General features: G+C 47.8%; 1 protein-coding gene across 1 annotated transcript; it reads left to right on the forward strand.

Moving 5' to 3' along the window:
- The first annotated feature begins 10,795 nt into the window (after positions 1-10,795).
- On the forward strand, positions 10,796-58,094 carry FGFR4 (fibroblast growth factor receptor 4). The gene is given in 20 exon segments (XM_083488332.1): positions 10,796-10,904; positions 10,907-11,066; positions 11,329-11,453; positions 37,957-38,097; positions 44,591-44,857; positions 46,284-46,373; positions 46,812-46,978; positions 48,422-48,545; positions 49,349-49,539; positions 50,506-50,644; positions 51,801-51,994; positions 52,437-52,582; positions 54,075-54,196; positions 54,319-54,429; positions 54,658-54,848; positions 55,308-55,430; positions 55,920-55,990; positions 56,748-56,885; positions 56,989-57,094; positions 57,235-58,094. Coding segments are annotated over 20 exon segments (2,847 nt in total). The 5' UTR covers positions 10,796-10,810; the 3' UTR covers positions 57,382-58,094.
- The last annotated feature ends 13,995 nt before the right edge of the window (positions 58,095-72,089 follow it).

Consider the following 72,089-nt stretch of genomic DNA (forward strand, 5'->3'; position numbering starts at 1 on the left):
GAAAAAAAGAAAGAAAAATAGATTGAAGACAATCCAAAAACATTGAAAGCAAATATTACATACTTACCATATAATACTCCCCCCCCCAGCTTCCCTTCACCACAATTTGACTTCTTTGAATCTCTATTTCCACCTTTATCTTTGCATTCTCCAAATGTATCATTCTTTGTATTTCTGTTATCTCTTTTCTTTTACAATTCATAGATATACTTTACATTTTTATTCTAGGCATATTAGCATATCTTTCTTAGAACAATATTTTAACATATAATCTTCGAAACATTTCCATTCCTTTTTAAATTTTTGATTTGACTGATATCTTATGATTGTGGTTAGCTTTGCCAGTTCTAAATATTCATTTAATTTGCAAATCCAGTCCTCTTTTGAGGGCAAGATTTGAGATTTCCATTTAGAAGCAATCACTACCCTGGCTGCCGTAGTTGCATATAGAAAAATTCTCTTTTTTCACTTGTGGTATATCTTTCCCTATCAAGCCTAGGAGATATGCCCAAAAGAGGCAACCATTTTTTGTGGTGCGGCCTTTTTGACTTTCCTAAAAACCCCTTCAGAACGGGGATTTCTGGGGAAACAAAAATGGCAGCTGTTCCACTTCTCTACCTCACTCTGCAAGGTAGGTGAAACAGCTGAGAAATGTCCCCTGTTGGTTCAGTACACCCCCACTGTAGACTGGAATGGACATCAGTCTGAAGCAAACAACCTTCCCCAAGTGTCCGGTCATGTCCCTGCCTTCTGGCTATCTCAGTTTATAACTGTGCTGCACATTGCTTCTCCCTCTGATGCTCTTCCCCTTGCCCTTCCTTCTGATAACAGTTACTGCTATTTGACAAAGAGGTCATGTTTACAATGTGCCAGACACTATATGAAACTGGGCCTTTCCAGATTCTGTGGCTTATGCTTCTGAGGATTGTGTAACTGTCACTCAATCAGCCAGATGATCAGCTCAGCAAGCATTTCTGATATGGTGGGATTGCTGATTGCTCAAACCCTACTACCCTAGAATAAAGCTGAACTATGGTGGCTGCCTCAGCAGGTGAACTGCAGTTATCTACTAGCTGCTGAGTTTTTGGGGGGAGGCAGTTACCCAGTACGCTAGTCAGCACAGCAATAGGCATTCCGACTAAAATTTAAACAGCTTTTTCTATTCTTCAGGCATTCAGGTGCAATGCGTCGTACAGCAATATCAATAAATTACTTGCTCTCTTACTGACAGCCTTCAGTGTTACAAGGACCCAGGGTTATTGCTAGATAACTCTCATAGAACTCTCAGGTGGAAACAAAACTGTTGGTCTATCTAGCTCACCAGGTTTTCAAACAGGAGTCTTTTTCAGCCTTACTTGGAGAAACCGTAGACTGAAGGTGGGGCCTTTTGCTTTCACTCTACCACTGAACTACAGTCCTTCCACTAAGTATTATTCCCCTCTGGGAAGTCGTCGGTCTGGACCCTGTGCTCCCTTTCTGTGCACATTTGCAGAGCTAAGCAGGGTTTGGTGTGGTTTCAAATTGGATGGGGGACTGGAGATTCCACACAACTCATTGCAGGGAGTTGGACTCAGTAACCCACAGGTCCCTTCCAACCAAGGGAGCCAACTTGCCCCCCCACATTGCGGGGGAACATCACATGACACTTCAATGTGCATGTCACGTGACATGTCCTGCCTCCAGCTAGTGTGCGAGTGCTCATGCGCCAGGTTGGGACGCATGGGTGTCCCGCCACCACAATGCCAGCACTCGCGCCCCAGGTGGGGAATGGGGAGCGTGGAGCTGTGCCCCTCCTCCCTGCACAACATAAACTGGGAGGAGGTGGAGTAGGGAAACAGGATTGTGGGGAAGCCTAGCGCCTTCCTTGATAAATTTGGAGGGGCTGAAGACTCCTCAGCCCCCACCACTTGGCACGCATACTTCCAACTCTATGACTCCGTTGAAGAAGATTGGGAAGAAGGTCACACAGAACCTTGGTGCTATTTCAGCCAGCCTTGAAAGAAGAGCGGGAAATCAGGAACAGCAGCAGCAATCAAGGAACGCTCAAGACAGTGGGCCTGGGCAACTTAAGAAAATAATGAAGAAAAACTTAGAGGGCTATGGGAGAAAGGTCATCTGTGAATACCTAAATCTGGTATCATTCCACTGGGAATAGCATGAAAGAAGTGTGGAGTGTGTATATTAGTTTATGTAAAGGAACCCAAACTCTCTTCCATCTCTCACCTGCTGGGACACAGTAGTGCTTAGAAAAATAGTCGCCATTGTTCGCTACACTGCTGAATACACTGTTGTGTGTTATTTGTGAAAAGGGATTTATCAAAGGGGTGTGTTTGCACATCTCCATGCATATACATACCTGGGGGTGGACATACGGACAATCGCTTGTGTGGTTTTTTTGCACACATGAGCGACAGAACTTCAAATCCTGAGCATAGTTTCTCCTCACCGCTTTCTAAAAGAAAAATGATGTGCAGACTCTGATCAGTTGACACTGCATTCCTTTTTATTTCCTGCATTTACTACACTGGGACAGGGAGCATCTCAGAGTTCAAACTCTCCTCTCTTTTAAGATTGGCTATAAGCTGCCTGATTTCAATCAGCATTCTTGTTGCAGGAAGTGTTTGAGCAGGGATGGGGAATGTGTGGCCCTCCAGATGTTGGATTCCAGCACCTACCAGCCCCAGCTCTCATGGCTAGCCATCAGGGAGGGATATTGGGAGCACCACAGGCTCCCTGTGTTAAGAGGTTGCATTTAAATAGAAGGAAAATAACATCTGCAGGACTGTTTATAATGTTCGTGCAGGGCTATTTATAGAATGAATTTGAGCAAAATAAAATTACCATGAAAACAGTAAGACAGCAGCCTGAGCAGCCTGGGGAAATAAAAAAATTGCCTGACTCAAAAAGGATATCAAGGTGGCCAGCAGGCAAGTCCTCATGGGGCACTCCAGCTGGAAATGCCCCCTCCTTAATCACCACCTGCACTACTCCTTAGATGGAGGGTATAACTGAAGGAGAACATCAGCTTTGGTTATAATATTGAAATGGTTGCCAGTTGTGACCGACTCTGGGGTTGCGTGCTCATCTCACTTAAGAGGCCGTGAGCCAGTGCTGTCCGAAGACACTTCCAGGTCACGTGGCCAGCGTGACGAAGCTGCTCTGGCGAGCCAGCACCAGCGCAGCACACGGAAACGCCGTTTGCCTTCCCGCTATAAAGCGGTCCCTATTTATCTACTTGCACTTAAGAGTGCTTTCGAACTGCTAGGTGGGCAGGAGCTGGGACCGAACGACAGGAGCTCACCCCGCCGCAGGAATTCGAACCGCCAACCATACGACTGGCAAGTCCTACGCACTGAGGTTTTACCCACAGCGCCACCCGCGTCTATTTCCTAGGAGACTTGTGAAAATGTACAAATAAAAAACAATTTATGCTGGAAGTGTAAAGAAAAGGAAGGCACTTTCTCTCATATGTGGTGGTCCTGTAAAAGAACAAAAACCTTATGGGAAATGATTTATAATGAATTGAAGAAAATGTTTACAACAACCAGAAGCTTTTCTTTTAGGAATTGTCAACATAGAGATTCCGAAGGACCTTAAAAATTTGTTATTGTATGCCACAACAACAGCCATAATCGTGTTTGCCCAGAGGTGGAAAGAAGATGTTATACCAACCAAGGAAGATCAGCTGATTAAATTAAAAGATTATGCCAAAATGGCAAAACTGACAGGTGTAATAAGAAATCAAGAGGGGGAGGAATATGAAAGAATGGGGGGAAATTGTAGAACATCTGAAATGTTCTGGCATACAAATAAGTTCATCAGTAGGATTAATTTAAAACAAGCAGTTAAAAATATTACTAAGACAAAAGGAAGAATAACTTGGAATAAAGTGGAATATGCAGTGTTAAAAATCTAAAGTAGAAAAGTAACCACAAAAGGAGGTCAGAGGGAAGTCAGATATGTAATTGTATTCGAAATATGTGTTTGTAGTGTGTATTTGTAATCTTGTGAAAACTGGAAAATAAAATTTATGTTTTTAAAAAAAGAGAGAGAACATTAGCTGGGAGTCAGGGTTCCAATTCTTTTTGGTACCAGATGCTTGACAGCCTCAAAGTACCTGCTCAGATATGAACTACCAGCCAACGAATATCCTTTTAACACTGAGATGAGAGATACGTGCCCAGTGAGTTGCCCAAGTTGAAAGGCTTGCAGCCTTCTGTGCTAACTGGTTTCCAGCAAGCAGCCAGGCTTGCACACTGTGATAGCAGATTCCGTGCTCCAATTCGTGGGTATCCCACAAATGCAGGATTAACACTTCTGGGGGAGCTAAGCTCCTTTCAGCAATGCAGGAATACCTAAGTCAGGCCTGGGACCCATGGGAGACTATTTGCTTCGTGTATATATGGTTGCAGGGCGGGGGGGGGGGGAGATAGGTTCTCCCACTCTCACCCCCTCTCACCCCAGTGCTAAATTGAGTTGCAAGGCATGTTGGTCCCATCTCCGGTGAGAGCGACGGGTGAACAATGGGGGCTTTTCAGCTTGACATCTCAATGAGCAGGAGATGGAGAGAGAGCCCCTCCCGCCCCCTCAACTCTCCCCGCGCCCAGCTTTGTTTGGGGAGCAGACAGCAACCTCCATCCCCGGAGCTTTTCAGTACCTTGGGGCAGCCATTCGTCATGGATTAGAGCCCCCTCCCCACTCCCTCAGCTGGTCGTCTGGGCAGGGAATTCACACACTTGTCAGGCCTGGATAGGGAGAGGCGCCTTTGTGCTTAATGGGGCCTGGACCTGGAGATGGGTGAGATGGGTCAGGAGGTTGGGGTGGGTGGGGAAAGAATAGAGGGGAAAGTGTGGGGGGAGATGGGTCGGGGCTGATCCTGATATTGTACGGGAAGCGTCTTGGAAGAAGTGGCTTCTGGAAAATTACTCTCTTTGACTATTGACAGCTAAATCCATCAAAGAGAGGAGGGCCGTTTCTGATGACACTGACCCTAGGATTATCTCTGGGACCAGTGGTGAAATACGGCTTCCTTTGTGGAGGACAATGCAACTCTCTCTCTCTCTCTCCCCCTCTCCCTCTGAATATGATATCAAAACTGACTATAGCTGTAATCATAGGTACGTCCCTGAACACAGCTGGATTTACTGCCAAGTAAACATGACTAGCCTTGCTCTGTGAGAGGGGCAAAAACCCCACACTACTTTGGCCTGGGTTTGTGGGGTGCAGCAGGAAGGCAGGTTGCACTAGGCGGGAGTCCACAGCCAGATAGATTTCAGCGCACAAGTGGACTCTGATGGGTAGGAACCTGGACCAGGCGGAACAAGTGCTGGGTTCAATTCTTCCCTCATTTCACAATTCATTAGGCAAGTCTGAGCAAGTCATTGTCTCTCTGCCTTTGTTTCTGCCATCTCATCTGCACAATGGGAATATTGATGACCTTTGTCAGAGGCGGAGTCATGAGAGTGAACCTTGTAGAGTATTTTGCATTAAATGCTCCATAAAAATGAAAGGTTTTACAGTACTCAATCAAAAGATGGGAGGGGCAAGCTGCTCGTTAGCTTAGTTTGCGAAGCAATAGGATCTTCGCCTTTACAAATGACAAACCCAGCTCGCAAAGTCAACAATTTGAGCCAACCAATAAATTCCCTGCAGATAAAATCTGGTCCAGGTCCCCATCCTGGCTTCCTTCCCCTTCCTCAGGCCTGCAGGAATAGATTATTGCCAATTTCCTGAGGAAGAAGAAAGGAAAGAAAACATGCTGCACCCAGGACCTAGGCGGCCTTGTGAAGCTTCCCCAGCAGGGAGAGTGGGCTCTCTGGCTCATTGTCTGACAACCGCTGCTGCTCCTGTGAGATGGCAGCAAGCCCTCCCACCACACTATCCCCTCTTGGCAGACAAAGCTGGGGCCCAAAGAGAGGCGGGGGCTGCAGACGGGACAGTGTGCCAGAAACACTCCTGTCCCTTGTGGCTTCATCGTCGCCAGCATTAAATTGCATGCAGATGTGTGTGCAGGGGAGGGCGCCTGGTTGTGATTAGAGCCTTTAATTACAGGCACCCGTGCAGCCCGAGCTGGGCCCTGCCTGGATCATAAGGAGCTGGGTCCATGAAGGATCCACCAGGGGGACCAGGCCATCCCAGGAGCAAATGTGTCTCCTCAGCCATAACAGATGGGACAGGGGTCCCACAGATGGGCAGCCAAAGGCACACAGCCCCCAGCAGACAAAGGGGCATCTCTCTAGCGGGTGCAGACCCAAGAAAAGAGCGTAGTCCTGATTCTATTAAGTTGTCCTTTGCGTCATTCCTGATTGCTCGAGTGGGTAGGGACAGCTAATCTCTGTAGGGGATCTGGGATATGCCAGATCTATTTCCCTCATTTTCCTTTTTCACGACGCATGACCAGACTCCGAATTTTATTGGCCTCAGTCCCTGTAGCAGAACAGTTCAAACAGTGGGTGCAAACTCTGGATCCAGATTTATAGCTAAATTTTTGTTCATCTTGTCTTCCTCCTCAGCTTGGAAATGTCAACACGAAAACTGGACGGAATAGATCCGGTTCACGTGTGCAGACCAGCTTGATGGGGAAATGATTTGAACAGATTTGAATGAGTGGGATGACTGCATCATAGTTTGCAACTCAGCCCACACTGACTGCACCCACATTCAACTGCTTTTGGGTGAAAAAGACTCAGGATGAAGCGAACAATCACGTGGTTGTAGATTTCAACAGGTGAATCTCTCCCCATCATTGCATCTCCAAACCAGGAAGAGATTGAGCTGTTGAATATCTGTCACACAGTTTTTGAAGGAGCAGCTTGCTCTCTTGATTATTTACTTACATGTCTATCCCATGGATTTCAAAGCACTGTGCATGATTCTTCCCCCACTGCCCACCACTCTTACCCTTACAACAACCCTGTGAGGTAGTTTAGGCTGAGTGAGTGGTCCAGGGTCACCCAATTAGCTTTATGGCTGAGTACATTCCTGGGCTGACACTCTAACCACTCCACCATATTGGACTTTCACCTTGTCTATGAATTCTCGAGACTACTAACAATGAATCAAACTAACATGTTCTATATATTTCTTTCCCTCTCACAAAAACGTTTTCAAGACACTTACATATAAAAAATACCAATCAGCAAAAAACAAAAATAATTTTAAGAAACCACAATTCTGCAGCAGGAGGAGCAAAATCAAGCATAACCACCTAGGCAGGGAACCCAAGATCTTGGCCCTGATAGCTGGGGTAAAAATAATCAGAATAAAATTAATCCAACCATCAACTTCCATACATGTCAAAAGAATGTTCAAATAGTAATGTATCTTCCAAACTGGCCGATAAGAAAGGAACCAAATGGATACTTGGAGGTGAAGAGTTCACGAAGACGGGTGCAGTCACCAAGAAGGTCCTTCTTTTGAATGTCCAGCCATGGTATCTCAGTCAGTGGTGGGACCTAGAGCAGGGCCCACCTAGGAAGCTGCTTTGTTCCAGGTCAGACTATGGTCCATCTTGCTCAGTACTGTTGACACTGACTGGCAGGCGCTCTCCAGGGTTTCAGACAAGGGAACATTCCCAATCCAACCTAGAGATTGAACCTGGGACTTTCAGCCTACTAACCAGATGTCCTACCCCTTTCAAATTGTGCAGGTGGAGTCACTGGGAGCACTGTCAGTATTAAAAATATCCAGGGGTTTCCGTCATGGCGCAAGAAGCCTGCCACAGGGGCGGGGGGAGTTGGCAGCCCTGTTGACCACCATGCATGGAAATACAGCCGCTTCTAGGAACGGCTTGACTTTTTACAGCAACCCGAAGGAACAAAGCGACAGAAAGTATGGAAATGTTCAAGGACAGGATGTGGAGGAACATTCTGGGTTCCCAGAAGAACAGCATATATGGTTGCCAACTGTTTTTTGTTTATTTCCTAGTAGGACTCTTCTGTAAACAGAAATTCAGTTTGGAGATGCAAAGCATCACCTGCTGGGTTTCAGCTTGTCATGCAGCTGCTATAAAAGCCCTATCGGGGCGTTATCATTCTGAACAAGACAGGAGCAAGGAGTGCGGCCACGCCAAGCGGTCCTGTCCCCCAAACCTGTGTGTACTGTGCTAATGTCTCCCCACTGTGGAAGGATGTGCGGATCCAGAATTGGCCTCCACAATCTTTTACGGACACACTGCTAAGACCATATTCATGGAAGACAATCTTACTTGGCTATGAGTGGTCACCAAAGAAGAATGTCTACTAAAGCAGGGACCCTTCGCATGTGTACACTCAAAGTCCTCCCTGGAATATGAAGCCTTCTTGCATACAATTATATGCACAAGAGCCTCCTCCATTTACGTCAGACATGCAGACTTTGGGAAGGCATGCACAGCAGGGGCTACTCAGCATGGCCCCATTTGGCTCAGGATAGCAATACCGCATGGACCACCTCTCCATATGAATCTACCCGGACCCTGAGATTGTCATATGAGACCCTTTTTCATGTGTCCCCTTCACAAGAGGTCCAGAGGGCGGCAACACAAGAACAGGCCTTTTCTGTAGTGGCTCCCAATTTCTAGAATGCTCTCCCTAGAGAGGTTCGCCTGGTGCCTTCATTATTTATCTCTAGGTGCTGGGTGAAAACATTCCTCTTCAACCAGGCATCTTATACCCCTTTTAAATGTGTTTGTTGGAAGGGAGGGGGAGGGGTTACTGGTTTGTTTGTGTGCTTTGTCCTTGTTTTTGTAAAGGATTTTTTTGCTTTTATATTGTATTTTTATGTTGTGAACTGCCCTGAGATCTGCGAATAAAGGGTGGTATACAAATGTAATAAATTAATAAATACATTCCTCCTCTCCATCCCCATCATTCCAAATACAGCTAGAGCAGGGATAGCTGTTTCCTCCTCCCTCCCTGCACCCTTTCCTCTTCTGTTGTGGACTGCACCTCCATCAGCCCCAGACAGCATGGTCAATAGCCAAGGATGGTGGGAGTTGTACTCCAAAACATCTGGAGGGCACACCAAGGTGGTCCCCCCTGGGCCTAGAGGCAGGAGCTCTGCCAGGAAAAAGTGCTGGCCACTCCAACAGGGGGTTTGAGCCCTACTTTGAGAGCTAGCTGTCTCTTCTCTGGGACGCAGAGGGCTGTGGCTGCCCTATGTCATGCTGTATGAAAAGGCATGAGGTGATGAGGAGGCTGACTTGGGTACCAAAAAAGAGAGCCTGCGCCTAAAAACAATGGGTTTCAGAAGAGGCCAAGAGAAACTTCCAGAAGGAAAGAGCCCTCTAGTGCCGCTGTTCCACCTACAGGTGCAACCCCGGTGGGATTCAGGGACACAGGCAGCCGGAGTGAGTCTACTACAAGGGCTCTGTGTTCCCTGAAGCCCGGCCACTGGCCAAGAGAAATATTGTTGGCACCAGGCAGGCTCGCTACTTTGGCAGCCAGACACGGGGGCTTTCATAGCTGGGGGCAGGCACTACTGTACAGGGGCAGGGCTGAGTGGTTAGCCCCCTCCCCACACACAGTACTCTGTTCCAGGCTGCCTTCCCCTTGCATACTGATCTGAATAAAACACACACACACACACACACACACACACACACACACACACACACCTCTGCTGTTCCATCAAATACAAGCTAACTTAGGCCACCACCACACATCTATACACCCCCACAGAGGGTGCTGTGCTTACCTACCCTGTATGTGTACACTTGAACAGAGATGTACACACACACGTAACTGCACACAAAACACTATTCCTTTTCATGATGATACACAGGAGCATTTATATACAGATATATGCATACATACAGAAACACCAGCATAAAACCACATCTAACTTATGATACTCATATATGTACATGGTCATGTTCTTATAATTATGTTTTAGTTAAAGTGGAATAATGATCATATCCTTATTCTGTACTGATTTTTTAAAAAGAAAAAATCCAGTTAAATTCATTACTTTAACAATTCCAGGGTTTTGCTTTGTTTTTTGTTTAAAGAGAATTCTAATGTGGTTAAGCCAGGTCTGTAACTGCCACCATACACTGGCGCTTTTAACACACCACTGCCAAGCTCTCTTTGGCATGCACAGCTAAACCCTGCGCTCTTTTATGCCAGCACCCAACCAGAACACCATGGGCAGGCAGCCAATACAGGCGTAACTTGGTAAGACTGAGAAAGTCATCCTTGAGAGTGTTTCATCTCAGATGTGGGACCGGCTGGCTGTGTTTAAGCAGTGGTGGTAGGGAAGCACTCATCACATGTTCAAAGGCACCCCTTTCGGAATAGCTTCACAGGAAAGGTACCAGAAAGTAGTTGCAGGTGAAGCCTGCAGGAATCCTTAGCTGCAGTTACACCCTTGGAGTTGGAATGTCTTTGCCAAAGAAAAAGCACAGCTTAACCTGAGGAGGATCAGATCCAGGACCCTGTATTACTTTGGGGTGACAATTCACCCTGCAAGCATGCAGTGTCAGATACCTCTCACTCAGCCTTCCCTGACCCACCCCCATCCGAAAACTGAAGCAGGGGGGGAAATGGTCATGTGTAGTTGTCCCAAGCTGGAGTTGCACCATATGTTGAACTTCTGCCTGCAGCTGTTTTCTGGGGATTGGAGCGGGAGGGAAGAGCTGAGCGAGTGGAAATCCTAATGCGCTCCCACTCCCGCCCTCAAGAAGATCAATCACTGCAGAGGCTGCAACCCTAAGCACACTTCCTAGAAAGAAAAGCCTCACTGAGCACAGGATCCCGCTGTGCGATGCACACGGAGCCCTAATAGAGTGGTGGTGGGCAAGGGCCCCGATTTGGCGCAAAGAAAACGCAGAATGGAGCTTCTCTCTGCCTTACCCACCTACCCGCAACACCCCCAACTTTGTCCTTCAGAACCGTCGGTCTGGGTTTCATCAAGAGCCCCCACGCCAATCTCTCCGCTTTGGCGCCCCGCTTTTCCCGCACTGGGCCTTCCTCCTCCTCCCCATATGTGTGGCAGGCGAAGCCAGTCCCCTCCGAGCGACCCCCATCCCGCACGACAAGGCGCCTGGCTGCGACTCCTCCGGTGCCGGAGACGCCGTGTCTCTCGCGGTTAGTGACACAAGCGTTTCAGCATCCTCAGCTAGGCCTCGCCCAGACGCTGCCAGCCCGCCTCCCGCCTGCGCGGCCCAAGCGCGTCCCTAGCGCGGGGAATCCCGCGCGGCTGCCGGCCGAGGCCTTCGAGGAGGGGACGGAGGGGAAGCAAGGGACCGGGCGCCTGGAGGGGGAAGGAGGAGGCGTGGGCGGGATGTGCGAGCGAGCAGGCAGGCAGGCGCGCCGGCATGGTTCGTTGACTGAGGTATTTATTTTGCAGATTTATTTCCTCCCCGTCGGCCTCCAGTCAATACAAGCATTTCCAGAGCGGCGGCCCACAGGCAGCAATCGCAAATGAAATCAATAAAGCCGAGAAAGAAACGATGTCGGAAGTGAAAACAGCAGGTACAACAGCAGCGTTTGGGGGGGAAAGAGAGAAATAAACATACCGTCTTCAAGAGGCTTAAAAGGAGTAGTAATTAAGAGAATCACACATAGGAGCCAAGTCCTAGCAGTCGAGGTCCCTTCGTGTCCCCCAATAAAATATTTGGGGGGTTGCCCCCCAGTTTATAGGCATTGCCATTCAAATGGTGTGCATGCAGTGTGGCATGTGAACACTTATGTGGAGTGGGGCTTGCTTCCCCGCCCCCAATATTTTATTCAGGTTGGCACCCCTGGTGTCACACTAGGATCTGGGAGACAAGGTTCAAATCCCCATCTAGTCATGAAGTTCACTGGGTGACCTTAGGCCAGTCGCAGGATCTCAACCCAACAGGGTTGTTGCAGATATAAATTAAGAGGATGGAGAACTATCTACCTTGAGCTCTAGCTAGGGAGGAAAGAAGGCATTTGCAACACATTACAGTAGTCTGATCTGGAGGTTTGCAGCACATGGCTTAACTTGCCTAAGTTTTCTCTATCTGGGATGGACTTTACCAGCTCTAGATGGTGGAAGGCATTCCATCCCATGAAAGGCACATGAGCTTCCAGTGACACAGCTGGATTTGTCAAACACTGATCAAACACTCATGTGTCAAACACTGTCCAGAATGCATATTCTCTGAGACAATGGCCCATAATGCTCTCTCTGCCAGTTTATTAGGCCACATCCAGTCCCATTACTGATGCCTGATGCTGATTTAGCGCTTCCACTGCCTCACTTAAATCAGATGTAAAGGAGAAATAGGTATCAGCTACGTACTCCATGGTACCTGATTCCAAATTTCCAGATGACCTCATTCAGCATTGTCATGTAGATGTTGTAAAACATGGGAGACAAGATGGAACCCTGTGGGATGCTACAGAGCCAAACAGCAACCACCTAGCATCACGTTCTAGAATTTGGCTTGCAGGTAGGACTGTGTGTCCAGTCCAAACAACCAATGCAGAAAAATAGCATGCCTGGTGGTTTCACGAGCTAAGTGTGCATGCACACGAAAGCTCATACCAAGAACTAACTTAGTTGGTCTTTAAGGTGCTACTGGAAGGAATTTTTTATATTGTCAAAGAGTACACGGTCACACTGGCCCTGTACTTTTCCCAGTAAAGCAACAGGGTGACTAAAGCAGTTTGTGGGCACATTTCTGATTGGGTGTACCTTTAACTAGTAGAGAAAAGGAAGAACCTATCAGTCCTTGAGCCTGTGAAGTAGTTATGAGGAGTGTCTTTGAGCCTGTGCAGAGTACTTTGCCCTCCATACATCCAAGGTCAAAGGAGCGGTGTCAAGGTAGGTTTAAGCCCCAGCAATTTTCATTTTGGAAATAAAATATTGATCATATACTGGATTTCAGGACACTTAAGGCCTATGGAACCCACAAGAGTTCTCACCTTGGCCTGCAAAGCCAAGCACAACCCTCTCACATAAAAATTCATTTGTAACTTTTTCTTTTCCTTGAAATCCTGCTAAACAAAGGATTCTGTGTTATTTTAAAGTTTACTTGTATTGTCAACATTATTTACGGCAACTCTGTACTTGTCTACTCAGAAGAAAGTTCCATTGAGTTACCAGGACAAGTGGGAATAGAACTGCAGCCTTAGTCCCAATAAAGTTATGATCCCCCTGGCTCTGCATTTTCAGATCTGAAAACATTTATTTGTTTATGTTTGTTTGTTTTTTCTGGCAGCGAGAGAGTTCTCACTGAAAAGAATATGTGTGTGAGCAGAGGTACTTATGAGATGTTTGGGGACAGAGGTGCATAGAATTTGTGCTGGACCATAACGTTATTTAGGTGGGCGGGGGAGAGAGGGAATGATAGATCAGGATATGAGATTTGTGTTTGTATTTCAAGGAGGAAATGTGAGGCTATAGTGCAGGATTGGCTGCATCTTGGGAAGTAGCAGGTCTGACAACCTAGAAAGTGTTTGGATAGTCAGAGGAGAGTGCTTGGTATTTGAGGGCTGATGTTTGGGTGGGATATGGAGCTTGTGTAGCGGCAGTGAGTATTTTGTTTGCGAGGTGGGGTTAGCTGTTTGCATCTGGGGAGAGCGGAGAGTAGATGGAGGGTCTCAGTGCACAATTCCCTGTTGTGCTGAGCTGTGGGACACGGCAGGGGGGTGCACGGGAAGGGGGTTGTGGTCAGAGGGATGTGGTGATGCTGGTATGTGCTGAAACCAGGGAGGCAGCAAGCTTGCCGCGCTGCCATGAAGGGCTTTTTGTTTGACTGCAGTTATGTACTATAAATCAGGAGCAATGCCCCAGCCCTGGCCCCTCTTGCAGGGGAGGAGAGAGGAAGAGACCACATCCAAGCCCTGAGCCTGCAGCATCTAGAGCTAGGCCCTTTGCTTTGCTAGACCCTCGCTGGGTGGCCTGGAGGCAGAGGTTCTCGGCAACGTGCTGTCGACAGATGGGATGCCTAAGCTGAGGGAGAACCCATTGCAGAGCCGAGGAAATGGCATTAAGAGGGACTCTGTTGGCACTATACCAAAAGGGAGTATGCTGGTGGGGTTGCCAAAAACTAGCAGACAAAGCTGAAGATGATAATCTGCTAATGTCTGCAGATCAAGCAGCCGCTAATGTCACAAGATCAGGGACCAGTCAAAAAAATTGGCAACCCTATATGCCAGGGGTTGGCAAGTCAAGTGGCAGTTCAGGAACTGCAGGAAAGGGGATCTGCACACTCTTTCCCATGGCATTCATACAGTAGCTCACAGCAGTATCAGTCACATTATGAGCTTGTTCCACCCACCCATATTATTAGGCACAGCAAGTCTTCGTTCACACATACTAAAGCCAATGGTGTCTCACACCCTTTTGAAGAGTCTTCCCCCACCTGGAAAGTTTGCTTTACTTCTTTATGGATCCATTACTACTAACAATATATAGAAGACTGGTTTCCATCCCCAAAAGATTTCTTGCAGTTAAGGTTGCCAACTGATCAGATGCATAATTTGCCTAGACAGCTCCTGTACTCTAGCAGCAGTTTGATCTGCAGAAATGTGAAGAGCTAAGCATGACCTCCTGCTAATGTTTGCAGGGCAAGCTGCTGTTAATGGTACAGGAGCAGAGGCCAATAAAAAAGCTGGCAACCCTGCAAAGTCATGATGTTCTTTTTAAGTCTGCTTTTTACAGTGACTGTATCCTCCACGATGGGCTATGCAGCCCAGGAAGGGGAATAACAAGCCCTAACAGTCACATGGACAAACAGTGTGGGGCATATGGACTTCCATTCCTATTTTACACAACCCCCGCCAGCATGGATGTTTATTAAATTGGAGGCTTTTTTTTCATTTAAAAAAGTCTAAAATCACCCACTGCTTCTGACTATGGCCCATTAGCTGGCTGTAAAGCCAGGGTGAGAGGCCAGCAGCAATGCTTAGAACAGGCTTTCCATCACAGAGTGAAAAATTAGTAAGGGTGGAAGCAGCTGGGCTGGGAGCCCACATGTCCCACTGGGGTGAGGTCCTAAGGGTAGTGAGCAGTAGCCAGAGCTGGCTGGTCCAAGGAAAGACTCCAGAGCCACAAGCAGCCTTCGTCTCCCACTCCCAAAGAGCAGACCCTTTGCTCCTCCCCAGCCAGAGTGGCAGTACCCATCCAAGGGCAGGCATAGGCCATGCAGGAACAGGCAAGAGAAAACTCAGCCACTCTGCGGGCAACAGCAGCAGCAATCCAGGAAAAAGAAGAGATGGGGGAAAGCACCACCCCCCCACTCCCCTCCTCGCGTGCCCCCCTTTCTCTCCCACCCCTGAGCTCAGCCACAGGCGCCTGGCTTCAGCTCCAAACAAATGATTAGAAAGCTGGTTATAATTGGATAGGGGGAAGGAGGAGGGGCTCGCCTGCTGAGAGCCACTTGGATCCAGGATGGGAGAGAGACAAGGGCTGCTGGCAGCTTCCCGAAGGAGAAGGAAGACTCTCTGATCCTCCTCTAGGCAGAGACGGAGCCAGCCACAGGGTGACTGAGCCGGCAATTGCAATGGAAAAGATGCTGGCTTGTGTTTTGGCTTTCCCCAGCAAATAGCTGTGCTCCCTTAATTTCCTCTCCTGAGTTGGCGGTTGCACTGGGAGCCTTCGTGTAAAGGCCCCAATTATCTGTTTGAACATAACGGCTTGGCTGTGGATGCCCCTCTGCGAACTGTGCAGTTTGCAAATCACAGGATGCAATGCTGTCTCCAGGGGCACAGATAACATTCATACCCAGCAGCTGCTGTAATCCAGAAGTGCATGGCTACATCCGCAGGCAGGCTAAACCACCCTCTGGTGCCAGGGAGTGCTCTCTGTAATGAATAGAGGGTCATTGCTTACCTAAAAGAAAGGCTTGTCATCTTCAGCTCATGCCAGTTGGGCTGTAATCACACCTGGTGCAAAGCAGCTTTGCCCAGGGATTCAATAAGCTGAAATGCCTAGCCAAATTGCCATTGCTCGGGTAGCTGGCAAAGTGCTCGATCTGCCGCTGGTTTAAATTTCCTTCCACTGGTGTTAACCAGGATTGCATTTTGTAGGAGTCAGGTGGAAGTCTCCAGCATATTCAAGGTATGAGTAACACTGCTCTTGGAACCAGAGAGCCAACTTTGCCACCTAGTACTCTGAGGTCATTTTCACAAGTGGCATGCACCACTTGATCCAGTGAACATGTACTCCAAAGCAGGCCTTTCTCCCACTTCAGTGTTCACAAAGGATTGTAGTCTTCAAGCATTTTTTCCTGCTTCTGTAACTTGAATGCACCAGCTCTTCTGACTATAATGTACATGTAAAAATCAGCTTTCCATCACACAATGACAGCATTGGTAAAAGGTGACTTTCGACTAAAAGGTGACCTTAGGATCAATTGTGAAAAGTTGGGAGCTATCCCAGTAAGTCATTTGATCCAGAGCCACACGTTCAAGAGACCAGGACACGGGCTGCATCTATTTTATTTTAATTCTGAAAACTGATGCCTCAGGATGGTGTAGTTGAAAGCCTCCATGTGATGTCTTTAATGATGTCAAGCCCAATTACAGTGGTCATCTCGCTTGGCTCTGTTTCTGAAGTAAAATGCCAATGTCAGTGCGAGTCCAGCATTTTCTCGAGACCTGAGAAAAGACATCCCACAACCACCATTTAGGTAGCTTTTTCTGCAGTTAAACCTGCCTTAGTTTTCTGCAGCTTAACCTGCCTTATTTAGTGAGGTCTCCCCTCGCTAAATCTACATTCCTGCTGTTTAAACCTATTATTTTCTTTCCTGGCCTGATAAACAGTGTCCCCTCCTTCCCCATGACATCCTTTTAAATGCAGAGCCTCAGTCCAGCTGTGATCATCAAACCAACCCTTCCAGAGCAGGCCTACTGTTTTCTAAAAGCCTGCTCCAGAGCAAAGAGACTGAGAGCTGCCAGTGCACCCATTAGATTCAATGAACGGGGTTGTGCTTAGATGTGCAGGTCTTGATTAATGTTTAACAAAGCTCCTTGGATTATCTCTTGCCGAGGGGTGTAGCCTAGTGTAGTTTCAGTTCCAAAGGCATTGTGGTTTGACCTGGTCAGGACTGACTTTGTCTCTCCCCCCCCCCTCTTATTCTGTGGCGTTTCATTCTCTGTTCACATGGCTTGATGTATGGGCTGCCTTTTGCCATAAGATTTTTGTGGAAAGGAGGGTCTTCTCTCAGGGATCCCTGATGGACAAAGGTGCCTTGGGAAGCTCTTGAGCACATGAAGGCTGCTGCTGTTGTGTTGCAAAGGGATCCGGGTTGCTCTGAATGGATTCTGGCTGGCAGGGATAAGGGCAGAGTACAGGCCAGGCTCTTTCTAAACCCTTTCCCCTTATGCCGCAGCTTGAGAGCACAATCCCCAGAAGACGATGCAGAGCCAGACCCTCCCTGAGCAGCCTGTCCTCCTCTTGGCCCTACTCGCCTCTGAAGATCGCCAACAACTTAGGGCTTTGAAGTGCCTCCCACTATCCCCCCCTCCACCCCCATCCCATCCACTTGTCACAGCAGCTGCCTGCCCTTTGCTCTGCTGAGGTCAGAGTGCTGGCTTAGGGCGATGATGGCCACATCTGCTGCTCTCTGCGTGGCCCGAAAGAAAGTGAAGCAATGATTTTATTTTTCATTTTAAAAAGGAGCGGGGGAGAAGCAACCGAGGATGGTGTTTGTTGTCCTGCAGCTGCACTGGACCCAGTTCTCTTTGTAGCCCAGCAGCATCTGTGGGACAGAAAAGAGTTCCAGCCCCAGAAAATGTACATGGCATGAACAATCCCAACCTTTTGGGGAAACTGGTTGAAAACCTTTCACATTCAGAACTGGGAATTAATGACTAGGGTGATGCTGCTTTTGGCTTTGAGCTTCTGCTCCTTTGATTTGTGTTCAGCTTGTCTAACCAGGAAAGACAGAAACATTAAATTACTCTAGACGTGTGCTAATATCACAAGAGTTTGCAACGCCAGTATTGCACCATGATGACATCATGGTGCATGAAAATAACATCGTCTTTCAATCTGCTGCTTGGCAACAGGAACAAAGTGCTCGTTAAACACTTATGTTCAACAAGGATCAGCAGATGGGAAACTTTGGACGAACAGAGGGGAACCTGCTTCTTACCACTTTCTGACTGTTTCCCAACCTTTGCCAACAGGAAAACAGTAGCAGAGTCTCTCTGGGACTGAGTGCTACTGTCCCATCAAGCGAGTGCTGGAAAAAAGTCGGAGCAGAAGCCTCGCTCTGTTAAGCTGAATTTTAAAAAGAAAAGAAAACATGTTTATTGTAGTAAGTGCTGAACTAAAGAGCAACACCTCCCTCACATTAAATCAGGAAGATTTAATAATACTGTAACTGATACCCACATTTGGAACAGTGGAAGAAAGGAGTGTTAAGAGAAACCACATTTTTATCCTCAAAAAAAAAGGGGGTCTGGGTTTTAAAACACACCCATGATGTGGGGATCTGGCTCACTAACTCTTCTTAGTGCATACTATCCTGCTTTATACTTTTGGGGGAGCCATGATGGACCAATTTGCTCCATTGCATAGAATGGGCTGATGAAGGGACTCACAACAGACTATAATGCAAAGGGGAGAGCAAGAGGGGCAAATTATATACAGTATTGACTTAAAAGCAGCTTCAGAAACTTGCCATTTTGAGAGCGGGGATGAAAGGGAAGGTTGCTTAACAGCTGCACGTAATTTTGCTCCCATAAGAAGTAGCGGTGGCCACCAACTTGACTTAAAAAGAGGAGTAGACAAATTCATGGAGAATAAAAGCAATGCCTTTGTTCCACCTCCACTGTTGGTGGCAGGCTGCCTCTGAATACCAGCTGCTGGGATCACAAGTGGGGCGAGTGCCGTGGTGCTCAGGTCCTGCTTGCAGACTTAACACATGGGCATCTGGTTGGCTGCTGTGAGAACAGGATGCTGGGTGAAGCAGGCATTTGACTTGATCCAGCAGGGCTTTTTCTCTTACATTCTGAAGGGTGTTAGTTGTCTGGGGAATGGCTGCATCTCAGTGGAGATTAAACCTGGGACCTTCTGCATACACAGCAGGTCCCAGGTTTAATCCCTGACATCTCCAGGTAGGGCAGGGAATGCGCCGGGTCTGAAACCCTAGAGAGCCACTGCCAGTCAGTGTGAACATTGCTGAGCTAGATGGACCACTGACTTTGTGAGAGGCGGCTTTCTATATTCCTAAAACTGTTTCCAGTAACTCATGGTGGGTGGGGTGGGGGAAAGAGATCCAGAGACAGCATTCGGTGCAGAATCATGTTAAGCAGAGGTTGAATGGCCACCTGACACAGATGCTTTAGTTGAGATTCCTGCATTGCAGGGGTTGGACTATACGACCCCCAGAGTCCCTTCCAGCTCTTTAGTTCTATGATTCTATAAGCAGCTTTCCCCTGTACTCCTCCATCTCTTGAGGCTGCTTTCAAAAAAATATCCCTCCAACTTAGTTACATCTAACATGTATGTGGCTCATCCCAGATACCTAGGAAGGCTTCTGTTCCCATTTGGGAGTGGCATGCTAGCTTCCTAAACTGGCTCAACTTTGCTGGGAATGACTGATTCAGTGGCGGAGCTGATGCCTTGTGTACAAAAGGCCCCAGGTCCAACCTTGGTAAAGTTGTGAAGGATTCCTGCCTGAAACCTCAGAGAGATAAGACAGTACGGAGTTGGTGGACCAATGGTCTGACTCACTATGAGCCTTTTATCTTATCTATCTTCCCCGCCCCCACATAGATATTTGGGAGGTCCATTTATTTATTTATTTATTTGCTGTAGAACCAGCTGAACCCCGGGATTATCCACTAGGCCCTGCATTCCCTCACACACTCTGTCCCCTCATGTTCATCCCAATGGGGTATAGATAAATACAGATCAGGGAGAGAGATGTTAAAGTAGTGTGCTTTCCCTACCCATCCCCCCCCAATGTCCCCCTCCCTGCTTGTTTACACTGAGCTGTCCGAATCAAACAAATTCCATCCAGCTTAAGACACTGCCCTCCCACTGCCCCTCAGCAAACACCCAGCCTTACTTGCCCATCGCCTGTTAAACACTCAGGAGGGAGGCCTCCTGCAAGCTTTGTGTGGCCTTTGTGAACGCCTAGAAGGGCCCAGTTTTCCAGGACTTCACCGAACTGACCAGGTTTTAGAAAATAGGTCCTGTGAAGGACCTATTGGATTGTTAAGATGAATTTGGACCATGAAAAATGCTTGCCAAGGTCAAGCTTTGAAAAGTGGACAGCACTTGACAGTGAAGAACTTAGAGATGGGTCCCTATGTCTGTGTGGTGCTCACTTCTCCAACTCTTCTTGTAGTATCCCAACAAAAGTGATGACCTCCTCTTGGGTGCATTAAGCTATAGGATTTGCCGCCACAGGACATAGTGATGACCACCAACGTGGATGGCTTTAAAAGAGAATTAGACAAATCCATGGAGCATAGGTTTGTCAATGGCTACTAGCCAGGATAGCTATGTTCTGTCTCCACTGTCAAAGACTGCATGTCTCTGAATCCCAGTTGCTGGCTCTTGTGCTCATGTCCCACTTGCAGCTTTCTCTTAGGCAGCCCTGTCTTACGATGTCTCACTAGCAAGCAGTTGGTCTGATATTCAGTTCTTCTTCTGTTGTTAGAGCATACGAGCCAACCCCCAGTCATGAACTTCTTGTTTATTTTATTTATTGAAACGTGTGTATATACCTCTCCTCCTATATATGTTTGCTCCTGCAGCCATCCCACATAACATCCTCGTAATATTGCATTCCCCCCCCCCCCCCGGTAATATTGCATTTGAAACTTGAAATGGAGCATGGAAACACATCCACTCTCCACAGCCTTCTTTGCCGTCTCAAAGAGTTGCCATAGAGTTGGAAGGGACCACAAGGACCATCTTGTCTAAGCCCCTGCAATGCATGAATCTTTTTGCCCAACGTGGGGTTGGAACTCACAACCCTGAGGTTGAGAGGTTCTTGCTCTAACAACTGAACTGTTGTAGAATAGGGGAAATGCCATATGGACATTTGTACCAATTAAGTAGTTTGAAAGTATGCCCATTTGAAATTACTCTGTATATCAAGGATGAAACAGAAGCCAGTTCGGAGACATAAAGCAGTGGGGGGGCCCTGCATCTTTCATATATATATTTGCTTATTAAGCTTGATGGCAGACCACTTCCTGAAATGGTTTACAAAATAAAATTCCAGCATTAACATGTTAAAAGCATATCAAATCAAACAAGTATTGAAATATACATAAAATCAACAGCAATCAGGGAGATGCACAATGAATCGCCTTCTATTCTCATCTGATCCAAGTAGACCAAATTAATGACATTAAATTTCTCATGTATGATAACTTCAGCACGTCTACTCTGAGTAGGGCCGGTGTTGGATACAAGCCTATATGTAAAATGGGCCAATAACCTAGTCTGGGAAAGCCTGAGTAAACAAGTGTGTTCTCTGTGGGTGCCTCCTGTAAAGTGGGAGTGAGGGGAGTGTTCCAGAGAGTGGGCACCACTACAGGAAAGCCTGTTTCTGTGTCGTCGCCAAGCAACATATTGTAAAATGCGGTACCGCTAACAGGGCCTCCTCTGAATATTGGCTCAGGAGCTGACAGGCAGCCACCACAGTATAACATGCAAGTACATCCAGGTACAACACACAGGACCGTTGCTGCTGCATTCTGCACTAGCTGCAGTTTCAGAACCAGTCTTAAGGGCAATCCCATGTACAGCATGTGACAGTAACCCACATGGGAAGTTCTAGTTCACGAACCACAGCAGCTAGGCTATTCCTGTCCAGGTAAGAGCAGAGTTTTGACACCAACTGAAGCTAGTAATAGACCCTTGCAGCTACCGAGATTACTTGTTCCTCTAGTGACAGTGATAGTTCCAGAAGCACCCTCAGACACCCGCTTTCAGAGGGAGCGTAACCGCATCCTGAACAGTCTTCCCAAATTCCAGATCTATGAACCACCCAGCCACAAGCATTTAGCCTTACCAGGATTCAGCTTCCCTTCACCACATCCATCTCACCGCTGTACCCAGAAAACAGCTCATGTCATGCACAACCTCTACTGACTCTGAGAAAGAGAGCTGAGTGTCATAGGTGACATTACACCCCAGATCTCCTAATGGCTGCTCCCAACAGCTTCTTATATATGTTAAATAGCATTGGAGTCAAAATAGCGGCCTGAGGCACCCCACAGCATAACTGACAGTGCTAGTCTGGGAACGCAGCCCCACAAGTATGAATGGAGCCGCTGTGAAACCTACAACATACAGAAATGGAGACGAGCAGTAACTTGTATGCTACCTTGAGCTCCTTGGAGGAAAAGTGGGATATAAATGCAATTACAACTGGTGTGGTGATGATTCAAGGTGAACATTACACAGAGAGAGACTAGCTCAAGTTGAAATATCCAGACGTGCAAAAAAGATGTGCCTATTTCCCCTTTGTACAAACATCACAGGCACTAGCCAGGACTAAAACATCTTGAACGCTAGCTTGATCCCATTAGATCCTTGCTATAATTCCTTGTACTCTCCACTCTGAGGCTGATTTTTTTTATTATTATTATTGCTTCTGGCCCCACGGATATAATCCTCCTATAAGATTGTTCCGTTCTGCTCAGCACTGGTTAGACCACAGCTGCAGTACTCTGTTCAGATTTTGAACGTTTTGATTACTTGAGACTTCACCACAAAGAATGAGTATAATGATAAAGAATTTAGGAAGGAAAGAATGAGGGAGCTGGATGTCTCTAGGGTGCATTCACGCAGCACTTTTCTCCTGTGGCAACCATCCTCTGCTAGGAGGCTGAAATACCCAGATGCATAGCTAGGGGTTGGGGGGGGTGGGCACACTAGGGGGTGGCACTTCTCATGGGTCATGCAGTGCACCCAAGCCACACATCTCTCCTGGGAGTGACGCGGTGGCTCCAGTGCCTGCAGGCTCCGCACTGCCCGAGATAGTGTGAGGCTTGCATCAGCCCACCATCTCCACCTCAGCCGTCCTACAGCTAAGGGGGAAGCGGTGGACACACTCCTTGGAGGCTACGTGGCATGCATCACGACCAAGTGGCTAGCTACGCTGCTAGAAAGGCCCCTCTTTGATTCCCAAGAAGTCCATGAACCAATGACTTCAGATATTCAAAATGCACAGGATTCTCAGGGAGAAAAACAAGGCTGCTGCTTTCCTTTAATTTGGCAACCCACACCATGCATGCCGTCATAAGATGAGCGTGGACATCAGGTCACTAAAGGAGACAGAGATTGTGCCAAGGCATCTTTCGTGAAATCTGAAAGCCTCACCTCTGACTCCTGACAATTTTAGCTAAAACATGTCCCCACCCCCATCCAGCCTTCTCAAAACAGTGGCTAAGGGAATACAGTAGCGAAAAAAATGGCAGGGCTGTGGCCCACTCTCTGTTTAAACAGCCACACCTCCTGGAAAGGATCCTTTCTGAGATGCCCTTCCCTCAGTCCCCATGACCTAAGAAATTGGATCTTTGATCAGTACACCAACCAACCAAGATAGAGCACATTATGGCTGCCCATTATTCTAGTTGGTACCCCCAAATCAAGATCCACCACTTAAGGCACCATTGCCTTGAGACACAGACTTTCCCACAGCTGCGTAGGGTGTTTGTTGAACTAAGGTTCCAACAGATGCCCTCAGCATATTTAGAGGGGAGATACCTGGGAATTCCCCATATGGGTGCATTTATGGATGCAAAAAGGTTGAGGATGTCCTATGTTACCTGCTCCTTTGCCCCTTATATTCAATGCCCAGAGGGGAAAAAATTATCACTTGTTCTTGACTGCCTCTCAGGCCGATTCCCCCCAGGAGGTGACAGTCAAGCACCTAGCTGATATAGCTGATAAAGATCTACAGATTACACACCTGGAAGCCAAATTTGCTCTGGCAGCTAAGAAGCTCCTTTCTGAACATGTTAATGCTCTCTAATTTTAAAATTTCATACTGTAAACTTTTTATGCTGTAATTTTTTTATAGAGTATGTCATGCAATTTCAGAGGAAAACCTTGTCTTGCCCTCTGCAGTACATTGTAAAGGCCTTTGGCTATGCACAATAAATTGACTGATTGATTGAGATGCCCTAACATATCCAAACTGGAGGAACTAACTCCCCTATGAGGACATGTGGGACTTTTTAGTTTACAGGGGATAGTGGAAAAGGTGTATAAGACTATGCATGGTGTGCAGAAAGTGGCTGGAATCAGGTGTAACATGCACGTCCAGATCCTCCACCGGATCTTCCACTTGGGAGCTGTTCCTGTGCAGCTCTTCCATGTTCCTCTTATTCTGTCCAGCTGGTCTTTCATATCCTGACTGTACTTCCTGGACTGACACAAATTCGACACAGACTGTTGTGTTGTTACCTGGTACGGATGGAAACTGGTCAGCTGTCGAAATTCTGACTCTATGGAGGCAGAAATACTTAGGCATCTTACGGGGCTCTTGGTTCAGGGCAGGCATTCCTGTGCCACTTACCACCACCACCACCACCACCAAGGGGACAGAGCTAGAAAAGTCTGAGTGAAGCTTGCTTGCAGACCACGGTGCTGCTGATGTCAAAGACCTGAACTTAAGCTGCTGATAAGGTATAGTGGAAAAGAGGAGACTGAGAAGTGTGGAGATCTCCAGTCTTGAGCATCTGAAAAGGGACCGGTAGAAAGCAATCACTTTGATGGTGTCTTCCAAGAATGCTAGCTTGAACAAAACCAGAGAGGTTCCCCCCCCCCCCAGGAAATATTCATGGGATTGGATTATGTGAATCCCAGCAACCCCCAAACAGAAATTTCTTGCCACCTTGCATGTGTGCTAGAATAAGTAGCAAGCTCTTTCCCCTGCTTTACATGACAGCAGTTGTGATGCTGCAGGATGGAAGGGAAACCTGGTCTGGGTGGTGGGAGTAGAGGCGCGAGCCTGATGGTACTGGGTGGTGTCCAGGGGGTTGCTGCGTCCAATTAGCCCAAGCAGAGAGCTCCGAGCTGTAACTGCAATGACAGGAAATCAGCCTCAATGTGTTTACTGTGGGGGGATTAGAGCTGTTTAACCCCAGGCTCCCACATTTGCCTAGTTTTTTATGGCAGTCTTTAAAGACCCTCTAATGAGGGTCACAGCCACTTTATGGTGTTGCTGGCAGTGATAACACCCAGCTACTTACAACAGCAATTTGCAAACAAGCTGCCTCCACCACAGGGCACGCCATAAAGGATAGGAAGGATAGGTAGACCCGATGCGCAAGACCTTGAATCAGAGCAAAGGCAAAGAGACAGATATAATGTGAGCAGTGTGCTCTTTCCCTCCCAGATCACCCTTCTTGCTATTCTGCTAGCAGCAGCTTCTTTCCCAGGCTGGAGAAAACTGTATTGGCTGTGGAGCGAAATGCTCACGTGTTAGAGCAGAGCTAAAGGTGACCTGCGGTTCAGCTAACACACAATGTAATTTCAAAGCTAGGCCTTAGCCCTGAAATATGTGGAGAGAGGACCCCTAGGCATGTGCAGAGTTCATCCCATCAGCATGGACTGTCCATAGCCCATCCACCCTCCATCCAGGGATAGCTGTCCTGGGAGGAGCTGGAAAAAATGGATTTATTCCATGAATTCCTTAGTGCTGCTGAATCAGATGGGTTCTACACTGAGAATAAGGCAAATAGGGTTCTCTGCCCTGCCCAATAGAGGACAAAACAGAACACCAAGAGCAGAGCAGAAAAAGTGAAAAGGCAGAGGCGGATTTAGGGGTGTGTGACTGGTTTGCTTGCACTGGGCGCAGAGCCTTGGGAGCACCACAACTATGATGAAGAATGGAAGGCACGAGACAGGATGGGTGCTGAATTTTGGTGTCACACAGGCCACTGTTGAAATTTGAGACCCCAAAGTCCACCACTGGAAAAGGGAAGCAAGGAAAGATAAAGGAGGAGACATCCCCTGGTCTACACACTGCATGGTCATGTAGCAGTAGACTGTACCACTTTGGAATGCAAGTGGGAGAAACACACTCTGAATGCTCCTATATAACAAAACTGGGGCAGGGAGATTTCCTTGCAAGTAATAAATAGCTCACTGGCAGAGCCCATGCTTTGCATGTAAAAGGCCCCAGGTTCAGCACTTGGCATCAGGTGGTGGGAGGAAAGACTTCTTCAGCCTAAGACCTTGCCTGTCAGAGTGGAGGAGATGATACTGGCCTAGCTGGACAGGCAGGCTGATCTGGTGGAGAGCAACCTCCTGTGTTCACAGCCTTTCTCCTAGATGTTCAGGGGACAAAGAGCAGGTTGTGTTCTGCTTTACCTGATGGCGCTTGGAGTGGTTGGTTGGTTGGATGGTTGGTTGGTTGACTGCATCTATGTCCCAGCTTTTACTCCAGTGAGCTGAAGGCAGCATACACGGTTCTAGTTTTCTTTTAAAACCATCTAAGTTGGTAGCCATCACTGCCTCCTTGTGGGAGTGAGTTCCATAGTTTAACTATGACCCTAATCCATGGACTGATATGCTTTTGGCACTCAGCATGCATTACACACATCAATCTTGCAGAACTATATGATCATGAGCAGGCCAAGGGTTGGAAATATATATAGCCTTGAGTCTGAGATTAGGATTGCGATAGGTACCAAAAGGGCAGCACTTGCAGGATACTGTTGGGTATTGTTCAGGGACAGGAGCTATGGTTGAAGCCATGCATTTGAGTATTTGCTTGATAAATTTGTATCCTACCTTTCCACCCAGTGGAAGCTAGTGACCATGATGCCAGTACAATAAAATATAACAAAATGCATGAAATGACAATAATATGTGATGTAAGATAACATACAAACATAGTTCATAATGGTTTTGTAACTGATACAATAATTGCAAGCGGGCAGTGTGCTGCAGGGATAAAAGCATGCTGGAATGCTGAAGCTATGGCCCCAAAAGGCATGCATGCGCGCATATATATATGCAGGGAGATATATATATGAATATATATATGGAGATATATATCTCTGTTCCTGCATCTGGCACTGACTGTTTGTGTGCTCCTGCCCTTTCTGTGCTTAGCCTCAGAGTAGTTCACTGGAGGCCCATGCAGCGTATCAAGCCCAGATGGCGCCCTGTGTGCTGTCATAATGTCTGATAATAATAACAAAGCAGGGGCTGTTTACTGCAGTGCTTTTGGCGTGTCAGGCCACAGCACTTTAAAGATCACAGGGAGGAAAAACAACCCACCATGCACCATCTACCCAGCGGAGAGATTGCACAGATCACTCTCCTATCTAACACCCAGGGTCTGGGACATTTCCGTAAATAGTGCTTCTATTCTGGAGAGCGCGGCAGAGCATGTGCGCACCCGATGTCTGCGTGCGAGTAAGAGTTCCTGAATTTCAAAGTAATTATAGCACTTAGCACTGTATAAACTTTTTGTTTTGGAACATGCACTTGCTGAGAGATTGTGCCGCGCCAGTGTCAAACAGTTTATATAGCTTGAGCTTTTCCACCCGGGTTGCTTAAGCCGAGGAGTAACACTGCAGGCTGGTGTTCTCTCCACCTTTTCCACTGTCATTTGCTTCTGGATCCCATCCCCAACCTCCTGTGTCCACTGACCCATGTGTGTCCCCTCCCTGAGCCGCACTTTATGCTCAGCCCTTGCCCTTGCCCTTCCCCCTTTCTGTCCTTTGCTGGCGTGATCCTTGAGGTAGGGATTGTGTTTGGCTTTCTTTGTAGCATGCAGTGCCCTGCCACTTGAGTGCCAATCTCAGCGGAGGCCCCTCGGAGCTGCCATAATGTTTGTTAATAATAATAAAGGGCCGCTTGTGTTGAATTGCTTTCTGTGTGTCAGACCCCTACTGGCAGCGCAGCACTTCCTGTGGGATCAGAGCAAAACCAAGCATGGGCTCAGATTGCCCCAGGGCAATGTATGTGGCTTTTATGAAGAACGTGATTTGCATAACCCGTGGGGTAATTTGCATTGTAAATCCAGGTTGCTCTCAGAGCTAGTGGACAATGCATGCGAGCAACAGGGCTACGCTGGAATGCAGAAGGCAGCCTCAGAACAAGGCCTGCAAGCTTTGCTGTCCGGACGCGATGGAACTTCCAGCGGCAAACACAAGCCCTGGAGATGAATATGAGCACATTATACGCTTCTCTGCCTCTGTTATTTCTCTGCCTAATTACACAATCCCCTCTGCCTCCTATCCATGTCCATCAGGCAGCTGCTGCGGTTCAGGACTCGCATCAATAAAGCGCTTAACTTCCAGAAGACCCAGAAATGTTTTGCTCTTTAAAAAGCAGCAGCAGCAGCAAGGGCTTAGACCTGTTAGAAGCAGTTGATGGGGACAGCACAAGATGCAATGCAGTTTTGCCACTAACTCCATAGCCCATGTTTAGCAGCATATTTTTACTAGCAAAAGGATTATGAGGAACAGATAACTCTCCAGACAGAGGGTTAAAAAAAAAAAGTTTTAGTGCTGGAGGTTGCAAGTCAATTTGGTCTCACCTGGAAGTGTTTTCCCTCTTAATCCCAGATGACTGCTCTTATTTACTCAATGGTGAAAGAAGCACACTACAACAGTGGGCGCTCATAGGCATTATTACGATTTTTACGCATGTTCCAGAGTTAAGCCCTGGCCGCAGATTCCAGGGCTAAGCCCTCTGGCCCCTTCAGGGAGGCCAATATCACACATTTAGGCTGGAGGGTCTAGAAGAAGGGAGGGGGTTATTTTCCTTCTCTCCTCTCCCCCAACAGGCTTCCTCTCAGATAAAATCACTTCATATGTTCCATAATTCCACCATGGAAGGCAATTCTCCTTAGAAAGGAGGTTAAAACCCACATGTGGATTGCACAACATGTCAGGGCTGAACCTGCAGGGTCTTCAGTGCATGTGACTTGATGACATTCAGCTCTTATCTCTCATTTTCATTTGATCTGAGGGAGTCAGTCAAAAGCCAAATGGCTGCTTGGTAGCTAGGAAGGACTGGATGGGACTGAGCAAGCTGAAACTTAATCCAGACAAAGCTGAAATACTGTTGGCGGAAGAACCATCTGCCATAGGTTTGCGTTTACACTCTCGAAAGGGGTTCTGCTGCCTCTGAAAGATCAGGTTCATAGCTTGGGGGATACTCCTTGGCCTGGCGCTCTTGTTAGGCATGCCAGTAGTGCTAGTAGTAAGGGGTGCCTTTCCAAGCTGTGGCCAGTTTGCTGTGACCTTTCCTGACAATGTCAGACCTTGCTAGAGTCATTCATGCCCTAGTGACCTGCAATACACTTTCCATAGGGCTGCCCTTTGGGAACTGCAACTAGTGAAAAATGCTGCGGGTGGGATGTTGACAGGTGTTAGGCATTGAGTCTATTGCACCAGTTTTCTGTGACCTGCATTGGCTGCTGAGTTGTTTCTGCACTTATTTCAAGGTGCTGCTGTTCGTCTTCAAAGGCCTCTGTCACTTGGGACCTGTTTCACTGAAGGACAGCCTTCTTCCTCCTGCTCCAAGCACTCCGCAGCTCAGAGTATCCCAAACTTGGGTCTCCGGCTGTTTTTGGACTACAACTTCCATCATCCATAGCTAGCAGGACCAGTGGTCAGGGATAATGGGAACTCTAGTCCAAAAACAGCTGGAGACCCAAGTTTGGGATACCCTGCCCCAGCTCTGCACCCCTCACAACTATGAGGCCTACTTGGCTAGGGCCTTTTCTGTCCTTTCCCCATCCTGTAGAAAGCCTTTGCCAAGTGAGCTCCACCTTTAGATGGCTGGTGAAGACGTGTTTGTTTAAAAAAGCCTTTGGTTGAATATTTCCTCCTTAGGGTACAGTATTTGGAACTTTCCATTCAAGATGGCTGTTTTGTAATTATTATTGGGTTTTGGGTTTTCTGCTCATGTTTTATTGTGAATTGCTTTATATTTTGTGACTGTTGTTTCTGATTGTTAGCCACCTTGAATTCCCTTGGAAAAGTACGCAAGATGTCATTGTTTATGGTGATGAAGCTGTACATGTGACAGAAAGGCACAAATGACCTCACGTTCCTAGGGTGTGTATAACCCTACAGCGAAACAACAACAGCCATAACCTACACATGCAGTTGAGACTCGGTATTCACGTTTTAGTATTAACGTTTTTGAATCATGGTGCTGGAGGAGACTCTTGAGAGTCCCATGGACTGCAAGAAGATCAAACCTATCCATTCTTAAGGAAATCAGCCCTGAGTGCTCACTGGAAGGACAGATCCTGAAGCTGAAGCTCCAATACTTTGGCCACCTCATGAGAAGAGAAGACCCCCTAGAAAAGACCCTGATGTTGGGAAAGATGGAGGGCACAAGGAGAAGTGGACGACAGAGGACGAGATGGTTGGACAGTGTTCTCGAAGCTACCAGCATGAGTTTGATTAAACTGCTGGAGGCAGTGGAAGACAGAAGTGCCTGGCGTGCTCTGGTCCATGGGGTCACGAAGAGTCCGACACAACTAAACGACTAAACAACAACAACAACATTAACGTTTTATGCTAATTCACAGAGAGACACACCTAAAATTTGTAACCCATAATGTGATGGAGGCGCTTGCACTTTCCCTCTTTCATAGAACCATGGAACTATAGAGTTGGAAGGGACCCTGAGATTCATCTAGTCCAACCCCCTGCAGAGCAGGAATATGCAGCTGTCCCATATGGGGATGGAACCTGCAACCTTGGTGGTTATCGGCACCACACTCTAACCAACTGAGCTATCTCTGTCTGACCCTTCCCTGGTCTCAGGAGGGTGTAAAGGGGTGGAGGGCATCTTCCCCATATTATACCCCAGGTAAAACTATTGAGCCAGTTGCTCTTACCCTTTAAGAAAGGAAGAAAACCCAAGGAAGGCTGTGCGGCAAGCAAGCTCATCAACTAAGCCCAAAGGCCACAGTTACCTGGGGACTGGGGAGCCATAGCTAATCCCCCCATTCTGGGAGCCTATTGATATGGAAAGCTTTGCCTGAAAGGAGGATGCTCCACAGATGAAGATCTGCCCAGGAAGAATAGCTGGGGAGGGAGGGGGGAGTAGTTGCTTTGGAATGTGAGTTTGTTTGGATGCAACTTCACTTTAAGGGAGAGATTTAATCAGCAGTTTCAATAGCCCCTGTTCAGCATGGAAAACTGAGTTGGGAGGCTGCCACTGCTGTTGATTAATTAGCTATCTTGTGATAGCTTTTCCATGACAAAACAGGGCAGGGGAGGGGCAGCTTGCCCCTGGCTCATTATATTAACCAGCCTTACTGTTCCCTCTGTCCCCACCAGTGCTTCCATTTGCGTTTTGCCACCAAGAGACAATGGCTAATGGGCAAAGGCAGCAGCAGAGAGCATATTGGCAAGTTGTTCCAAAGGGTTTTCCTACAGCCAACCTGGAAGCTTCGGAGCTGCTGTTGGATAGATTATATATATCCCAAAACTGGGTGAATCCATCCAAGTTGTGCTTGCCAAGCAATGCAGTGTGAGTGTTGTAGGAAAAATGGGGGTTGGCTTTTACAGCCCAACTCCCCTTCAAGGGACTCTGTGTCCCCCAGGTCCATGATTGGTCAGAGAAGAATGGATGGAGGCAGGATCCAGTGAAAGCAAAGCAGATTTTTATTTTTCTGTTGCAATAGAGTTTCCCCCCCTTCCTTGCAAGGAGGTGAGAAAACAAGAACAAAGTGTGCAGGAACCTTTAAAGATTTTAGACATTGCCCAACCCTTTTGCCAAAGCCATTTCCGACTATGGGAGGAGAGGGGGTTGCGGTCTAGCCCCTCCTCCCCAAGCGCGGGGGCTAACCTTTGCCCCCGCGAGAGTTGGGGGAATCCCTGGGCGTGCTCGCGACCCCGCCCGCCTATCGGCGGGCCGGGGGGCGTGACTTAAGGTATTTTAAGCCGGGCACGCCCAGGGGTCGCCCTCTTCACTCCCGGCCAGCTGAGAGGTTTTCCCATCCCACCCACCCTTAGATGTTTAGGTAGCCGTAGGTAGTCATGACCTTGCTATGGACTTCGGTTGGTCGCCGCAAGGGGCCTGGTAGGAATTTTTCCAAGTTGGCGATCTTCCGCCATTTGGTTTTTTCGCCTACCTCGTAGCAAACCGTCACAACTTTCTCTGTATTGGCGGTTAGGCATTGGCTGGGGTTCAATTGTTATGCAAATGGATGGGGGGGAAGGAACGCCATCACCTTCCCCCAGAGAATGGGGTAGTCCGGTACAGGACTCCGAGGGGCGTTGTCTTGTCCGAAACCTACCTAGGTAAGGGCCCCCGGCACGCCCCAAGCGGTGACACCCGTGGGACCCTAGTTGGCGTACTCCAACGGGGGCCTCCCACGGTTAGTGTTAACCCTTCCCGGACATCATGCCGGGTAGCGGATAGGAGCCAATGCCTAGGGCCAATACCTTCAATTCTCTAATCAATAAAGTTGTGGCCATTTCATGCCCATTAAACTTAAACATCGTGTCCTGTGTCTTTCTTTCTGGGGGAGGGGTTTTGACACGCAAGAACCACCCTAAAAGCATCATACATGCATCACAGAAAGAAGCGGTCAACCACAAAAAAATGAGAGTTAGGCTTCTCTCCTGCCTGCCAAGATATGTGATAATGATTGCATTACCTGGGCAGTCTGGCCATTGTTTTGAGATGATAAATACTTTAATTCTTGAATCCAAGTCACAGGCCCACCCTATTCATACACAAAATATGCTCTTAAGACAGGATTTGAATGAAAGAACTATTGGGAAAGGTTTCTCCAAGGTATTTCCTTCTGTGGAAGAAATATTTAGAGTCACTAGGAGAGCCAATATGTCTTTTTTGGGGATTGTTCTGTGTGCTAAAATAAAGTGTAATTTCTCTCAGGGTGTATTCCCTAAATTTTGACAGGTGAAGGATTGGTTTTCTGTGGAGTGTGTGTCTGCTATATGTCTGCACCCTAAATTTTTATAACACAAGGAAGACATGGGGTGAGAAATATGGATGGTTCATTGCTTAGCTGTTTGGGAAGAGCAATGAGGCAAATTCCTTCATGTGGATAACCGTCCCCACATTGTGATAACAAGCACAGACAATGTGGCTCCTCTGGAGGCTTCCTGGTGTGATAGAGCATCAGAGAAAGCCTCTGCTGGTGTTTTTCTTTTTCTTTTGAAAAGATTGTGTGTGGTGGGGGAGGGCAGAGTCTGATAATTCACTGTCATCCCATTGTTTCCCTTTCCAAACATGCATCTGAATCCCAGATTATTAGCACCTGGCCATAGACCCCAAGTGTAGGATGGTTCTTACAGCTCAGCATCTGAGACCATCTTTCTGGCCCACCGCGGAAAGTGGTTAGTTTGGTGAGTACCATAGAATCCCAGAGTTGGAAGGGACCATAAGGGTCATCTAATGTAGGTATCTCTCTGGTCCACTGCTGAAAGTGGTTAGGTTGGTGAGTCTAGAGAATCATAGAATTGTAGAGTTGGAAGGGAACATGAGGGTCCTGAAATGCAGGAATCTCTTGTCCAACTTGGGGCTTGAACCCATGCCCCGAGTCTCATGCTTTACTGACTGAGCTATTCCAGAAGTGCCACGGACAGGGACTTCTTTCTGGTAGCCCCAGTTTCTCTGCAACTCTCTTTCTAGGAAAATTTATATGCACACATCTCCATTGTCCTTTAGGACCACACATAATACTTTTTATATGTAAAAAAATCCAGTCTACACATGGATGATTTAATGGTGGTTGTGTTTAAAGAACTATTTTCCATTGCTGTTTTAACATTGTAACCCCCCCCCCTGTTATTTTGTATAACAGGAATAGTAATGTTTTTTAAACTGATTTGTTTGAATCTGCCTTGGAAGGGTATATTCTCCAAAAGGTGGGGTGGGAAACCATTAAAAAGAAGGCTTTTGGTGGCAGCTAACCATGCAGGCACTGTTCAGCCTCCACTGTCGAATGCGGTATGTTTCTGAATGCCAGGTGCTGGAAATCACAAGTGAGAAGAGGGCAGTTGTGCTCAGGGGCTGCTTTGGAGTTTCCCATAGGCATCTGGTTGGCCACTGCAAAAAGAGGATGCTAAACTGGATGGGTCATTGGCCTGATTCAGTAGGCTCTTATGTTCTTTTTAAAGTAGGGGTCAGCAACGTGCAGCCCATGGGCCGAATGCGGCCGATGAAGAACCGTTTTACCGGCCCACGAGCCGCCCCCAAACTGAGCTGCCCGCTCAGCAAGTCCCCCGTGCACTGCACTAAACCAGCGCGGCGCGGGGACTCACCGAGTGGCACCGGAAATGGCATCTGCGCACACGCAGATACCAGAAATTGCGTCTGCGCATGTCCAGATGCCGAAAATCGCTTCTGTGCAGGTGCAATTTTCTGCGTCTGGGCATGTGCAGAAGTGATTTCCGGCGTCGCGCTGCACCAGTCCAGCCCACGGACGATCTCCATGGGAGTGATCCATCCCATGGCCGGTAAACCTTGCCAACCTCTGTTTTAAAGCATCATCCTCTCAGTACATGCCCATCAGAATCAAAACAAATTTTGCCCAATCCAGATTTTTGAATGAGGGGATAATGTGTGCTGCCAGAAACAAAGAGATTGGCGATGTTGTTGTATGGAAATGTGATGTACTTATCAATAAATGAATTTTAAATAACAGTGTGATGCAGCAGCAAAAAAAGCTAATGCTATTCTAGACTGTGTCAACCAATGTATAGTGTCCAGATCAAGGGAAGTATTATTCAGCCGACTCCCTCGGGAGGTGGTGCACTCTCCTTCCTTGGAGGTTTCTAAGCAGAGGTTGGATGGTCATCTGTCATGGATGCTTTAGCTGAGATTCCTGTATTGCAGGGGGTTGGACTAGATGGTTCTTAAGGTCCCAACTCTACAAATCTATGTATTCAATTTGTGATCCTTTAGATCAGGGGTGGGGTACCTGTGGCCCTCTGGATGATGTTGGACTCCAAATCCCATTAGCCCCAGCTAGCATGGCCAAATGGCAAGTGTTGCTGAGAGTCTTGATGTCGGTTAGAGGTATATCTCACAATACCACTTTAAGAAAGAAGGCCCAAAGCTTGAAAGTAAAAACCACACTTTCTACTCCAGCTCAGCTAGACACAGTCACTTATATTGTAGCTGTAATAATGGGGAAGCATTCTTTACATGCTCTGGCACACAATGCTCTTGTGTGTGTTGAGCTCTGCACTAAAACAACTTCTATGCATCTTTTCTCCACCAGAACTTACTCTCCCAGCCCTTCCTTGCCAAAGCCTAGAATTCCTGGTTGGGTTACAGAGGGTCTTGCAGAAAGAATCAGTTAGCTGTGTCCATGTGCAGCTGTCTGCGTACATATTAACCATTTGCTTCCCGGTAACTGCAGCTGCTTCCAAGTTCCCATAATGATTTTTGGCTTAACATGCGACAAGTCATCTCTGACACATCCTCCCACTAAGCTAAGTGATGTAGTTAATTGGGTCCAAACTTTATGCAGCGTTCAGAGACATGCTGGCCTCCTGGCATCAAGCTGAGGAGCTTCTTTTCTGTGTTGCCTCTATCTCTCCATATGGGATAACACTCATGTCTCTCACAAGCAGCAGATAACAGGTGTAACTCTGATCCTGGTTACCATCAGACCTAGAAACTTTATGGAGTTGGTAGGTGGAATCTGGATATTACCAGCACTCTTAAAGAAAGACAAAAGAATTGAATTTATCTCCCTTGCTTAATACAAATCATGCAGCCGTGAGTTCCACAGGTAGAACTCCATTCTGCCTACAAATGCAAGCTCTTGCTTTTTTGGCGGCCAGTTAAGAAACGCATTATTGAATGTACACCAGGGCACAATCCTTTTTACTTTTTTTGCCTCTCCCCGCCCCAGCCCCGTCGGGTTCCATGGGGTTTTAATTATTTTCACACACATCCCCGCACAGCGTTTCTGTCTTCCGAGAGGGCCCCCCCCCCGGCCTCTCCACGACGCGCTCCTTGTGAGCAGGAGTTTAATGAGTGGTGTCTCCAGTTACCGCTGCCAGCAGAGAGGAAGCAAAGCCCCGGCAGAGAATGAACTCCGCTTAATCCCCTTTGCCGGAGCTTTGGGGGAGAGAATTTAGCTAATGTGAGTGTGAAAAGGCCCTGGCGCGGGCGGGGGAGGGCGCAGGGGGAGGGGAGGGGACAAGGGGCGGGGCGGGGCCCCTGCGACCCTCCCCCTCGGCCCTGGCTCTTTTCGCGGCCCATTGTTGGCTCCGAGCGGGCCGGCGGCGCGCGGCGCGGGGGTGTAACCCGAGAGCTTTCGCTACAAAGTCCCCGCGCCTGTTGCTGGAGCCGACAGAAGGCGCGAGGGCTGCAGGCGGAGAGAGCCGAGCGCGGCCGGACTGATCGCTCCCACCAAGCCGGCGAAGAACCTTTGTGGAGCCCGCCGCGCTCGGCCGTCGGATTTATTCTTCGGCCACTTTCCGCGCGACTGGCCGGCACCGGGGAGCGAGCGAGGGAGGGAGTGGAGGAGCCTCGCTTGCCCAGCCGGCTTGCCCAGCGAGGGATGGAGCCCGGGCGGAGCGCGCCGCAGCACGGAGCCGCGGGACAGCGCTGAAGCGGCGGCGGCAAGAGGTGAGGTGGGCTCCGTCTACGTTGACCGCTGCGGGGCTAGGAATGGCCCCCGGGGAGAGAGATCCGGGTCTCTTGTTCGCCGCGACCCCGGAGGCTCCCCGGGTGTGGCGGGGCGAAGGGCTCCTCTCCCCGCGCCCGGGGAGGCGGTGGACTTTGACCGGGAGGGTCTGTAAATCTGTTACCAAACTGTCCGGGCGCGCAGAGGTTCTTTTGTCGCTCGGATTAAAGATTAAGCTGCCCCCGGGAGCCTGTTCTCGGGCGCTGCTCTCTCCACTCGCACCACGTACGCTCCTTTCCCAGGGAACAGGCGCCCAGATATGCAGGTTGCGCGCAAGACACGAGTCCATAGGCGCGGCGCACTCACACCGTTCACACCGACACGCGCACCCTGGACGCGCCTGCCCATCCGCGCCAATCCACGGCCGCAAGCGCAGTTGGAAATCTTGCGTTAATTGAACGGGGCTTGTGCTCCTAACCGTGCCCTCGAACCTCGTGGCTTTCGGCGGCACTTTTAAATCGGCTTCTTAACTTTCCTTTGGACTGTATGCTGCGTGCAGCTGGGCAGTGGAAGTGCCTTTACGCACGCACTCTCCGGCCGTGAGTTTAGTACCAATAAGCACCACGTGTTCAAACTTAAAATCGCTTTCGTCCTGCACGAGAATTACTTTCGCTGCCCCACTTTGTATTTCTTCTTCTCCTCCCCACCCCATGGTTTGTTCTGCTCCTTGGGTCATTATCAAAGTGCATGAGAAGGTTGTACCATTGAGATTTGGGGGGAAGAAAGGAATAAGAGCAGGAGTTGGCCAGCAAGTTGGGGTGGCAGGGTCATGCCAAAGGCCAAGAATCCTGATTTATTTATTTACATTTTTTATCCATGGGGGCTGTCTTTTCCAGGCAGGAACTATCTTAAGATAATCTGGTGGACTTTGGCCATGAAGAGCTGGCTAGGTGACACCCAGCCTCTGTGGTGCATCTCCCTGGGAGGCCACCTAATGCTCAAGATGAGGGTTGTAGAATTATAGTGCAATGCTGCAGGCAGTGTTCTAGCCAGGATATGAATTTGTTTCACATCAGCATCTCTTACTAAGTCAGACCCATTGGTTCCTCTAGCTCAGTATTGTCTACACTGACTGGCAGCATCTCTTCAGGGTTTCAGACAGAAATCTCTCCTAGCCCTACTTGGTGCTGCTGGGCTTTACCACTGAGGTACAATGGTTCACTCACGAGCAGGACTGGGCATCTTCTGGGATTGTTGCAATCGGATTCTTCTGTGCTGATTGGCAAATCAACTCCCTCCTTCCAAAGAAAAGGTCCAGCAGCCTGGAATGGCTACAGATGCTGCTGTCTTAATAACTGTACCTCTCCCCCAATGTATTATTGGGAGTTCTAGATGGTTGTGGACATAGGATACACCATCGTTCTGAATTGCAATGGAAAACTCGATGGCGTGACAACCCCTTTCCCTTCTCAATCTAGGCTTGGAGGATCCAAGTAGGAGCCGTGGGACAAGAAGAGACAACAGGATGACAGCCCTGCTGTGTGGCCTTCTCAGGTTCCTGGCAGTGGCAACAACATGTGCTTGGGCAGCTGCTTCTGCTGAAGGAATGATGGAACCAGGTGAGCAGAAAGATATTGGTGTGTTTGGGTGCAAGAATCAGGGTGGCCATCTATTCAGGGGCTATGACTGTTCGGTGTTTATAGGACACTTTTCATTTTCTGAGGCTTGTATGGTCTTCTCCTGTGTTTGCCGTGACATGGGAATACAGAGAGAGAGAGAGAGAGAGAGAGAGAGAGAGAGATCCGTGGCAGAGATGGAAACCAGCCCTCCCACATCCAATACGCCATCTACACTGGCCTAAGCCATATTATACGTGTAGTGCCTCAATGTGTTGCAAGCCTGCTCTCCTCTAACCTGCTAGCCTTAACTTCTCTGTGTGATCAGCACATCCACCCTATTCTGGTGTGGTGTGTGTAGGCGGCGGCATCAGCTTGGAATCAATTGGAATGGCTCACTGTGCTTTTGAGTTCCCAGCTTCTTCCTTCCCTCCACCCCTTCCTTGCGCTTACACAGAGCGCAGGCAGCGGTGATGGCTGCAGAGTCGAAAGTACAGTTTGAAAGGCTGTCCTTGTGCTGGTGGAGGGGGCACAAAGAGCGCTCACATAGGTGTTTGCTTTGTGCTCCAGCGTATAAGAGATCCCAGCCTCAAACAGAGACTACTTGTACATTAAGGCACAATCTAAATACCAATTTCCTCCAGATTAGCCCGAATTCCCTGGGAACACTTTGTGCCAGGGAAGGGGAAGATTTTGCCATAGTAACCAGCCTGTGAGAGCAAGGTCTTGATAGGGCCTAATTTCCCCTTGGCTGCCCTGGGTGTCTCTGTCATGTGCTTTCCTGCTTTACAAAAGTTCTCCCTTGGGTCTAGTTTCATTTTCCCCCTCCTGATTGTCTAGTCTTTCATTCTGTTTATCAGTTTTAAGTAGGTAACTACAAGACGGAACTAAGCGCAGCCGAACAGCTGTGTATGGATTTGTGTATGATGGGAGTATAGTACAAATACGTTGTTAGACATATATAGCAGGGTTGATGTTGCTTGTACAAGTTGACTGATCTGGTGTTTTGTCAAATAACTGCAGTTGTTCTGCTTGTGGAGCCCTTGCAAGGGAGCCAGACACACAATGCAGGCATTCCGCTTGTCAGATAAACCCTGTAATAAAGGCAACATTTGGAATTTGTGTAGTTTGGTTTTGTTATTTGGCCAATGTAGTCTGCGTTTTTTATGACTGTCCCCTTCCGAGTAATCAAATTTGCTAGGACTGCTGATCCTTCGGTCTAACTTTGTACTTTCAGCATCCCCTGGCAGAGTGAGGGTAAAATGCCATGCCAGGGACTTGGCACCATCCCTCATGCCTGAGAAAAGGCGTTTATCCTGCTGTTGACCCTGCCAGCAAACAGATGGGGATATTGTTATTTGTGCCTTGGTGCCCCTGCTCCTGCTGTCACCCTGAGCATTGTAATGCTCTACCATCACCTACCTGGCTACCTGGGGAGTAGGCTTAAGCTTATTGTAGCAGTTGGCATATAGGCTATTCTCTGTATTCTGTTTTAAGAAGGCACCATATATACTCAAGAGAAAAAGGTGGGTGATGAAAAGTGGAGGTGTTGTTTTGAACAGGGGCTTCAAATGCCTATCCTATGCATTAGCACTTGAAATTCTTTGAAGTCAATTTGGCTGGGTGTTTTTCCCAGGTGTCAGTATTTGATTCTCTTAAGCGCTCTTCAGATACTACTCTGTGAAGGAAGGAAGCATTGTGAAAGTGGCTACAGGGTTGCATGTTTAGCCCCATCCCTAATGTTTTGTGGTTTCTCCTGCCATGCTGAGCCATAAGCTTCTGAAGTGGGGAGCCTGTTTGGTGTGTGAGGCTTCCCATGTGACCTAGAACCCCATGGTCCGAGGGCAGGCTCCCCCCACTTCTGATGTTTATCCCCAGGGATAGGAGGAGCTGTGTCACACAGGAGGCAGGGCTAAACATACAACTGTTGGAAGATACCTTTAGCGTATCTTCACCCTTTGTGCAAGTTATACCTGCGGAACTGGGAGGCTTCCTATTTGTTCCTGATTTTTCTCATGGGGGCAAGAGGCCCACCCAACTGTTTAGAAGGATGCAGACCCTTCAGTGAATTAAAGTGAGCTATTCTCAAGTGTGATTTTGACAAAAGGTAGAGAAAGGATGGTATCCAGTTGGAAATCTTTTCCAGATTTGTTCAGGATGCAAACTTTGTTGTTTGAACACTCTTCGCCCTCTGAAATGCCACTCTGGAAACAGCCTCTGCTTGCTCTATGGGTCTCTTAAAAGACTCCTAATCAAATGGGCTCTGTATCTATTTAAAGCTCTCCTAAAGGTGGGGGCTTCCTTCCCTTCCAATCAGAATGGTTTTCTCGGTCTGAAGCCATATTCGTAGAAAACTCTTAAATTACCCTTGGCAATTACATTAAGTGCTTCGGTAGTAAAGAACAGCTGTGGGGAACATATCTCCCCCCCCCCCAGTCTCTGCACAGGAGCATATTCTCAGGGTCAGTGATGCTGGCAAGCAAGCGAGATGTCCACTCCAGGTAGTAACATTCACAAGGTTGCATTAGTTGCTGATTTAAAGCCTTCCAGTCCTGGTTGTGCAAGAGTTTCCCTAAATTGCGAATAGATGTGTCTATGGAGTCCCCCTACACACACCATTTTTTTCTTAGAAGTTTCCAAGTAGCATCTAACCCAGCTGCCATCTGAAGCTGCCCGGTATGGCTGTTCGTTTGTTTTAAAATGAAGAAGCCACAAGGTTCAGGGTGGAAAGAAGAACCTTTGCTGTCCAAGATTTGCAGGGTTACCTAGGCCTCTGATGCTGCTGGAGGGACAGTGATGGTGGATGTAAAGTAAGAAAGAGCCAGTTCTATGATAACAGCATTCTCATGGCTGTCTCTTCTGGTTGGCAGCATTTTCCTATCAGGGTACCCCACCCACCCACCTCCCACCCAGACTTCTGTCCCAGAGCATCATGAAGGGAGGCCAGCATTCATCAGCTGGGAAGACCTAGCATCAGTCAAACTTGGGAGAACGGGTCTGGTTTGTGACTGAGCTGGTTCGAGGCATTGTGGGGAGGGGTGGGGAGAAGGGGGAGCTGGCAGGGCTCCCACGCAGCCCAGGCTAACTTTGGAGAAGGAGGATGGGTCACCAAAGCAATTATAGTTCAAATCCAGGTTAGACAAACAGGGAGGTGGGAAGTTGTGGAGTCAGCTGAGTGTGAAACCTCTCACTCCCACTCATGCCATGGGGAGGGGGGGAGGGAAGGCCTTTTGTGTTGAGCATGGGAGAAGCGAGCAGGAGGAATGGAGCTAAATGAAAAGGGGAGAGGGGAAATGAGTCTCCTGTTGGCGAAGAGGGTGGAGGGGAGGCTGCTTATCTCATTCCCATCCTTCCGGCTCTCCCCCCCCCCACATGACCGTTCGCCCAATCCTGCAAAGGCAGAGCCCCGTCTGCTGAAAGGGGGACTGGTCTGCTGAAAGGGGGACTGGCCCCTATTGTAAGTCGGGGCAGAGAGAGCACGGGAAAGGAGCAGTATGGCTGGGACAATGGTGATTGGGGGAGAGGGGCTCTGGGGGGAGGGGCAGCGGTCACGGGCTTCCTGACATGTTCATTTTGGAATCTGTCAAAACAGTCACTCTGGGCGCTGAGAGTGACCACTCAATCGAGGGCCCCCACAGAGAGAGAAGGGGCGGGGTGGGATGTGGTGCGGGGGGAGAGAGGGAGAGCTAAGCAGAGAAGTCATGCATCAGTGTCCGCCAGGATCCTTTCTCCTGTCCAGGACTGGCAGGAGAGGGGCTTTGATGACATCATTGCTCCACAGAACAGGAGGCGAAGGAGGGGGTGCTGGACAAAGGGGTTTGTGAGCTGGGCTCAGAGGATCCCCAGGAAGGTGGCAAGTGGGGGGGGGGTGGCACGCATTGTGACTACATTTTCCCTCAACCTGTAGTCCATACTTTTAGCGATTCCTACCTAGTCCTTAGAAATCCCGCTCATTCTTTCTCTGTCTCGGTCTTAAGCAGTCGCTCTCCGCCAACACCCTGTGAGCACCAGCCCCAAATATATCGCTTCGTGATATCGCTTCCTCCGCCCAAATCAACATTTGTAGAATCTGCATACAGTCACTGGCTTTTGTACACCTGCCATCCTATGTTCAACCAGTCACAAAATGTTTCTAGCACAAGCTAAAATCCCCCTAAAATTGGAGTATTTCCCCACAGAGTCAGTAGTTGTCAGGGATGAAACAGGAGAATCTTCCTCTGAGCACCTGCCCCACTTTTAACATGGTTTTTGGTAAACTTGGTGTTCTAGACTTATTTCAAAGGCTCCCGAATAAAATTGCAAGTTTTTCAGAAATCTTGAAGCCATGTGTATATTTTGGGGGAGGGAGAGTTGGATCTTTCTTTGAGAGGAACTGAAATTTGGGAGGAAATTGAAGGGTGTGTGATACTTTAATATTGAGCCTAACCATCAAGGATCAAGAGTGCAATCCAGTACATACTTACCTGGGAGTAAATCCCATTGAACTCATTGGGACTTACTTCTGAGTAGACATGAATAGGACTGTGGTGTAAGGATGTAAAATATATTGTATATACCTTGCTATGTAAAATAATGCTGTTTGGTACATATATGGAATGCCTTGGCAATAATAGTATTATCTATAGGTTACAGCTCTCATTGGCAGTTGTTGCACCCAAGTACAGTATATCTTTTTGTCAGTTGGGAAAATAGGAAAAGTTGTTAATGGATGACATCAACATTTGAGCAAATGAAAAATAGATTTTATTATCGGGACTTTTGAACAATATTATCATGCACGCTATCATGCAGAAACAGAACTAACTCATATTTCTAGAGAACACAAACACCCGTAACATGCAGTTGGAGGACTAGCAATATACTTGGACAGACACATTCTGCAATTTCCAGAATACTGAAGAAGTTAATGTTATTTCATTATCATACACAATTGTTTGCATATTTACCTGGGAGTAAGTCCCTTTGAACTTGCTTGTGACTGAATAAATATGTACAGGGCTGTGTTAAAAGAGTCATAGTCACTGTAGATAAAAAGTTGTCCTTATTTATTAGTTTCCATCCCAGTTCATAACATATCATTGATGACAACTTAACTTCATCTCTCTAAGCAGAATCAATGTCTGAAAGATCCATAGTTTCTTATTCTGACCTTATTTCGAGTGCCATATTCAGAAAACAGAAAAATTGCAGGAATTGAAGCAAAAAGCTCAAAACAGTTTTGCTGCTAGTTCTGTGTGTATGTCCACATACATGCAGCAGTTTATTTCCCAATGTAGAAGATACAGAAATCTGAAGCAGGAAACGTCAGATACTTTGTTGTGCAAATGCCTCGCCACCATGTTGCAGAAGCAATGGGCTCCGTAGGTTCCCAGATTGCCCTCCTGCATTAAATACCTGATCACATTCTGTTTTGTGAAGCATTTGAGAGTTTGAACTTACAGTGTTGCTTCTTGAGTAATTCAGTTGAAAGTGGCACCACTCCTTTAGAATCTTGGATCTAATAATTTTGCCTGTGTAACGATTTTAAAACACAGGTTTGAGAAGTGTTTCACTTTTCATGTTGAAGGTGAAAATATTCCGCATAGAGCTCCCCTGCCCAAATCACTAATATTTTTAGTTGAGGCCAGGGGTTGAGGCAAAGTCCAGTTTCCCCTCCCCCCCTTACTCCAGACCTTCCCATTTCTGCTCCAGAGCAAGCTGCTCTCCTGTTGATCAGGTCTGCTCAGTGCACAGACACTCCCAAATTGGATCAGCTTCCAAGTGCTAGCCCACTATGGGAACACTGAAGATCCGCCTGTAAGGGGCTCGACCTACTTGTGTTCTGAGAACAAGTGAGACAGCAAAAGTTATGGGCATACTGGCAACTCTCTGTTTCCACGGGGGGTGGGGTTTGAATTCCTGGTGCCTGCGTACATCAGCAGAGCGAGCATAAGTCTGCCCCACCCTGTTGTGTCCCATTGCACCCCATTTCCAGGCCACTTCCGGGTCTGCCGCAATGAGTGTGCACACAGTCACACATCAATCGGATGCACGTAAAATGGTTGATGCCTTGTATATGCAGAGTACTTTCCTCTCCCAAATGAAAAAACCAATCCTGTTCCAGGTGGGAAAGGTCGATGAAGCTTCCAGGTTAGAGGATGGAGAATTCAGGCAGCCTTGAGCTCTGGCATTTGCCCTTTGGGTGCCCTTGGGGTGGCACAGTTGGTGGCTGGTTTTTCTTGTGCACAGGACAACCAGAAGCCTGTGAGACCAACTCATTCAACCATCTCCCAGAGGGTCACCCTCCTCATGCTCCAACACTTTCAAGCAAGCCTTCTGGTGGTCCAGCGAGGAAATGGGGGTTATATGTTGGTGTCTTCTAGCATCTGCCTGGGGTAAAGGGAGTCCCTACTTATCCCATATTCCAGAGCATTTGAGTTACGGGTGTTAAACACGCGCTGTTTCTAAAGTGAGCTCACACTGTCATTTGCACTGACCCTCTTCTTGCATTGGACAGAGATGCTTGACAGCCACATGGTGGAGACGGAGGAGGAGCACCTGCTACTGGACCCTGGGAGTCTGCTGAAGCTCTACTGCAGCACCAACCACAGCCTTGCGATCATATGGTATAAGGAAGCCAAGCAGCTTTTCCCAAGCGGGCGCATCCACATGCGGCAGAGCATGCTGGAGATTGTGGAAGCCACCTATGAAGATTCAGGCCTGTACTCCTGCCGAGCGCAGAGCACCGGGGAAAGCCTGCGCAACTTCACCATCTCTGTTGTGGGTAAGAGATGTTCCAGCCTCTCTTCAGAACGGTGGTAACCCCCTTTTTTTTTTTTTTTTTGGCTTGAGGGAAGGCCGCATGGCACATGTTTGCTCAGTAATGTTTCTGCTCCTCAGGGCAAACACTTCTCCTCCTAGTCCAATGTGGAATGGAAAAATGAGAAGCGGTGTCAGTGGAAGAAAGTCTTAAGAGCTGAGGAAACAGCTCTATGACATTCTTGCCATGTCAGCCCCCCAGGGGGAGAAGAGGTCCCTTTTCAAGAGTAAGAAGGGGACGGAAATGTTAGGCACACCCAGAAACAACCCAAACAGCTAGCAAAGACTAGTGCATAAGAGAAGTAAGCAGCAAACAGAGGTGGGTTTTAAAAAATAAAATAAAAAGGGCAAAAAGTCTTGGGGACCACTTGGAAACATTTCTGAGGCTTGACATGACCCACAACGCACAGGTCAGCCACCCTTGGTTCATAGTGACTGGCAGTGGGTCTCCAGAGTCCTTCCTCACCTAACCTGGAGATGCCAGAGAACCAGGGACCTTTGGCATGCAAAGCACCTGCTCTGCTACAGCTCCTAGTCAACACAGACCTTGCCACACTGCCACCTCGCATGTCCCCTGGTCAAAGCAACAAGGATTTATTTAACTTGGCGCTCCTCCTAAAGGACTTGGTTTTCACAATGAAACTAGACGGTTGCCTGGAACAGCTGGTAGATCTCAGATTACACCCCTTCTGTGAAGGTTGCGCGAGCTGCTTAATCACTTCCGGGCCTGTTCAAGGTTTTGTCTTCAACATGTAAAGCCCCAAATGACTTTGGTTTAAAAAAACAAAACAAAAACAAACCCCAATAGATTGCCTCCTCCTTTATACTCTGCCCTGGGATTTAAGATCAGCAGGAGAGGCCCCACTGGTGGTCTGCTGACACCCTCAGAGGTCCAGGGGACAGTGTCACATGAGAAGGCCTTTTTTGTGGTGGCCCCCAAACTTCAAAACTCTCTGCCTCCTGATGTATTCCTGATATCAACACTGGGGTTTTGTGCAGGCTTTTGGAAATGTGCAGTGTGATTACTTTCTGTATATGCTTTTATTGTTTGGTGGTTGCTTTAATTGTTTGCTATTGATTGCATTTTACTGTTTCATATTGCATTGTCCACCTGCCCAGGGACCTTTGGTGAAGGACAGGTAATTAAATGTACTAAATAAAGAATAAGCAAACAAATGAGCTAGGACTGTAGCAGCCAACAGTGCTTCTCCTCCTCTCCCCCCAGTCACCTTTGAACATACTCCAGTTAGCATTTTGCCTGCTACTCTACACTCCTGCTAAGAAAATGCTGGTCCACTGTAGCCAGGTGCTCCCTTGATAACTGCCACTTGTTCAGTGCCCTGTGGTTATTTAAGAAGCAAGACCACAAAGAATTACCATTTTGTTTTCAGATTCATTGGCATCTGGTGATGACGATGAAGACAGCGGTGTGGAGAGTGCCCACGCCGATTCCCTTGAGGAGCCCATACATACCCGGCGAGGTCAGTATGCCTACTTGGCTGTGCTTCACTCAGTCCTGGGTGCTGCTGCATGCTGGGAGAGGGAACTGGGTGAAGAAGGGGTGCTTAGTAAGTACTTGGACTCACGGTGGCCAGACATCTACCTTTCTTACTTCCCAAGCCTCCTCTGCTGTCGATGTGTCCCAAAATTGTTTGATAATGGTTGCCTTCAAACTAGGGAGCTCTGCTTGAGCTTGGAGCATATCCCAAAGCACACTCATTTCTCATGGGACGTTGAGGTTCCCCAGCGGAAGGGTTGCCGTCGTGCATTTTGGCACACCCCTAGGGTCCCTATGAGACACCTGCTCTTCCCTTGAACTCTCCCACCATCAGTTAGAGCACAGACCTTTGTCCCTAAAGTGTGAGCCTCCCCTGAGCCTGAATTAAAAGCTGGAGCCAATAGTGTGATGCCTTTTTCAGCACCTTACTGGACACACCCTCACCGAATGGACAAGAAGCTGTATGCAGTCCCGGCAGGGAACACAGTCAAGTTCCGCTGCCCAGCCTCTGGGAGCCCCAACCCGACAATCCGCTGGCTGAAGAATGGGAGGGAATTTCGAGGGGAGCACCGGATTGGAGGGATCAGGGTAAGTGCCCAGCCCCTTACAGGTTTGCCATCTCTCCCCTTGCCCTCCTTTGCCTTTTCCTCCACCTGGCTGGGACCGCAGCTGCCTTGCCCACCAGGTTTTTATGAGTTAGGATTGGGGGGGGGGGTGTGGGAGAGAGAGAGAGAGAGAGGCACAGGGGAACATGCTTTAAGGAATCCACAATATTGCACAAGCCACTCAGCAGTGAGTTTGAGGAATTCAGCCTGCTGTCCAAAGACTCCAGGACCCTCTTCAGCACTTGCTGTGCCCCTGATCCCCTTTTGCTCTGGCTGCCCTAGCTTTGCCAGATCAATATATTAATTTGCAAAAGTTTGCTTCCATCAAAAGAGCAGTTGCTAGACATTTCCACCTCTTTTGCCCGCCTTTCTCCTCTTTCTGCTCCCTAGCTTGATTCAGTGCATTGTTAAAAAAGGTCAGCCTATGGACGTGCCCCATTCCTTAACAATGGAGCATGAACACATAATGCAAACACCATTGTTAAAATAGCTACACTGGCTACCCATTTGCTACTGAGCCAGGTTCAAGGTTGATTGGTATTAATCTACAAAGCCCTGAAGAACGTAGGTCCAGGGCACCTTAGGGGCTGCTGAAACCCTTATATGCCAGCACAATCACTGAGATAACCTACAGGAGTTTTGTTAGTTGTTCCTTGCACTGGCAAGGCTCATTTGACACCAACATGAAATACAGCCTTTAGTGTCATCAGCCCAGGCCTGTGGAGTGTTCTGCCAATAGATTCAGCAGGCAGCTTCTGCCTCAGCCTTTAAACACCGGTGGGAAACTTCTATTCTGCCATGATTATGCAGGCAATTCAGAATACAGTCGTACCTTAGAAGTCGAACGGAATCCGTTCCAAAAGTTCGTTTGACTTCCAAAATGTCCAGAAACCAAAGCGCGGCTTCTGATTAGCTGCAGGAAGTTCCTGCAGCCAATCAGAAGCCCTGTCGGACATTTGGGTTCCAAAGAATGTTCACAAACCGGAACACTCATTTGGGAGCCAAAACGTCCAAGTACCAAGGCGTTCAGAATCCAAGGTATGACTGTACATCTTTTCACAACAGTTAGCTGATGGTCTCTGTTTTTTAAATTGTTACATGTATTTTAATATATAGATACTAAACAGCTTTGATATGTGATACACCAGTATATAAATATTTTTGTAAATGAAGAAATATTTGCCGGCCTTAGTATATAGCTCAAAGGATTTGTGTCTAAAACAAGGGACTTTTGTTGGCCTATGAGCAGCTGTGCCCTGAGCTTAGCTGTCAACTTTTCCCTTTTCTTGCGAGGAATCCTATTCGGAATAAGGGAATTTCCCTTTAAAAAAGGGAAACGTTGACAGCTATGGCCCTGAGAGAGATGGACAGCTCTTTTAAAAGAAGGCGATAACCTTGGCTCCTGCCTTTTCCTCTTTCCACCCAGCTAAGGCATCAACACTGGAGCTTGGTCATGGAGAGCGTGGTGCCTTCGGACCGAGGCAACTACACTTGCCTGGTGGAGAACAAGTTTGGCAGCATCCGCTACAGCTACTTCCTGGATGTGCTAGGTGAGGTGAACTTCTCCCTGCCATACTGCTCCAAATCTAGATATGTGGACACCCCCCCCAGCAACATGTGGGGAAAAAACAAGGAAAGTGGGCTGCCCCCCCCACTCCCCCACCTTCAGCCTGAAAAGCTCCTTACTCCTTTGCCGATGAGTGCTTTTGAGTCTGCGTGGGATGCCAGACCCCAGTTCCCTGGCAGCCTGCCAGGTTCCTGTGGGAAGGAACAAGGCTCGCCACCCTGACCTCAGGCACCCCCAAAGAGAAGGAAAATGCCCCGAACCCGCTTTTGACTTCAAAGGGAGTTGGAGATCTCCCAGGCCATAAAGTCAGATGAAATTAATTAGCCCTGCCTAGATCTATAGGACTAGCTCTAAGCCTTTTGCTCCCTTATCTCTCAGCCCCTCATTATCTGTCTTCTCTGGGCTTACTTGTAATCACCGGAAAGAGGCTCTGGAGCCAGTCATGGGTGGGAGTTCAGCCCATGGCATTAAGTAATATCAGATCTGCTGGGCTGGAAGGAGATGGCGGGCAGTGGGGGGGGGAGAGAGAGAGGCACCAGGCCTTTAGGCAGGACTGCATATACTGCTGTACTAGGGAGCTTTGAGAAGAAAGTGCTGCGCTTTGATAGATGGAGTAACTCCCTGACAGTTGGCTGCGCCTCTGCACTCCCGGACGGCTGCGATAGCACTATCAGCTCCGTGTGCAGTGATTTATGTGCTGTAGAGCATGACCTTAGCTCCTCTGGGGGGGACCTGGCAGTCTTCAGCTGTGCTGGACAACAACTTTCCCTGCTCTCTTCCTGGCAGAGAGATCTCCGCACAGGCCTATCTTGCAAGCTGGGCTGCCGGCCAACACCACCGCAGTGGTGGGCAGCGACGTTGAGTTCTTCTGCAAGGTGTACAGCGACGCCCAGCCCCACATACAGTGGCTCAAGCACATTGAAGTGAATGGCAGCAGCTACGGCCCAGATGGAGTCCCCTATGTGCAAGTGCTTAAGGTAACCAGAGGCCCCCCTTTTTTTGCAGAGATTTCCATTGCCAGAAAGGTCACTTTCCCCCACACTTTTAGACAAACAACAGAGGTTACGGAGTGGGGGGAGCAGGGGCTGGATAGGAAGTGGCACCTTTCAGTGGGCTAGATTTAGACCAGGGGCTCCTAGTTGCTGACCCCTCATCTGTGGAGCCAAGGGCACATATAGCCCATTACCCATATTAAGAATTGCACATTTTACAATATGTGCCTAAACTAACAGTTTCAAACCAAAAGTTTATCTTAAAAGAAGGCTTTAACAAGAGTGATTGCTGTGTTTATTTGCAAAGAAAGAGAGGAGGTCCAAGACTGGCTGAGATGCTACTTTCAATAGCACCAACTCTGTAAGCTTGGAGCATAGCTTTCCAAACCTTTCATGTTAGTGACACACTTTTTAAACATGCATCATTATGTGACAAAGTAATTCAGTTTTACTAACAAACCAGAAGTTAAACTAACCCCTTTCCAGCCCCAGAAGGAGCATGGTGAGTGTTAGCACATCACACCTACACACTGCAGTCGAGTGTCGTGACACACAGTTTGGAAAGCTGTGGCTTAGAGTATATGTCCAGAAAACAAGCAAACACAAAGAGCTGCATCATCAGTCTAGCACTGTCCCGGTTGGGTTGCTTATTCTCATAGCAGATTGTTGTGTCTCAAGCCCAGAGGCTTCATACATGATTTTCTGTAGAAGAGTTGCTTGGAAGTAATAAAACTTAGCAATGGCTGTGGTGCACTTATTTAGGGCATCCTCACCAGAGATTGGGGTACATGACCATCAATCAGGCATTTATAAGATAAAGATGCACCCTTGAAAGATATATTGGCAGCAAGCAAGATGTTCCCCTTCCAATAAGAAGCTTGAATAACCTTTTTGTGACAACGAGAACTAATGCTTTTCTCCCTGCCTCCCACTGGCGACTTATTTTGGCAGACGGCAGATATTAACAGCTCGGAGGTGGAAGTGCTGTACCTGCGCAATGTCTCCATGGAAGATGCTGGGGAATATACCTGCCTAGCAGGGAATTCCATTGGCCTGTCATACCAGTCAGCTTGGCTCACTGTGCTTCCAGGTGAGAAAGGACGGTGGATGAGTGGATGGGGGAAAAGATGGATAATGGTAGTAGGGTATTCCTTTGCAGAGCTAGAAGCAGAGATTACCTTTCCTAATAGAGATGCTGGGGGGTGGGACTATACTGTGCATGTCGTACCCCTGTAGAATATCCAATGAGATGAATATGCTAAAGAGAGAGACAGACAGACAGATAAATGGCTGAAAACAAATTGCAAGACACACTGCCTCACTTGCATTAAGTTGCCAATCAATCAGTCAACATGACAGATCTATTCACTGTAGACTTATACAGAACAATCTACTGTTGTCTTTTGTCAATATATCAATCACAATATGACAGCTGCAGTCCATCAAAAGAGATGCTGCACTTCTCAGTGTATAAATCCTGAAAAGACAGACTGGATTTTGGACCCACTTTGTACAAGGAAGAATCTTTTAAATCCCTTGATTTGAATGGAGAATTAGGACAGGCAGGTGAAAAATCAGACAGGGCCCTTGCAGCTTGAATAGTTGTGTAGACCAACACTCCTACATAGCTATTAAGGATGCAGGTAATATAAATGGGTGGAGACTAGGTGGTTTTTTTAATATCCACAAATTAGACATAATCCACTGATTAAAAACAAAAAGGCCTATGTACATCTTAAGGGGTGGGGTGGGGAATTGGTAATGAAATGAATTCTGCCTAGGCTTTGAATAGATAGATTTTGAAAACAGCACATTGTACTGTATATGTAATTAAATGTGGAAGAGATACTGCATGAAATTCCAGGAGCTAGGAAATTTCTGTTTAGCAAAAACTCTAGGTTTTCACTGAAAGGCAACTGCCTTAAAATGGCTATGTGATGGCTCAAGGATAGCTCAAGGATGGGAGCATGATCTAGCCAGAGTTATCTTTTTACGCCCCATTTATGACAGTCAAAGTGATCTAAACATACGGTATGTTAGGCTCTCTCATTGAAATCAGTGGGATGTATTTTGTTTATGGTACTGATGGGCTCTGCAGCCAGGTACAGACAGGCTGTTTTTGCAGGCCAAGGTACACACCGTGCAGCACAGCCATGTTCCCTCCAGCCCAGCTGGCTACCTGCTGTGGTCAAAGCAGGTTTAACCCCCCTGAAACATGCTAACTGCAGATTTATTTGCTATTGCAGAAGAAGAAGAAGTGCAAGAGGCAAATGCCCCTGAAATCAAGTATACCGATATAATTATCTACACTTCGGGATCTTTGGCCATCGCAATGGCTATTGTCATTGTTGTCTTGTGCCGGATGCAAACCCAGCCGAGCAAGCAGCCCTTGGAGCCCATGGCCGTACACAAACTCTCCAAATTCCCGCTCATTCGGCAGGTAGGTACAGAGAGACCCAGAACTAATCTTAAAGTGGGTCAGAAGGATCCATTGTACCACTGCAGTGGTTTTCAAGGGCCCACAATGTTGTCTGCCGGCTTGGACCAAGAATCAGCAATGGACAAAGTGAGGTACTCAGATCCTCAGAGTACAACAAATTATTCAGGGTAGTAAAATCCCAGTCGGACCATGCAGATCTCTGAAAACAGCTCTCCCAAGTTCAGCTAAATTCACCCTTCCCTGTTCACTGTCAGGGCAGCATCTGGTTGGCTAGATGGACCTTGTTCGCATTGTAGATGGCTCTTATTGGTGTTAGGTGTGTGTGTTCTGCCCTGTCCCTTGTTTCATTGTGTCCTTTGTGCCCTTGTCCAGTCCGTTCTTGCGCTGGAGTAAAGCAGTGTCTGTGGGGCAATCTGCTTGAATGTTGGGTCTGTCTCCACAGTTCTCCTTGGAATCCAGCTCCTCGGGGAAGTCCACCACATCACTGATGCGTGTCACCCGCCTCTCCTCAAGCTGCACACCCATGCTGGCTGGGGTCATGGAAGTGGAGCTGCCTCTGGACTCCAAGTGGGAATTCCCACGAGACAGGTAAGTCTTGTGAGGTGCAACATAGCTTTCTTCTGCATGTGCCACTGAGGATGCTGTCCAGGCTCTCGCATGACTCACACAAGCCCAGTGTCAGAATGGCAAAACTTCGCCTTCTCACCAAACTTGTATCAAGATGTGTGTTTATTAACACAAAGGGCTAGTTCCCACATGTGGTACAGCTGCCAAATTGTCAGTGTCCTTAGACCCATGCTTGCCTGTGTTCACACAGAGGAAGCAGCTGGTAAGCTGGAAGTTCACGTGTGCCTGGCTGCACAGGACTCTTGTTCCCACCAGCACAGTGGCTCCAAAAATGGCATCACAGCCATCACATACCACCTGGTACGCATGTGCTTCAGTTTCACATGTTATTTCCCCCTCACAAGTGAGGGCAAGCACAGCAAGTAGAGTGGCCAAGTACCACAAAGAGGGAAGGCAGTAGAGTGAATGAGAGGACCGCTTTCTTCAAAGAACAAAACTGGAGAGGAGTCCATTGTAACCCTGCTTAGCTCTGTGACTAAGGGGCTAGCTATAAAAATTGTCCGGTATCAAAAGCCATGCAGTTTGTCTCTTGAATTGCTGCCTGTAGAACAAAGGTGGGGAACCTCAAACTGAGGGGCCAGGTGTGTGTGTACGTCAGCTATTATACAATGGCAAAATTTACATCCATTGCCTCACTCACTTTTACACACACATAATTTGATTGTATGCTGCCTTTCCATAGTTCAAACCATGCTCAAGGCTGCTTACAACACGGAACAAAATACATAACTACAACACAACAAAAGTAGTCATAAACAATAAATTAAACAATAAAAAACACAAAACCAAACTGAACAATTTCCACATAAAATGCAACAAAATCTAAAATATAATACAAAAAACTAATGGCAACAACCATCCTCCCAAACAATACTCCAGGCCAAGAGTCTGTTCAGCAGCCTGAGCTTTTGTAGCTGGAGTCAGTCAGGGCCCCACCTTCCCAGGTCAGGTGGAAAGGGCAGACAGAGCAGGGAGCAGGTCTTCCAGAACTCACAGACAAGATGGACCTTTGTCTCTGGCATATGGCCCTCAGAAGAATGCCTAGAAGGGAATGCTGCCCTTGTACTGGAAAAGGTTTCCCACTCCAGCTGCTACAGTCTCTTGGAAATGAACTTGTTAGTGAATTCTTGGAAATGAAAGGAATTTGTTAGTCAATGCACTGTATAGACATTGATGAACGCCCACCAATGATGCTTGTACGTATCACCTCACCTCCCAACTAGGGATAGTTCATGCATGGGCCTGGGAGAGAACATTGGGTCAGATTTCTATGTTGAGGTTGAGGCCCTGCAGATGCACCTGGTGCTAACATCTGATTCTGCCCCACTGCAGGGGACCTGCCAGCTTTCAGATACAGCCATGAGTTTAGGTCCCACCCACCCAAATGCATCTGTACCCATGACGACATGAGATTGTCCTTTTAAGGAGGCTTTCTACCCTTCTTTTTCCCCAGGCTTGTGCTGGGCAAGCCACTGGGTGAGGGCTGCTTTGGGCAAGTGGTGAGAGCAGAAGCCTACGGCATTGATCAAGAACGGCCAGAGCGACCCATCACTGTGGCTGTCAAGATGCTCAAAGGTAACCACAATATACAGGGCTAAGAGAGCCTGAATTGTGGAAGGACTTCAGTCCTTCCACTGTTGGATTCTAGTTTAGATCATGGGACACCCCAGTCTGACCTCCTTCTGTTGCCTTGCCAGATAATGCCACTGACAAAGACTTGGCTGACCTCATCTCAGAAATGGAAATGATGAAACTGATGGACCAACACAAGAATATAATCAACCTGTTAGGAGTCTGTACGCAGGATGGTAAGTGACTGCCTCTTTGGGCTGGGAAGCAGAGGATACCAGGTGCTGTGAGGAAAGAGGCAGGGATGTTTGGGAGGTCAGGAAAGACCAGAAACTTCGTGGGGCCATTAGGAGGATGCTGCAACTGAACAATGGAGCTCTGATGTTCCAGGATAGGAGCAGACATTGTGCGGGATTTATGATGGTTGTACCTGAGAGCACAGGCTCACATATAACTCCTGACTGCAGGGCCTCTCTATGTGATTGTGGAGTTTGCTGCCAAGGGGAACTTGCGGGAGTACCTGCGCGCCCGTCGCCCTCCCACGCCAGACTACACCTTTGATATCACCAAGATGCCTGAGGAGCAGCTGTCCTTCAAAGACTTGGTCTCCTGTGTCTACCAGGTGGCACGTGGCATGGAGTACCTGGAGTCCAAGCGGGTAAGAGCAGCCTGGCCCAAACGGCTTTGCCCCCTCACCAACCCTAGCAGGATCCTTACTTAAGCAGAAATGACTGGTGCCCAATGGGCAAGTGTCATCTGAAGTGTTGGCAGGTTCTGTTGGAGTGCCAACAGTGAAGGCTCTAAGCCAAGCATTGGCACTCTAAAGCTTTTGCTGGGCTCTTGACTAGCCCGCGAGGGCAGCTACATGAGGGTTAGGTCTACCAAAGGAGAGGGGCCGTATGTACCAGGCCTGGGCAGCCATCATGTGATGAAGGAGTGAATGGCAAGGCAGGGAGGCAGCGAAGCTACTCCTGACTGTCGTGGTAGATGCAGCAACAACCCACTAGCCCAGATGTGTCTTCCACTGGACGGCAGCCTGGGCTGCAGTGGGCTCTCCGGATCCTCAAGAGAGGATTCATCTCTCTCTCTCTCTCTCTCTCTCTCTCTCTCTCTGCAGTGCATTCACCGGGACCTGGCTGCTCGCAACGTCCTTGTCACCGAAGAAAACGTCATGAAAATTGCAGATTTTGGCTTGGCCCGGGGAGTTCATGACATTGACTACTACAAGAAAACCAGCAATGTGAGTGAGATGGTATTTGAGAGGCATGGGAGGGAAAGACTCAGAATTGTCAACAGGCTTTGGAAATACGCAATGCAGTTGGGAAAAAGAGGAGCGTGGGCACTGGGGGAGAGCAATTACTGTGCTCTGTATTTCTTAACAATAAATGGTTAACAATGCATGGAAGCCAACTTGGGAGGGTAGATACCCTGACAGATGGCATATCAACCTTTTAAATAATAATGTAGTATAAAGTAGTAGAGAAACCTTCATAGCCCTTTGTGTGTGCATACACATGTTCCTGCATTACCCTGTTGGTGAAGAGAGATAATTTTATTACTTTTTACTTTCAAGGAATCCAGGGTCTTGTAGGAAACTAGGATGAGCACATCTATGGGAGTGGATATGTGGCTATTGCTCAGTGGATGCTAGAGGGTAGAACTCAAAAGAGGAGACATTGCCCAGGGAAAGTGTCAATGAACTGAGAGCTTTTCTTTTTTCTCCCCACAGGGTCGTCTACCTGTAAAATGGATGGCACCAGAGGCTCTTTTTGACAGGGTGTACACCCACCAGAGTGATGTGTAAGTTTGACTCTACAAGGCTCTCGCAATCACATCAGCCTACACAGCTATATCTGGCAGAGCAGCTGAGCTACTGTGTTTTTAAAAGGGAGAAGTTGCCTTATACTAAAGCAGAGCATTGATCCATCTTGCTCAGTACTGCCTACCAGTGTTGCTCTAACTTGGGTCCCCGACTGTTGTTGGACCACAAGTCCCATCATCCCTAGTTAGCAGGAGCAGTAGTCAGGGATGATGGAGGTTGTACTCTTAACAATATCTGGAGACCCACATTTGAGAAACACTGGCATACACTAGCTCTCTGGGGTCTTTCCTACTTTTATTTAAAGATGCAAAGAATTGAACTTGGGGTGTTTTGCATGCAAGCTACAGCCCTTTCCCAACCATCCTGGCTGTATGGAGAATAAATGGGCCTATTTGTCAGTCCTACTAGATGAACCATAAGTGGCATGGAAAAGCCAGGATGCAATGGCCTTTCCTGCCTGCATAAAGATGACAAGAAGCATAGAGTTGCTTGCTCCCTGTAAAGTGGTCCATCTTTGTAACCGGTCTCCAGCATATGTAACTTCAATACATTCCACCTCTGTGGTCACAAATCCATCTTTGTGAGATTTTGCTGAAGTAGTGCACATTCCACGGGGGCAAGGTCCACCTTCTGATGCTTGGTGGTAGTGTAGGGCTAATCTGGACATATCCACCTCAAATTTCTTTATGGCTTTCTTGTCCCTTTATTTGCCCTGACCCTCAACTGTGCTTTCAGGTGGTCCTTTGGCATTCTGATGTGGGAGATCTTTACGTTGGGTGGTTCTCCATATCCGGGCATCCCGGTGGAAGAACTCTTCAAGCTCCTGAGAGAAGGTCACCGGATGGACAAGCCCTCCAACTGCACCCATGAACTGTAAGTGTGTGTGCCTCTTGTGGGCTCTATCTTAACCACAGCACCTGCATCCATATTATGGGATGCTCTAGCCTGAGATGTCCCCTCCCCTTTTCCCAAACAGGTACATGATGATGCGCGAGTGCTGGCACGCTGTGCCTTCCCAGCGGCCCACCTTCAAGCAGCTGGTAGAGGGACTGGATAAGGTCTTGGTTGCTGTCTCTGAAGAGGTAGGTTCAGACCACCAGGAAGAGGCATGAACGCAGCTGTTTCAGAAACCCTTTTAAGTTCCCTGAAGCAGAAGTAGAGGGAGCCAAGCCTTTGTCCCTTGTGAATGCTGACAGGGTGTCCTTTCTCTCTTTCCCTCCAGTATCTGGACCTGTCAATGCCCTTTGAACAGTATTCTCCATCCTGCGAGGACACGACCAGCACCTGCTCCTCTGACGACTCTGTCTTCACCCATGACCCTCTGCCCATCACCCCCTGCCTCTTCCCCTACCACAATGTGCGGACATGAGGAGAGTAGCAGGCAGTGGACCCCAGGGCAGGATTTCCTCTCTCTCTATTCCTAGAGGATTACGCAGCTTGGGAGCAGAAGTTCTTACATTGTCCCTGGTGGAAGAAAATGCTGGGAGCCATATCAGCAGGGGCTGAGAGTGCATCTCAAGGTCCTGGAGCCTGCTGGACACCCGCAACCTAAAGGTTCCCTGGCGAGGACTGGATGCCTTCCTTGTAAACTTCTGCAGGTGCTCCCAGCACTCGTGCTGGTGCCTTCTTGCCCTATAATCTCAGGTTCCCTCAAAGCCGTTGCTCTAACTGAGCCTTGGATGCTACCAGCTGTCTGAGGAGAAGTAGGACCAGATAAGCAGGGAGGAACCTAATCCCAGGGAGAGCAGCACTCTCGACATGCCTGGGCTCCCCCTTCACCCAACCCATGGGACCATTCCCCCCAGCCATGGGGTGCCCTGCTTGTTTGTTTGATACTATTCCCAATTTAATAATATTTTTATGAAATCTCATTATTTGGCAGGAGCCAGCCAGCTTTCTCAGGCCCACCCCATCCGCACCTGGACACATGACCACAAGGAAAGACGTTTTGAGCGGGGTGTGACCCTTCCCTCCTGGCTCCTGCTGTCCCCTGTACATAACCCTAGAGATAAATATTTATGTACATATCATTTCTAATGCACATGAATTATCCACACCCATAAATTATTTTTTTGGAATAGAGCCTTCTGCCTAGGCCGTTTCTTTGCTCCAGGGAAAGGTATGGCCTGCTTCCAAGGAAGTGTTAGGCTCTGCTGGGACCCATCTGCTAGGGAAGTGGATCTTGAAGTACCATCATCTCTCCCATAGGGCTGGGAAGGCAGCTCAGACCACTTGGGTCTTGACTTGCCTGGCTGCAGCAGTCGTATGTCAAGGCCAAGTGGGACTACTGCAACTTAACTGGGCTTCTGTCTAGGTGAATGTTGTGGAAGTGCTCTCTATTTGATGGACAGCCTGTGGTTCTTATCCTTTCTGTGATAACTGCTGGAGAGAAGTTGATTGGCCAGTTGGCTCCTTCTCTCGGTGCCCCCATCAAAGCCTCAAGATCATGGCCAGATCTTGGGCCAGCTGTAAACCAAGGAAGTACAGTGCTTGCAACACCCCAAAGACTAAGGAGGAGGGAATATAAGCACATCTGTCTAGGGGTGGTGGTGAATGAAGCCCTTGACCCTTGGAAGAGTCCTTGCAAGCCTGTTTTGCTGGTGGCTGGCTCTTCCTAGCAGTGAGCGCTGGCACAACTTACGCCACATTGAGCCTATGGGGCTTCAGCTTCTATGTCCGTCATCAAAGGTTGGGTGGATTTGAGCCCAAGCAGGCACCTGTACTGTCTGCTTGCATGCAGAGTGTGCACCTGTGTACTTCTCCCGTAGTGTGGAGCAGGCCAAAAAGGGGGGGGGGGAGCAGGGGCATCACTTCCATTCCTGCTCAGCTTGCTCACGCACAAAGCACTCCCCCATCTGTTCTGCATTAGCCGCTGTTCCGTTTAAGCCACCGTGAACTCTGCTACCAGCATCTCCCTGAAATTGATCCAGCAACTGGCCACTCTTTCAGAGCCTGGGAATCTATCTCTGGATACAGCAGAGCCCAGTGGGAATATTCCTCCCCCTCCCAGCTATTGGTCCAAGCACAATGATCTCAAAGGGAGCCCTCCGAATCCTCCTTTTCTGCCTCGTCGTAGTTGCAGAGGATCTGGCATGCCAGGAAGCTGGAGAAGGATATTTAGGGGAAGCATTTGACCATTTATTGCTTCCGACTCCAGCCCCCTTTGCATGCGGGATGCCCCGGTGCTTGCCCGCTCTTCCTCCCGCCCCTGAGCTATGCACAAAGCATGGGCTCAGCCCCAGGAGGTAGCTGCAGCTGTCCGTCTCCCCCACCCTGCCCCATCCACTTGGTTTAAAGTTTCACAAGAGACCTTGTGAAGGAATTGCAACCCCTGCTGTCCCAGTGGGGATAGGGTTTCAATGGGCCATTTCCCCCTGCGCTGCTTCCTCTCTCCCAGCTGTAGCCCATCGTTCCCCCTCCAGCTGGGTTGAGAAGGGATGAGAAACACAGCGCCAGAAGCTGCCTGTCGTCCTGCGCTTCGTTCCCATCAAAGGGGGTGTGCTGGAATGAGGTGGAGCATGCATCTGTATGCTGCTGCTGCCGCCATGATTGTGTGCGGGCAGCTGGATCATGTATATGGGCCTCGGGGCACAGACTCCAAAGGGCAGCACAAAGGCTTTTGCCCAAGGGCACAGGAGATGCTGCGACAGGTGCAAAGACATGAGTCCTTGCTAATCCCGTCAGCATCCTCTGTTACCGTCTTCAGACTCAGTCCTGCACGTACACCGGTATGGGCCACTGCAGCACTTGGGGAAATCTAACCCTGAGCTTCTACTCACAGCTTCCAGAGGCATGTTAATCCAGTTGCTTCTTTGCTCACTCTTGTAAGCCAGCATGATGGATGTTTCAGCTTGCCCCGTGCCATCTTCCAAGCAAGACACATGGATGACATTGGAGGCTGAGCTTAATTGGTGACAAGCTGCAGGGAGAAGGGAGGGAGAGAGTCTGGAAATACGTGCAGATGCAACTGTGCTTCATCCTACACACTCCGGTGCAAAAAAACTAGTACTCTGGTGGGGCTCTTAAAGAGTCAACACTTCCATTATAATATATGTTTGGATCCCCTTTAGCAGATAACGGATCCTGTGAGGAATGTACAACATCAGAGTTCAGTTACATTTGAGCCAAATTTTGCAGGTGCAAACAATTGTAGAAGCAAAATTCATTGGTGCAAAAAGTTGCTTTTTCTATTAAATTCTAATTTTTATACTACTGAACTTCCCGATTGTGGAGTTTGGCATATCCAGTGCAGTAATAACATGTCCAAGTGGTCACACTTGCAAATTGTTGTTTCCATCTCATACTTACGATGAGCGAATGGTTTAATTAAGTTGAATCCTGACTTGGATGCAGCCCAAATGCTCCTCTATCCTGCCTAGTCTTCCCCATGTGGTTTCCTGGATTCCTACCACATGGCTGCTATTCCCTATTCAAACCGCTGCTGCCTGCCACCATCCAGGGCAAATGTATGGGTTACCCCTGTGAACAGACTGGCCTTGAATGGGACAGAAAAGTAGGTCAAGGGCTGCTCCTTGGAGGAGGAGGTATGTTGTGAAACTGGCAGGTTCAAAAACGGTTGGATGCCTAGTCCACTGCAGTAGGCGAGTAGTTTGCTCAGCTTGTGTGTCTCGATGATGTCCAAGACCAAAACCAGCAAGAGTCAGAGAGGTCTGGGGATGAATGGTGACCAGAACTAGTATAGCAAATGCCAGAGGATGTTCACACTCTTTAACTACTAGTAGTTAAAATGAAGCCATAATAGGGGCAAATTATCAAACATCTGCCTGGTTACAGTGTGGAAGGGATTTGGCACTTTCCTGAGAGGCTGGGGCCAGCAACAGGCAACTCGCTGCTGGGATCTGCGAATGATCCAACTGGCAAGGTTGCTCTTCCTGTGACTTTTCACATCTCATCCAGCGCAGATCATACCAGCTCCTAACAAGTCCTTGGAGGCCCTTTTCCCTGAGATGTTGACAGCTCTTACATGGCTTTTTCTGCCAAAACAATGTAACTAATCTGAAATGGAACTGACAGGGCTTCTGAAAGGCAGACGTCCTCTTTGCCCTTGGTGGTAGAAGAGACATGTTAACCTATTCAGAGGAGCCGGTTGAGCATTCAGCCCCTGGTCGATACCAGTCCTCTTAACCACGGAAGCCACTAGAAAGGCCGACCGGAAACAACCAGCTGCCAACCCACCAGGAAGCAGTAGGTGCTTGGGATAGCACAGCACAAGGAATTAATGGGGCTTTTGCTCCTGTTCCAATGGTTTGAACTGACAGCTGGGTCCCAAAGGAGGACCACAATATATTGGTGGGTTTCCCCAGTTAAAAGCAAGGGAAGCACTGGCACTGGGAATCAGAAATTGTTATTTGAAAAGCTGGAATGGAGTGGCACAGGATGCCAAAAACTGCCTAGGGTTGAGGGCAGAACAGAGCTGATTTCCTAGAACTCACACGTTTATGCCACCCACCGAAAACTTTGAACCTGTGCACCTGGGTGGTATTCCAGACTTGGCGTTTGTCAGCAAGTTTCTGCTTCCTCAGAGGCTCCCCACAAGATGGAGCGTTAGCTATTTGTGCCATGTGGTCAGACACATGGCACATCTTTCCCTTTCTGGTTGGATAGTTCTCACCAGAGGTGTGCAAATGCTGAGGGCATGGGCCCCCTGAACAAATATTCCACTTGAATATTTGTGCAATCAATCATAGGGCCTCATCCAGCTGTAATGGGGTAATGTGCCTAAAGCACATTATTACCCTCCTCTGAATTTTCCTGGCAAGTGAAACAGGCAGAGTTGGATCCTTCACCATGTGCTTTATTAAGATGTTAGATGATAGCTTTTGGCAGAACTGATAATGGTGGACTCTCTAGCTTCTGCAAGAACCTAGATTGATTGATTGATTTTACTCCAGAGCCTTCCATTACACACACACACACACACACAGAGAGAGAGAGAGAGAGAGAGAGAGAGAGAGAGAGAGAGAGAGAGAGAGAGAAATATCCATTTCAGATTCTATAAGCCCACTTTCCACAATAAACATCTTAAGATCCTGACAGGTTCTGCCTAGATGCAAAGTATTGCTGTGCCACATTGCTACAAGAGGCTATGGCATGTATGTGGGGAAGCCTGTAGAGTCTGCAACATGGCGATGCTCTGTGATTAAACTACCCAATTCCTATTAATTCCTTGACCTACAGAACTGCAAATCCACTAGCAAATTCAAGGCTTTTCCTTTTGGTAATTTTGGTAGGAGATACAGCAGCTAGGCATTTTAAAATTGCCATTATCATTTAGCATCTGGGGGTGTTTTTTGCACGCTTCATGTAAAGAAGTCTTGCAAATTTTGCTGCTCGTTTATAGTGCAGATTCTTCTTAAAAGAGCAGAAACTCAACAAGAAGCAGAAGAAGAGGCGTGAAGGGAGCAACTACTCGCAACAGCTTAGCATCATTAGTGATCAGACAAGTATTTGGTATCTGCAGCCCTGTTCTGCCTAGGAGTGGCCCCATACTATGGGACCTTGGGGGACTGGAAACTGCTTCGCCTGCAGACCCTTCTCTCTCCCCCGCCCACTGCCCCTTGTAAAGCAGACAGACCACCAGCAGGTGTGACTCCTGCCATGCCCCAGCAGCCTTAGTGGCCCAGTGAAAAAGCCCAGCTGCCTGCTAATGTGCCAGAACCAATGCATTCATCACAGCCAGTGAATGAGTCCATTGAGCAAAGCTGGCGAATTTGCTGCCAGTAGGGGCTTTCTTGCCCGGCCCTGAACAGCTTGCTCCAACCTCAGGCACTCAGGATTGAGGGGAGCGGGGTGAGGGGCTCGAGGGTGTTTGCTTAAAGCTTTCTGTGCCATTTTATAAATTTCTGTATAAATAAACTAAACCCTGAAGGGTGGAGGTGAAGAGGAAGGTATTGGGGAAGGAGATGGTTCAGTATAGCATCTCGTTCAGCATCATCTTTGCAAAATCGCGCCCTTGTCCCTAAGCTCCTTGTTGCCACACCTCTTCCAGCCCCGCCTGGATCTTTGGCCCCCTTTGCGGCACCTAACAATGGTGTCTTGTCCCAGCTTTGCGTGGGCCCAGGTGAATAAATGATCTCTATTTCAGGGGAAGGATGTGGTTTTCGAAGCTCGCTCCGCTCACCCTGTTGGTTTGTGTTATTGCTTTCTTTTCCCTCTTTTTACATTTTCTTTCCCTTATTCCCTTTTTCTCCACCTTGCCAAAACCCCTTGGAAAACAGCGCCATGGTCAATTACAGAGGCAAGGAGGAGAGTTCATTAATATTGAAGGCAAGCTCCGAGCCAGGTGGAGGGAGACAAGGAGGAGATTGTGTGTGTGAGAAGCTTGCAGGCCACCAAAGAGTGTGGGGCTTGTGCTCACACACTCCCCATTCAGACCTATCCTGTCCCTGCCATTTTAAGCACACACAGACCTCGTCTTTCAGGAGCGATGCTGGAGAAAGGACGCCACTGACTGGGGAGCTGCTCAGCATCCTCTGCCCACCCAAGCCAGAGGCAGCCAGGACTGAAATGGGACCCGTGTGCCTCCATGACTCAGAATAGAAGGCAGTTTGCCACCAGCCCAGGAATAGAAATGCTATCGAAGCCCCCACTGGCGCCATGAAACTTGCCCCATGCGCACAGATGTGAAGTATTGACTTTGGCAACACGGGTCCTCTGCCTTGTCCCAATTGTAAAGAGCAAAGCGGAACAGAAGGACCAGTTTATAGATTTCCTTGTGACAAAGCCTACGGAGTAAAAAAAATATATGCCAGCATTTTACGTGCAAAAGACAGAAATACAAATAGTCTACGTTAAGAGGGGATTCCATACTAGAAGAGAGAGAAGCCGTGGTCATTAAAAACCATTTTGAAATGCTAATTTTAAACTTTTGGTCCTCCCTCCGGTTTATAAAGCATGTGCTCATGTTTCAGGGTTACAAATCAGCTCAATTTTTTTACATCCCCTCGCCCCCAAAAATGTTCAGTTGCAAAATCCTAAATGCAGACCCTCCAAATGTCCCTGTTTTCTAGGGGCACTCCTGATTTAGAGAAGCCGTTCCAGTTTCAGATTTGATCCTAGAATATCCCACTTTTCCTTAGGGTGTCCCTGTTTTCATTGGAGAAATGTTGGAGAGTATGGAGTTATCCAACCCCCCCCCCCCCCAGCTGTCTGAAGGCAATCCTGTATAGGGAAGGTTTTTTAAAATGTTTAATGCTTTATTATATTTTTATATATGTTGGAAGCTGCCCAGAGTGTCTGGGGCAACCCAGTAAGATGTGTGGGGTATAAATAGGAAAATTATTCTTACGTCCCTATTTTCATCAGAGATATGTTGGAGGGTATGTAAATGCTTCTGAATCAGCATCAGAATGATCCAATCTAGCTCCCAAGGTAGGCAGATGGTATTGGGTGCCTCTCTAAATATTATGGCTTGGGCCAAGTAAGCTCCAGAATTGGGTAGAAATTCCAGAAGCCTGCGCTGTTCTAAGGAAGCAAGTACAGCTGGGAGAGTGTACGGGATTGTGGTTGGTAGAGCTCTGAGATAAGAGCTCAGCAGAGCAGGTCCGGTGCTCCTAGAAAGGAGAGCAGATGTCCTTTCCCTGAATCCCTCTGACCCTGGGCCACAGTTAGGGCAGGAGGGAGGCAATCCCAGCTGCTCCAAGCTGGACATCAAATTAGCTTTCTTGTTCAAAGCACTTTCTCCTTTGTTTCTGCTTGGAGGCACTGATTACTTCTTTGTAGAATATTAATGAGGTGTGAAGAGTAATTTGTGTGGAATAAGAGCAGAGTTGGGCAAAGGGGCCTGGGACTAGAAGACCTGCCTACAGAAAGAGCAGGAGATATTTTATTCATTTCCAGAGTTTGGCAGATAGATTAGTTTATATACGCTGGGTACAAATCACACATAGACAGGCTATGCATGTGCAGCTTCCATGTTTGCAGAAAAGCTAATCAATCCATGGAGGTCAGTAGCAAAGCCAGCAGGCATGATCCCCATCCTTCATTCATGAATGGTACCCAATTTATAATCATTTGCATAGGCCTGACCTAAATGCAGCTTTATGTGACACCAACACATCTGCCCCATCTTGCCTAAATAGCAAGCCCAAATGCCCAGCAGTTAGACCTTACTCTGTTTGGGATGTGGGTAGCTAATGGCAGCGTTCCTCCTGGGCAAGATCCAGAGGGAGGTGATTTTAATCAAAATTGCAGCGTTGCAGGGAGGGGTGTTAAAAACAAAAAAACAAAAACCTGCCCGCCTGCCATGATCCAAATCCTGATTACCTATGCGCCTGCTGTTTTCTTTCTTTCTATATTGCAAGACATGTGAAATGCAATCACACATTTCTTGTGCTGTCTACTTTGGCCTGCAGAACCTGATGAAAGTAGGCAGGAAGGATTAGGTAGGTGCAGACTATCAGAAAAGCATTCTGAAGTTTCAGACAAATATTTTACCCAAAATGAATCACAGAACTTAGAATACCAGAAAAAACATCACAGGAGTTCCAGGAAGGGGTGGGTGGGAAACATGCTCCGCTTTCATCAGTGAGTGAGGGAAGTTGTGTGTGTACAAATGCTGCCCTTTGTATATCAATGCTAGCAGATGGTTCCAAGGCATGTGGCTTGCAGTCAGGCACACTGGAAACGGTACACTGATCCGTAAGTACAGCCCCACAGTAGCCATAATAATGTTTATTTATTTTCATCCCGCTTTCTGCATTCACACCAAGAGTGGCATACCAAAACAAACAGAAATACACTAATTTGTGGTGTGTTTTTTTAATGCAACGAAACAATCATTGAAGTTATGTTAAAGAAAAAAAAACTTAGAAACCGAGGCCATAGCAGCAACATAATCAATCAACCTTTAAAACCTTGCCAAAACAAATGGGTTTCATCTTCCGTCTAAAAGGGCTCGGAGAGGGGGCCAAACACAACTTAGTTGGAAGGGCATTCCAGAACCAAGCCAGAGCCGCTAAAAAACCGGACCTATCTCTTGGCCTCCCATGCTGACGCCCACACGACGGCTCTGACTCCAGCCTCTGAAGATGTTCTTGGGGACCCCATCTCTCTTGCCCTTAGACTAGAGGAAACTTTGCTGGAGGGCAGAGGGCTGTGGAAGCAGCCCTATCATTGATATCTTATAATTACTGCTGCGGTGGGAAGGTAAATGGCGTTTCCGTGCGCTCTGACACTCGTCACGGTGTTCCGTTGCACCAGCAGCAGTTTAGTCATGCTGGCCACATGACCCAGAAAGCTGTCTGCAGACGAACACCGGCTCCCTTGGCCTGAAGCAAGATGAGCGCCACACCCCATAGTTGAATTCAACCACTGCGGGTTGCACTCTTTTCATGTTGCAAGCGGGCCTCCGGAACGGATCCCATTCGCAACCAGAGGTACCACTGTGTGATGCATAGGGAATATTAGTCTAGATGTTATCTGAGGCATTGCTCACAGTACTGTGATTCTTGGTTGTAAGACAGGAAAGGGTGAATGGAACAAGGAGAGCTGCTGGAGGTTACCCCATGGCTCTGGGAAAGTAGTGTGTAGCTCAGGGGCACAGCAACTATCTGGAACCCATGAAGAACAACTGCAAGCCAGTGTTGGCTGTACTGAGCTAGATGGACCACTGCTAGGCAGCTTCCTGTGTGTCCTTGACCCTCCTTTGTTAAGGAGATGCCTCTCAATAGACGGGGAGCTTATTCTGAAAGGAGAGGGCCACTTGGGAATCAGGGCCGAGCTTAATTCCCCATCAGGATGAGTGAAAGGAGAATAGCCAATCTCATTCCGGCTGGAACTGGGAAAACACAGAGGCCTGATTTTGCTCTCTGTCAGAATCCAGATGCCTAGAAACCTAACAAAGGGCTAGTATCTTTTGTGGTGTTATTGCTGATAGTCCTTCCATCTTGGATGCAGCCTCAGCCTGTATGCATGTATACTGTATATATACACCACATATCACAAAGACACCACTTTCTCTAGCGTCCTTCCTTTTGAGAAAACCAAACCCATGTTATACACCAACACCTCTGAAATCTCTCACCACACTGAGGCTGGGGTTCATGTAACAATAACCTTGTAAATAAATCAGTTAAGTTACCAACACCTGTGTTGAGTCAAGGTTTAACAGACAACAGATGACTGGGCTTCTGTTTCATCAAATCCTGGGCTGCTTCTGAGGCAGCTCAAACGGAGCCTTAATGCCGTAATGACTGAAGGGCCTGCAACTCCACATCAGCCAGTAGAGAACCTACTATCTAAATTCCACTGATTTAGAGTAAAGCCCATTTCTGACTGAAGGCATATCAAGGCCTACAGGTGCTTTACAATGTATTAATTTTATTATCAGAGTTTATACACCACCCAAGGCAAATATTTTCTGAGAAGAAATCCTACTTGCCATAGGCAACCAAGAAACTTCCTGTTTACTAATCTGGCCAATGGCGTGAAAATGAGAACGCCAAGATGTGACTTCTGCCTCTTCGAATTGCCATCTTTGGCCACCATTTCTCTGACCTAAGTTTGTTTTCAGAAAGTGAAAGGCTTGTGGTTGTCTATGTTAATCTAAGACTGCAGAAAAGTTTGCCAGACTATTCAGCTCCTTCTTGAAATAGCTCTGACTTCCATTCTGCTATTCCTAAATTCCTTAGGCAAGCAAGGAGCAGAAATAAAGTGATGCCATAGGACACCAGACAGAATCTGTGGATAATTAATGACTAGTTGGTGTGAGTAACTCCCAAAAAACTTTAGCCGCAGCTGGAATTTCTTCCCATGAAACCACTGAGTGATTCCAAACAGACCTGGCTTGTTACAGTCTACTACAAATAATTTACTAGGGAGCACACAACCTTCTCCCAGCATTTGCCTGTGTTGCTTGCAACTTGGGAGGGGTGTCTTATCTTCTTGATCTGCCTTTGTTTTGAATATTAGTCTTTCAGAAAGCTCTGATATAAGAGAACTTTGTTTTTTGTTTCAGTTCCTATGAGAAAGCTGTTAGTATAAAAAAAACACAATGGTCAACCAAATGGTACCTTCACATACTGTGAAGCATACTAATATGCTTTATACAATTAGCCTCAAAAGTCACAGCTGTAAGTTTAATTATTATGACCAAGATTCAAGAAACAATTGGCTAACAATTGACTATCTGCTTTATCTGGGAATTTCTCTCACAATGTTACACTATTTTTTTTAAATTTTTTTTAAGAGTAGCACTAATGGAATCTCATGTACTGCATCTTAAAACTTTGAACATTTGCATATTCTAGGTGATGAGGAAGTTCAGTTTTGTTTTATCATGCTAACACCAATGACAAGATAGTGGTGCTATCTATGACTGTTTTGCAAATGGTTCCCTGCCCCACTACAGCGTTTAATACACTAATCTCAGCAAATATCACCAAACTGCTGCTCAGTAAAGGGTGAAAGGTGTGGCTATTTAACATATATTCAAGCTCTAGTTATCACCGACTAATTTTTATACCTCATTGCCACTTAACTCCCACTTTACAACTGTCTCCTTTATAAACCTGCCAGCAAAGATTGCACTTCATACATCTAGTGAAGTGGGCATGTATCCATGCCATAATAAATTGGTTGGCCTTTAATGTGCCATAGGGCTCTTTTATAGCTTTTGTTACAAAATGTACACATTTATGGCACCCAAATACAAATACTTGCTTTCGGGGTTGTCAAGAAAACCTATAAACTAACGTTTCAAAAATTAACTAGCAGAGTGACCTGACCCCATTATTTGACTTGCTTATTACCACTTAATGAACCCTGTCATAAAATAAATGCACCTATATTCCCCTGCCAAACACTGGGACATATTTCACCCCTCCTCTTGGGTGGGTTCACTTGGAAACGGTGTGCACATTCCTCCTCTGAAAGCAAAAAGAAGAAGAGAGGAGATAAAAATCACTTCTCTTTCTCTCAGCGCAATATAACACTTCCACAGGTTCCACTTCTGCAAGAAAGACTCCACTGTCTGAGCAATACCTCTCACAATCCTTTGCTCTCCCAAACCCTTCAGCAGAGGGGCTACACACCCATTAGCTGGAGACTGTCGCCAGGGTAGCCCATGCTGCTACTCAGCAAAATAATCAGTAAACCAAAAAGAGCAAAAGCTGCCATGCTTTCCTAGTGGAAGGGCTACAGATTAAGCAGAAGCAAGAGGCATATGTGGGGCCTGCCCAGGATAGCGGGGGGGGGGGGGGAGGCCCCTCCGAGCCCACAACAACTGGAGGCCGTTTTATTGTTTAACATTCCTGATATTTTCTGTCAGGGCTGAACCAATTGTCCGTAATCCACCAGGCTCTACTGGCCAAACAAATGCAGCTGAATCCTCGGCATCCTGTTCTCACTGAACAGGCATCTTTTGTGAGGGGGGATTTAGAGCGTAGCCCAGTAAATCCAGCTAGTTTCCTGAGTTGGGGTTCCCACACACACACTCTCCCAGCTGCCAGGTCCTGCCCACCACAAAGGGAACAGGGATGCCCACTAGCCCCACAGAGTAAGGGCCACAGGCATTTTTCCTTCTCACAAGACACTCTTGGAGTGGAAGGGGTTGGGCCTTATTATATATCTCTTTGTCACACAGTAATCTGCAGAGTGCTTTGTTATGTGTGCTTCCCTCTCTTTCCTTCACCATCACGCCCGCCAACGTGTCAGTTGACTCTTCCCACATCTGTTCTTTCAAGAAGCAACTGCTGTGCTTTTTTACGCTGTGCTTCCCTAGAGAATGGCTGCCAGTGGGCAGGGCAGCCATTTTCAATCCGTATAACGCACGGCCTATGCACACAGCAGAGCTGCGATTTCAAAGCTTTCACCAAAGGATGACCCGGTGGGGTAGCGAAAGCGAGCGGGAGGAAAGTACTTTGGGCTCTCTGAGAAATAGGTTGCATTGACACAGACTAGGTCACTCCGCTCTTTGGGCGATCAATCAGGGTTACCCCCTGGGCAGCAGGAAGTTCTTTTCCAAGCTTTTTGGCAGGAGGCTGGGCCCAGGCACCCATCCAAATCACTGCAAAGTCAGCAAAGGAGGCAGAAACACGGTACTCAGAAAACAGGAAACGGCTGCTTCATACATAGCATTTTTCTTGTAGGACAACTTAACTTACACTGATGAATACAGATCCACACATTGATAAATAGTAATAGAAGGTGCCCTGTCCATTGTGTTGAACTAATGACCACTTAAGACAACCCCATGGTTCTCACGGAACCGATGAAATCCTGTGCCAGCACAACAGCTGCCTCTGGGTGGATGTTGTCTTCTGGGGGCCCTCTAAAACCACACCAAGCAATGGTCCACCCATGAGATCACCTCAGCCAGCTCACTCAGGGTGGTTGATAGACTGGTAGCATCCCCAATCTGTCTCCTTTCAAGTCCATGATCTATCCTAAGCTCTAGGCCGTCTGGTAAAGGGGGTGGTGCTTCTATGGACAATAGGAGCACACACCCCTTGCCCGCCTGCCCAAGTCTAGCCTAGTAACCAAGTACTCAGAGTTAGGTCAGGCCCACCCAGCTCACCCATCCAAGTGTCAGTAATGCATGCCAAGTCAGTCCCTTCAACTACAATCAAGACATGGATGGACATGCTGTTATTTGGACTGACCTGCCTTTCATAAACATAGGAATGGGAGGGCTGAAACAGGGGGTGGCCAGCAACCAAACAAACATCTAAGCCTCCACCATGATTGTGGTAGGCCTCTCCACTCAGAGGGAACAGCCCCAAACCAAACTTCCCCTCTTCCCCAGTAAGGCCTGTCACCCAGAGCATCTGGCCCACAATTCCACAAAATTGTGGCAGTCCAAAGAGAAAAGACCCTTTGGTGTTAGTCCCTTCAGGGACTACACCTGTCCTTACACCAAGACAGGCTGTGGGCCACACCCACACTCCAGCTGTGTCCACTCAGTCAGCAACCAAACAATGCCACGCACTGCAATCGGCCCAAAAAACCTCTTACCTGTAGACAGGCATCAATCACACTGAGAAAGACAAACTCTCAGACAAGACTGTTCCTCTCTGCAATCCAGGTGTGAAACTTTCTGAGGTAAAAATTTAAAAAGTGAGGTCCCGAGAACCTGCTCTGTACATATGTCAGGCTGAGATGTGAAGGGCTGCCTCAGAACAGATGCTTGGCCCCAGAATGGGGCAGAGGTTGGGGCAAAGGTGCTCATATCAGCAAAGGGCTATTTGCAGTTACCTAGCTATACAAATACAATTCACATCACACATACTCATCTGGCACCTTTCTGGTTTAACCCTTTCCAGTCCGATTAGCTTCTTCCTACTGTAATGTCTCTTTCCTGATTTTAAATTGACCCCATTCATTCTGACAGTCTTTTTAAATTGAGGATGTGCAGCCAGTTCTGACACCATACCACGTGATCAGAAGCCATTTTAGAGGAGGTAGAAAATTATTCCTCAACACAGAAAAATGCCACCACTGTTGACCATTTATTTAGTAGGTCTTCGCTTTGGCTATTTCTGGAGGCCTGGAAGCTAGGAAAATAAAACTGGGGAAGGTGAGAAATGCATTGGGGTTTTGTGGCATGACATTAGGCTTTGCGTCCACATTAGCAGCTCTTTCCCTTACAAGCCTCTCTTCTACAACTTGACTGGTGCATTGGTCACCAGGAAAATGTTACTAATGTCAATATAGTAATAAAATTGAATCCTGCTTGCAAAATCTAGTTGTGCCTATAGGCTAGGCCAGTCTTTTAAAGACGCAGACCAGTCGTCCTGGCCCAAGAAGACATCAGCTCCAGAACCATCTTTGGATATGGTGCCCTCCCCTGAAATTGACCATTTCTGTCCTGTACATGAAACTCTCTGGCAACCCTTGCTTTGAACCAGCTTCTTTGAGGGCAGGTGCCATTATGGCCTCTCTAGCTGGTACAGGTCAATAGGACCACCAACGTGGTCTCTGACTCCCATCAGCCTCAGCCAAATAGCCAGTGGTGAGGAACGATGGAAGGTGGATTCACCTGGAGGGCACCATGTTGGTGGAGGCTGATCTGGTCCAGTTTGATTCTAAGGTAGCAGGCAACCTGTCTTTTGCTTGTGC

This window comes from Podarcis liolepis (assembly GCF_965112155.1).
Source record: "Podarcis liolepis genome assembly, chromosome: 2".
In the NCBI taxonomy this organism is placed as follows: Eukaryota; Metazoa; Chordata; class Lepidosauria; order Squamata; family Lacertidae; genus Podarcis; species Podarcis liolepis.